The 72,089-nt window shown below is 43.7% G+C and overlaps 1 protein-coding gene across 1 annotated transcript; it reads right to left on the minus strand.

Moving 5' to 3' along the window:
• Window positions 1-10,351: 10,351 nt before the first annotated feature.
• Window positions 10,352-36,394, minus strand: LOC121000770 (zinc finger protein 160-like). Its single transcript, XM_040431386.1, has 2 exons — window positions 36,358-36,394; window positions 10,352-13,114 (listed from the first exon to the last, which is right to left on the minus strand). Exons 1-2 carry the CDS (start codon window positions 36,366-36,368, stop codon window positions 11,932-11,934), a joined length of 1,194 nt encoding a protein of 397 aa, XP_040287320.1. The 5' UTR covers window positions 36,369-36,394; the 3' UTR covers window positions 10,352-11,931.
• Between the last annotated feature and the right edge of the window lie 35,695 nt (window positions 36,395-72,089).

A 72,089-nucleotide genomic window follows, 5' to 3' on the forward strand; every position in this document is an offset into this window, starting at 1 on the left:
TCATGGAAGTTTTTATTTTTTGTCACAAGTTAGTGGAATATGAGACTTTGTAAGGAAAAAAAAACAAAACATTTTCCGCTAACTTGTGACAAAAAATAAAAAGTTCTATGAACTCACTATGCCCATCAGCGAATACCTTAGGGTGTCTACTTTCCAAAATGGGGTCATTTGTGGGGTGTTTGTACTGTCTGGCCATTGTAGAACCTCAGGAAACATGACAGGTGCTCAGAAAGTCAGAGCTGCTTCAAAAAGCGGAAATTCACATTTTTGTACCATAGTTTGTAAACGCTATACTTTTACCCAAACCATTTTTTTTTTACCCAAACATTTATTTTTTTATCAAAGACATGTAGAACAATAAATTTAGAGAAAAATTTATATATGGATGTCGTTTTTTTTAAAAAAATTTACAACTGAAAGTGAAAAATTGCATTTTTTTGCAAAAATTTCGTTAAATTTCGATCAATAACAAAAAAAGTAAAAATGTCAGCAGCAATGAAATACCACCAAATGAAAGCTCTATTAGTGAGAAGAAAAGGAGGTAAAATTAATTTGGGTGGTAAGTTGCATGACCGAGCAATAAACGGTGAAAGTAGTGTAGGTCAGAAGTGTAAAAAGTGGCCTGGTCATTAAGGGGGTTTAAGCTAGGGGGGCTGAGGGGGTTAATACCTTGAGGGGTGTAGTTTCTAGAATGGGGTCATTTTTGGGTGGTTTCTATTATCTAAGCCTCACAAAGTGACTTCAGACCTGAACTGGTCCTTAAAAAGTGGGTTTTGGAAAATTTCTTAAACATTTCAAGATTTGCTTCTAAACTTTTAAGCCTTGTAACGTCCCCATAAAATAAAATGGCATTCCCAAAATGATCCAAACATGACGTAGACATATGGGGGATGTAAATTAATAACTATTTTTGGAGGTATTACTATGTATTAAAGAAGTAGAGAAATAGAAAACTTGGAAATATGCACATTTTTCATTTTTTTTGGTAAATTTGGTATTTTTTTATAAATAAAAATGAATTTTTTTACTCCATTTTACCAGCGTCATGAAGTACAATATGTGTCTCAGAATGGCCTGGATAAGTAAAAGAGTTTTAAAGTTATTCACACATAAAGTGACACTGGTCAGATTTGCAAAAAATTGTGAAAATGAGCCCGGTCCTTAAGGGGTTAAGGAAATTATCTGCTTTTGTGAGACTGATAACCGATCCGGATAGGACATCAACATTAGAGCTCATGCACACAATTGAATTTTTACCCCATGTCCATTTATTTTATTTTTTTAGGCCTGTATGTATAACCATTCACTACAATGGGCCTGGCAAAAAATGCAAATGACACAAAGTGCATTACATGCCTGTATGTCCGGATGGCGGTTCCACAGGCAAGCATAGGAAACTTCTGCAGGAGCCAAAAATAAAGGACAGCACGCCCTAGGGCAGAATCAGAATCGGCTTCGGTACTGACTGGTACCTTGGTTCTGAAGCAGACTTCAGATACCGGTTTAAAATCTGTTTCAAGTTAAATAATCAAATACCGAAGTTATTGACCGAAGTCTCCCAAAACTTCAGCAATAACGAAGTTTGAAGCGAATTGACTTTGGATCTTGGCTTCGAAGATCAGTACGCTCAACCCTATTGAGGATGCTTGTTACTGATAATCTGAGCATATAAGGGTTCTTTCACACGGCCGGATCCTGTGTGTGGAATCCACTGGGAAAGAGTGTCAAGCCCCGTCCCGGACAGCAGAGACACGGAGAGATTAACATGATTGATAATGCTCCGTGCCTCTCTGTGACAACTTTATATCACTGTGATTTTGTAGTAAAAGGGTCACAGAGAGGCACGGAGCATTATCAATTATCTTACATGACAGACAGTGTGTGTGTGTATATATATATATATATATATATATATATATATTTTATATAGGATGGCGTGGCAGCCTGGTCTGGTCTAGATCGTGACTAGCCAAAGGAGTGGGGAGGGGCCCCTTGGGGGCCCAGTCACTTCTAGCTATGCCCTAGACTACTGGGTGTGCAGGCTTGACCTGTGGCCAGAGCTGGCACAATTTGCTCCTCATCGAATGTCCTGTCCGAAAGGACGTTCAGCGCAGCAGGGGGGATCGTGACCGATAAGCGCACTCGCCTAGCTCACAACAGTGTGGACTACCTCACATTTCTAAAAATGAATGAGGCATGGATCTCGGAGGAATTCAAAACCTGTGACGACCACGTGTAATTGAATTTCCTCATGCCAGCCCACACATATCCGCTACCACCCAGAACAAAGAATGGTCCTTGTCTTATGTATTTACCGTGGCATAAAAGACCTTTTGTCAGGTAAATGCCTAATTTTTGGGGCCTGTACTCCAGTGGCCTACAGTAAAATTTGTATCCAGTGACCGCCTAATGTATCTCCAGCCACAAAATCACAAGTTCTTTTCTGTCAGGTGAATGCCTAATTTTTGGGGCCTGTACTCCCGTGGCCTAAAACTATTTTTTTTTCTAGGCTCCAGCAGGGCACATTTTTGAGAGTTTCCCTTTAAGATGCATAAAAATTGCCCCTGATTAAAATACATATTTTTTGTAGGAATTTTTGCCAATGATCCCCCTCTGGTATGTCACTGTCCATGTTGTGGGACTATTTGTGCACTTCTAATAAGTATTTGGTGGCTGCAAATATGACCTGAATGTTTTTAGGTTCGCTTGCCATTAAAGTCAATGGAGCATTTGATCGCGAACGCGTGTTCGCGAAACGTCCCGGCCGATGTTCATCCATCACTACTGATGCAGACCTATGGTAGGCGCTAGCGAGCCCCCTGTGGCCCGATCCTGCAGTCACATGTAGGTTAGTAAGACAGAGGGACAGAAATAGTAATTCAGGATCAGAAATGTCAGAATAAAATTAAACGTTTTAAAAATTACTAAAGGGAGAGACAGTGTAGGGAGTAATTTAAGAATATTTTTACCACCAAAACTATTCAACCTGCGCTAAATTGCTAAAACTTTACAGACCCAAAAGTCCTTCTAAGGACTATTGTGTGTGGCAGCAATATCTATTTTTAGCGCATCCTGCTCTAAATAGTGTACAATAGTTAGGCTGCTGCAGGCAGCGACATTAGCTGCGCCACATCTCCAGTGTAAAGTGTGCGCATCTAAAAAATATCTGACCTCCAGTGTACTTTTTCCATAGACTGTGTCCTCTTCTGACAGTGACATAACCAGTGCCACATCTGCAGTGTAACATGTGCACTGATGAAAATGTATTTGTGACATCCATTGTACTATATCCGTAGACAGTGTCCGCTGCGGATAGTGACATTACCAGCGACACATCTGCACTGTAACGTGTGCGCTTCAAAAATTTATCTGTGACATACAGTGTACTTTTTTGCCTAGACGCTGCGTACAGTGACACTACCGGTTACTTGGTCCTTGTTGAAAAATTGCTCCAAAAATTTCCATCTAACAACGCTGGCGGCAGAGACCGTAGTACCTTAGGCAACCGAGGAGGGGAGACAAGGGGAACACACAGCAGTTCCAACAGAGGCAGGGCAACACTCTCCAAAGCCTATGACCGTTTCAATGATATCAACATGCTTATTCGTCGCATATAATGCCCTCGCATATAATTTTTTAGAGGGTCAGCTCACCAGCAGGCCCTCACCTACAATATTTTACAGGGTCAGGTCACCAGCAGGCCCTCACCTACAATGTTTTACAGGGTCAGCTCAGCTGCACGCCCTCGCATATAATTTTTTAGAGGGTCAGCTCACCAGCGGGCCCTCACCTACAATGTTTTACAGAGTCAGCTCACCAGCAGGCCCTCGCATATAATGTTTTACAGGGTCAGCTCACCAGCAGGCCTGCACCTAAAATCTTTTCCAGGGTCAGCTCACCAGCAGGCCTTCACCTAAAATCTTTTACAGGGTCCGGTCACCAGCACGCCCTCGCCTACAATCTTTTACAAGGTCAGCTCACCTGCAGGCCCTCGCATATAATGTTTTAGAGGGTCAGCTCACCTACAGGCAGGGTCAGCTCACCAGCAGGCCTGCACCTAAAATCTTTTCCAGGGTCAGCTCACCAGCAGGCCTGCACCTAAAATCTTTTACAGGGTTCGGTCACCAGCAGACCCTAACTAAAAACTACTTCCAAAAATATTCAGCTTTGATATTAATGAGTTTTTTGGGTTCATTGAGAACATGGTTGTTGTTCAATAATAAAATTAATCCTCAAAAATACAACTTGCCTAATAATTCTGCACTCTCTGTAATGTTTTACAGGGTCAGCTCACCAGCAGACCCTCACCTACAACCTTTTAGATGTTCAGCTCACCAGCAATCTTTTACAGGGTCAGCTCACCTGCAGTCCCTCAACTACAATCTTTTACAGAGTCAGCTCACCTGCAGGCCCTCGCATATAATTTTTTAGAGGGTCAGCTCAATAGCAGGCCCTCACCTACAATCTTTTACAGGGTCATCTCACCTGCAGGCCCACACATAGTTTTTTTAGAGGATCAGCTGACCAGCAGGCCCTCTCCTGCAATCTTTTACAGGGTCAGCTCACCTGCAGGCCCTGGCATATAATTTTTTAGAGGGTCATCTCAACAGCAGGCCCTCACCTACAAGTTCAGTCTTACTATCCAAGAGTCTGGTCAACACAATCCTCACCACCGGGGGTCGCGTAACTAGTTATCACGGAGGAGTCTCGTTCCTTATCGGAATTAACCAGACAAATCATTCCAACAACTAAGAACGTCCATGCACCACCACCCACAGAATCGAGAGAGAGCTATCAATCTGTCAATCCTTTCCGTGTCCGGGTGAGGTTTTCCATGTTGAGTAAAATTAAGCCACAGGCTCCACTCCTGGTGGTGCCCTTCCGTCAATTCCTTTTAAGTTCAAGCTTTGCAACCATACTCTTTGGTTTCCCGGAAGCTCCTCGGCGGGTCATGGAAATAACACTACAACGGTGATGGCGAGATCCCAGCCAGTCCTGGAGGATGATTCCATGGAGCGAAGCAGAAAGCAGAAGATGCTGTGCAGCCAGCTGCAAGTCCTGCACTTCTTTCCTGAATTCATACAAGAAGCGGACATTGTCAAAACGGAGGAGACAAGCCCAGAGTTACTGATTCAAGAGGTAGAAGAGGTAAAACACAAGTGGAAGTCTCTGAAATCTCCGTACCAGGAAAAAATTCAGTTCAGTTTATTATAATAGCGGGCGGGCTGGCAGCAGCGGAGCACAATAAGTGAAGCCGCCAGCCTGCCCATCCCTGGTGCAGTCTTGTTAAGGAAGCGCGGGCTAGCAGCAGAAGCCTTTAGTGAAGCCGCAAGCCCGCCCAACAGTTTAATGGCAGGCTCAGGAGTTGTTAGTGAGAGCTCCTGAGCCACCTAATTTTAGTTCTATTCGTTTTATAAGACGACTTTTCCCCTCCACTTTGGAGGGGAAAAAAGTGCGTCTTATAAAACGAAAAATACGGTAGTAATTAAATCTCCTCAGTCGTCTTTTTTTCTAAAGTGAATAACCCTAATTTTGATAATCTTTCAGGGTACTGTAATTCCCTCATTCCTGTAATTACTTTAGTTGCCCTCCTCTGGACCCTCTCCAGCTCTGCTATGTCTGCCTTGTTCACAGGAGCCCAGAACTGTACACAGTCCTCCATGTGTGGTCTGACCAGTGATTTGTAAAGTAGTAGGACTATGTTCTCATCACCGGCATCTATGCCCCTTTTGATGCAACCCATTATCTTATTGGCCTTGGCAGCAGCTGCCTGACACTTGTTTTTACTGCTTAGTTTGCTATTCACTAAAATTCCTAGATCCTTTTCCATGTCAGTGTTACCGAGTGTTTTACCATTTAGTATGTACGGGTGACTTGTATTATTCTTACCTATGTGCATAACCTTACATTTGTCAGTGTTAAACCTCATCTGCCACTTCTCTGCCTAAGCCTCCAATCTATCCAGATCCCTCTGTAGCCGTATACTGTCCTCTGTAGTATATATATACAGTATACTGTCCTCTGTAGTATATATACAGTATACTATCCTTTGTAGTATATATATATATATATATATATATATATATATATATACACACACACACACACACAGTATACTATCCTTTGTAGTAATATATATATATATACACACACACACACACTACAAAGGATAGTATACTGTGTATATATATATATATATATATATATATATATATATATATATATATACACACACACACACACACACACATTATACTGTCCTCTTCCGTGTTAATTACTTTACACAGTTTAGTGTCATCTGCAAAAATTGATATTTTACTGTGCAAGCCTTCTACAAGATCATTAATAAATATATTGAAGAGAATAGGGCCCAGCACTGACCCCTGAGGTACCCCACTAGTGACAGTGACCCCCTCCAGTTCTGACCCCTGAGGTACTCCGCTAGTGACAGTGACCCAATCCGAGTGTGTACCGTTAATAACCACCCTCTGTTTTCTATCCCTCAGCCAGTTACTTACCCACATACAGACGTTTTCTCCCAGTCCGAGCATTCTCACCCCATTTGCAATGCGCCAATCCTGTGGAACACTCCCTGTCAGTATAGAGTCCTTAAATATCAGAAATAAGGGTCTGGCTATGACATTACTTAATTCTCTTAGGATACTGGGGTGTATGCCATCTGGTCCTAGCAATTTGTCACACACCCCTGTATCCAAAGAGAATTAAGTAATGCCATAGCCAGATGCCCTGCTTTATGTGTAATAAAGGGTGTATTGGAGTGCCGGTTCTTGGCAATTTTTGGCAGCCCTTTCACTTAGTGCATAGGCTTTATGAATGTATGAGTACCCAAACAATTGTACCACAATATGAATGAGGCCCTCCTTTATGCGATATATACAGGTTGTATTGGAGTGCCTCTTCCTTGTAATTTTTGGCAGCACTTGCACTTTATATACAAGTAAATATATAGGAAAGAATGTTTCCTAACAATTTTTCCTCTAAAATTGATTTTATCTTTGGTTTTGGGCGTATTATTGTCAGTCTGTAAAAGTGGCGTACTACTCGGACAACATTGTTCCCAGCAGCGACCTGGGAGTCCAAGATGCATCCATACATCCTCCCCATGCTGTTCCAGAACCATTTCTGTGTTGTTTCCATCAATCTCTGACCTTTTCCTATGAACCAGGCACCCTCCCCTCTTCAGAGCAGGGGGTGCCTGGTTTAATGCTCGGGTTCTCCCACTGACTTCCCAATGTGTTCGGCCAGAGAACCCCAGCACTTTGGTGCTCGATCACCACTAGTCATCAGTAGTAAAATCTCGGAAAACCCCTTTAAAAGGCCATGTACACCTTTGCAGGCAATTTTTGTTGATTGCACTTTACTCATTTTTGGCTAAAACTCATATTTTTGGCCTTTATTAAAAATATTGAGCTGTTGTGTCACAAAGGGTTAACTGTTTTTCTAACTGTGTGACTGGTACTTTCACTTTCCCTTTGTGCCCTCATCTAATAACGCTCATCTCTAAACGACAGAGAGGTCATAAACACTTATTTAAGCCACATTCTTATCAATAAGATAAGAGCTGCGCTATAATGGGTGTTTATAAGGTCAGAGAGCAGAGATAAGGAGTCCATCTGCTCCCGAAGTGACGGAAAACACAGAAAATCCATTGGCTGCTTCTAGAGGATCTCAGCCCTGTACAGAAAAAAAGACTCCATATTTCTAATAAAGACCAATTGAAAAAAATTATGATTTTTAGCTCAAAATAAGTACAATGCAATAATAAAAGAAATTGCCCCCAAAGGTTTAAGGATAAGAAATGTATCATACATTTGATAAATGTGGCATAAACTACGCCAAAACTGACTTCAAATATTACCCTTGTGATAAATTGCCCCAAGGCATTTTATATAACCATTCAAAAATGCTGAAACATAAAAGGTGTGTAAATGAGGCCTTAAAGGGGTTGTCTGCTTTTTACTATCGATGGCTCCCGACACCCCCAGCCGATCGTCTGTTTGTAGTATTCACTTGGGGACTCCATACCTGTAATTACACCTTCTGTGGCGAGCAGATAAACAGAGCCGATCTCTTTAAACAGCTGATCGACGGAGGTGTGAGAGTCGGACCTCCGCCGATCTGATATGGATGACCTATCCTGAGGATAGGTCATTAATGGTAAAAAGTGGACAACCCCTTTAAAAGGATATTCCAGATTTTTATATTTACGCCCTATCTTGGCCATCAGTATCTGATTGGCGAGGGTCACCAAACTGCACCCCTACAGATTAGCGGTTTAATTGTAGCTCTGGGGCCAGAATGGGAGAATGTCCGCTACACAATGGATGGCGCTGTGCAGTAACGGCACTGGAGCTACTCAGAAACAGCTGATCAGCAAGAAAGTGAGAGACCCCCACCTATCAGACAGGGCTAGGCTATCATCACAATCCTGGACCATCCCTGTTCTGCCGACGCTCCTTGCTTTGGAGGACTCACGCCATCATGTACAGGACACAAGTATAAGAAATATGGCTTTATTATGTTTTTAGTGAGACACGCACATTCCTCTGTCTCAGATTCGGGCACAAACTAAACTTCATAAGAAACCATCAAACTCCGGGCACATTAGTAACCTGGAGCTACCAGGGTCATGCAATATAAGCGGACCACTAATTCATTTACTGGGACCCCTTAAATGCAAGCATCTGAACTGCGGGGTTCACACTGCAGGGCAAAACTGCCGCTGCTCGTTACTGGGCTGTTAAGCAGAAGTGGCCACCGATCGCTGTGTACCTATTGGCTGGGGCTGCAGCTCACAGGCTTCCTGTTCTACCCACTATCCCCCATCATACTGGTGAGCACTCTCCATTCTGGATAATTCCCCCCACACATCATACTGGTGAGCGCTCTCCGCTCTGGATAATCCCCCCCACACATCATACTGGTGAGCGCTCTCCGCTCTGGATAATAACCCCCACACATCATACTGGTGAGCGCTCTCCGCTCTGGATAATAACCCCCACACATCATACTGGTGAGCGCTCTCCGCTCTGGATAATAACCCCCACACATCATACTGGTGAGCGTTCTCCGCTCTGGATAATAACCCCCACACATCATACTGGTGAGCGTTCTCCGCTCTGGATAATAACCCCCACACATCATACTGGTGAGCGCTCTCCGCTCTGGATAATCCCCCCACACATCATACTGGTGAGCGCTCTCCGCTCTCGATAATCCCCCCCCACACATCATACTGGTGAGCGCTCTCCGCTCTGGATAATTCCCCAGCACATCATACTGGTGAGCGCTCTCCGCTCTGGATAATCCCCCCCACACATCATACTGGTGAGCGCTCTCCGCTCTGGATAATCCCCCCCACACATCATACTGGGGAGCGCTCTCCGCTCTGGATAATCCCCCCCACACACATCATACTGGTGAGCGGTCTCCGCTCTGGATAATCCCCCCCCCCCCACACATCATACTGGGGAGCGCTCTCCGCTCTGGATAATCCCCCCCACACACATCATACTGGTGAGCGCTCTCCGCTCTGGATAATCCCCCCCCACACACATCATACTGGTGAGCGCTCTCCGCTCTGGATAATCCCCCCCCACACATATCATACTGGTGAGCGCTCTCCGCTCTGGATAATCCCCCCCCACACATCACACTGGTGAGCGCTCACCGCTCTGGATAATTCCCCAGCACATCATACTGGTGAGCGCTCTCCGCTCTGGATAATAACCCCCACACATCATACTGGTGAGCGCTCTCCGCTCTGGATAATAACCCCCACACATCATACTGGTGAGCGTTCTCCGCTCTGGATAATAACCCCCACACATCATACTGGTGAGCGTTCTCCGCTCTGGATAATAACCCCCACACATCATACTGGTGAGCGCTCTCCGCTCTGGATAATCCCCCCACACATCATACTGGTGAGCGCTCTCCGCTCTCGATAATCCCCCCCCACACATCATACTGGTGAGCGCTCTCCGCTCTGGATAATTCCCCAGCACATCATACTGGTGAGCGCTCTCCGCTCTGGATAATCCCCCCCACACATCATACTGGTGAGCGCTCTCCGCTCTGGATAATCCCCCCCACACATCATACTGGGGAGCGCTCTCCGCTCTGGATAATCCCCCCCACACACATCATACTGGTGAGCGGTCTCCGCTCTGGATAATCCCCCCCCCCCCACACATCATACTGGGGAGCGCTCTCCGCTCTGGATAATCCCCCCCACACACATCATACTGGTGAGCGCTCTCCGCTCTGGATAATCCCCCCCCACACACATCATACTGGTGAGCGCTCTCCGCTCTGGATAATCCCCCCCCACACATATCATACTGGTGAGCGCTCTCCGCTCTGGATAATCCCCCCCCACACATCACACTGGTGAGCGCTCACCGCTCTGGATAATTCCCCAGCACATCATACTGGTGAGCGGTCTCCGCTCTGGATAATCCCCCCCACACATCATACTGGTGAGCGCTCTCCGCTCTGGATAATCCCCCCCCACACATCATACTGGTGAGCGCTCACCGCTCTGGATAATCCCCCCGCACAACATACTGGGGAGCGCTCTCCGCTCTGGATAATTCCCCAGCACAACATACTGGTGAGCGCTCTCTTCTTTCTGGTCTAAATACAGAAGGGAGCCACTACTATGGATCTCTCAATACTCTGTACAGGGGGAGGGCAGAGAAGGAAGTTTGTGAGGTGCAGTTTCAGCCAATAGATGCAAAGCAGGAAGTGATGTCAGAAGGGGGTGTGGTTTCTACAAATTCTGTACAGCCCAATAACCCGCCTGCAGCGGTAGTTTTTATTGCTTATTTCGATCCATACTGTATAGAGCACCTCAGAGGGTTGGATATTAGAGACCAGTGTGAAATAGTAAGTGACCCTGGTAAGTGACATGAAGATCTGCCCAGTGTGTCACGTTATGTCATGAATACGGAGCCGAGTGACTGGAAGGGGGGAATGGGAACTACTACAACGCCATCTAAGAGCTAATGAAGTCAAGTATTTCACAATTCGGTCGGCTTTTCCATCTGAATATTTTACACTGCAGGCTGATGGACGTTGACATGACGGGACTACTGCCAAGTTCCTGGTAGGATGCTGCCAATCCATTTCATATTACTCAGGTCTCCAGTTTAAAGGGGATCTCACCATGTATTAGAAGAGCCCCCCAACGGGTCCTACGCAATTCTCCGGTAGTAACACCCCAAGTGGAATGAAGAAACATACAGTTCTCACGACATTCAATAGGCTGTCCCTGTAATAAACGCGAGGACGATGAGCCACTCTCCTCCGGCTAAATGCTAGAGATCCAGAATCGGACCCCGCACATAACTAACAGGGTATTGAAAAAAGGTTTTGTAAACCAGACACCACCTTAAAGCTGAATGCACACAATCAGGATTGCGTGCGGCTTTTCCACGCAAATATGCGTGCGGAAAATCCGCGCCGTAGGTCATGTGCATCGTATTCTATGAGAACTTGAAATTCTCAATGTACACGATGCAGATTTTTTCCGCGCGGATTTAAAAATTTTTTTTCCTGACCGGATTTTCTCCATTCACTTGGACTGACCGCACGGATTTGCCTGCGGTTTTCAGTGGGGACTCTCCGCACATGAATCCTTAGGGGCAACAGTGCTGTGCACCGCCGCTAATCAGATCCGCGGAGAACGTCTACTTCTTGAAGGCCGTGCCGTGACCCATAAACCTAAGGCGCAGCTCCACTGCACATGGCTGTAAACTCCATCCGTCCAAAAACACCACAAAGCAGTTCGGCCTGTGTCATGTCGCCCCAATGACGCCGACTCTACCAACACGCATGCATGGACACAGGGTAAGGCGAAAAGGTCACGTGTCCCTGGCGCCAACTGGGCCGTAGCCCCTCGTTCCCTCACTGCCTATGAGTTTTCAGCCTCAGCATGTTGTGCAGATTGTGAACTCGGATGTGCGCCAGGAGAGTCTGTTTCTTATTGAAGCTCCTCTCGCACTGGCTGCACGGATAGGGTTTGTCGACGGAGTGCGAGGCCTGGTGGGCCTCCAACTGGGATTTCAGGTAGTAGCTCTCGCTGCACTGGTTGCACTTGTAGGGCCGGTTGCCTGTGTGCACCCCCTCGTGAGTGGCGAGCAGGGACTCAGCGTTGAAGCTCTTCTCACAGTGCCGACACTTGTATGGCTTGGGTTTTAGATGGCTTTGCTCGTGCGCCAGAAGGCTGCTATGGCTGGGGAAGGCGCTGCTGCACTCGCTGCACTCGTGAAGGGTCTCTTCCTCGTGTGTCTTCTTGTGAGTCAAGAAAAGTGTCTGGTCGTTAAAGTTTTTGTCGCATTGGTCACACTGGTAAGGTTTGCGTTCCTTGTGCTTGCTGCTGTGCGCAGCAAGCAGCGACGCCTTGGCGAAACTCTCGTCACACAGCGGACAAGGGTAGGGCAGCTTGCCGGTGTGGATTCGGTGATGGGCTTCCAGGATGGACTGGCTGTTGAACCTTTTCTCACAGAAATTACACTTCAGCGGCTTCTGCTTCTCAGCTTCCTCGTTTGCCCTATTGGATTTAGACCTCGCCGTTTTCGAGGCCGACTTTCTCTTTACCTTCCTGGCTTTCCTCTTGCTACGTGCACTCTCTCTCGAGACCGTTTTCTTCCTTCTGCTTGATTTCAGAACGGAGCCTCTGGAAGCCGGCGGAAGAATATTCTCTGCACCCCGCGCGGAGGATCGGGAATTTCTCCGTCTGCGCACGAGCAACTCTGACTTGTGATTAAAGGTCTTGTCACAGAGGTTCCGCTTATCGGGCTCGTCTCCGCCGTGGACCCTGAGGTGAGTTTTCAGAGCCGAGATGTATTGGAAAGATTTCCCGCACTGCGGGCAACACGTTTTTTTTACGCTTTTCCGTGTTTTGGGGAGAAGAGATGGGGTTGACCTGGTTCTTTGTCTGGTGGAGGTCTTTCTAGTTCTGGGTCTCCTCATCCTTCTGGCGGGGGATTTTCCTGGATTTCCGGGCTTTGTGGGTAACTTAAGATGAGTCTCCCGTGACATAACAGCTCGGGTCTTCATGAAGTGACCGACTGCAGACCTCTTCTCGCTAGGACAAAGAGAAAAAGGAATAGTCAGATTCCAAGGTAACAATCCTGTGACGACACCCTAATATCTTCTAATCATCCGCTACGAGGTCATAACCAACATAGCTGACATTACAGCCGCGGCGGGGGAGTTCAGATGTTTACGGCACGTTACGTGTTACATCAAAGGAGAAAATATCTGCAAAAAGTAACAGCCAGGATAGCCCTAATTAAGACAACACAGCCGACCTACAGATGCCTAAAGGAGGACCACGTCACAGAGTGAAGGATCGGACCTGAAACACCCTCAGCGGAAGAGTTAGGCCCCTTTCACACCGGCGAGTATTCCGCGCGGATGCGATGCGTGAGGTGAACGCATTGCACCCGCACTGAATACCGACCCATTCATTTCTATTGGGCTGTTCACATGAGCAGTGATTTTCACGCATCACTTGTGCGTTGCGTAATAATCGCAGCAAGCTCTATATTCTGCGTTTTTCACGCAATGCAGGCCCCATAGAAGTGAATGGGGTTGCGTGAAAATTGCAAGCATCCGCAAGCAAGTGCAGATGCGGTGCGATTTTCACGCACGGTTGCTAGGAGACGATCGGGATGGGGACCCAATCATTATTATTTCCCCTATAACATGGTTATAAGGGAAAATAATAGCATTCTGAATACAGAATGCAAAGTAAAATAGCGCTGGAGGGGTTAAAAAAATAAATAAATTTAACTCACCTTAGTCCACTTGATAGCGCAGCCCGGCATCTCCTTCTGTATTAATTCTTCAGGACCTGGGTAAAGGACCTGTGGTGACATCACTCCGGTCGTCACATGGTCCATCACATGATTCATCACCATGGTAAAAGATCATGTGATGGATCATGTGATGACCGTAGTGACGTCACCACAGGTCCTTTACCCAGGTCCTGAAGAATTAATACAGTAGGAGATGCCGGGCTGCGCTATCAAGTGGACTAAGGTGAGTTAAATTTTTTTATTTCTTTTTTTTAACCCCTCCAGCGCTATTTTACTTTGCATTCTGTATTCAGAATGTTATTATTTTCCCTTATAACCATGTTATAAGGGGAAATAATACAATCTACAGAACACCGATCCCAAGCCCGAACTTCTGTGAAGAAGTTCGGGTTTGGGTACCAAACATGCGCAATTTTTCTCACGCGAGTGCAAAACGCATTACAATGTTTTGCACTCGGGCGGAAAAATCGCGGGTGTTCCCGCAACGCACCCGCACATTTTCCCGCAACGCCCGTGTGAAAGGGGCCTTACCCGTGGGACAGGAGTTGTCTCTCCCCCCCCCCAACCCTCCCTCATCTGTAGACCATACAAACGCTTAGCATAATACAGCACCAGCAAGGGGTATTTTCACCCTGTCAATTATTTCACCCTTTTCAATGCCAGGCTGAAATGTGCATCGAATCCACAAGGAGCACCAAATGGAAATCGGAGTGAATTTTCTGTTAGTAACCCTGCACCCGTGTGCACGTGCCTTTAAAGCAGGGAGACGCAGTGCCCGGGCTCAGAGTGCCTTCTGAGGAGTGATAAACACACCACCACCAGAGGGCGCTGCACTCATTCTGGAGGGGTACCGGTCTGCAATTATTCTAGGGTGCAGTACTGTTTGCGGGCAGCTGCATATTCCTGTATTATGTCAAGGGGGGGGGGGGGGGGGGGGTGCAGGGGGCGCACTATATGGAGACGCAGTTTTTTTTTTTTATTGCCCTCTAGGGTGCAGTATTATTTAAAGGGGTTGTCTGACGTCAGCAAATTGCATTTATCATGTAGTCCAGGGGTCAGCAACCTTCGGCACTCCACCTGTTGTGAAACTACAATTCCCAGCAGGCTCCATTCATTTCTATGGGAGTTCTAAACACAGCAGTGATAGTATGCATGCTGGGAGTTGTAGTTTCACAACAGCTGGAGTGCCGGAGGTTGCCTACCCCTGATGTAGTTAATACAAACCACTTACTATTATACTGTTATTATCCATATTGCTCCCTTTGCTGGCTGGATTCATTTTTCCATCACATTATACACTGCTCGTTTCCATGGTTACGACCATCTTGTAATCCATCAGCAGCAGTGGTCGTGCCTGGACGCTATAGGAAAAAAGAACCAGCCTTACTAGTGGGGGCGGGGGGGGGGGGGGGGGTTGCACATAGGCCAATGCTTTTTCCTATATTGTGCAAGCACGACCACCGCTGCTGATGGATTGCAGGGTGGTCGTAACCATGGAAACAAGCAGTATATAAGCAAAAGAAGCAATATGGAGAATCACAATACATTAGTAAGTGCCTGGTAGACTAAAGACACCCCCTTTAAGGGGAACTACATGGGGGGGGCAGATTTTTGCATTACATCCCCCCCATCCCCCATGAGCACATTTGGAGGGGCTGCCCTATGCCCGGGCTGCGAAGCTACAGGGCAGCAACCCCAACCTACCCGCTGCTGCCCCATCCAGCCTCCAGCGGCTGCCCCATCAGTACCACCCCCACTGGCTGTCAGGGCCCTGCTGACCGCTTCCTATATAGGCGCTGGGAGCGAGCACTACACAATGATAAGCCGCCTGCGGAACACCGACATCAACTTCAAAAGCGCCCCGTTCTGTCACCCACCGGCCGGGAGGCGTCTGAGGATGAAGAGAAAACCAGCGGAGAAGACGGAGAGAAGAGAAGTACCGGACGTGACGACACGGAGGGACGTACCCTGCGGCATGACGTCACCCTGAGCCCCGCCCTCCGCAGCTCTGTGTGTGAGGAGACTGAGGCGGCGGCCCCGGGCCTCACACTGGAGGGAAGCGACTGGAATCAGCATGAGAGGGCACCTCGTGATAGTAATATCGTGATAGGGCCAGAAAACAGACCCCGAGATGTCACAGAGTCACGATATAACAGTCATTATGTCACTATAATAATACACCGGTCACCCGTTATATCATAATAGTGTTATAATAATACACCGGTCACCCGTTATAGCATAATAGTGTTATAATAATACAGCGATCACCTGTTATATCATAAAAGTGTTATAATAATACAGCGGTCACCCGTTATATCATAATAGTGTTATAATAATACACCGGTCACCCGTTATAGCATAATAGTGTTATAATAATACAGCGATCACCTGTTATATCATAATAGTGTTATAATAATACACCGGTCACCCGTTATATCATAATAGTGTTATAATAATACACCGGTCACCCGTTATATCATAATAGTGTTATAATAATACAGCGGTCACCTGTTATACCATAATAGTGTTATAATAATACAGCGGTCACCTGTTATATCATAATAGTGTTATAATAATACACGGTCACCTGTTATATCATAATAGTGTTATAATAATACACCGGTCACCTGTTATATCATAAAAGTGTTATAATAATACAGCGGTCACCTGTTATATCATAATAGTGTTATAATAATACACCGGTCACCCGTTATAGCATAATAGTGTTATAATAATACAGCGATCACCTGTTATATCATAATAGTGTTATAATAATACACCGGTCACCCGTTATATCATAATAGTGTTATAATAATACAGCGGTCACCTGTTATATCATAATAGTGTTATAATAATACACGGTCACCTGTTATATCATAATAGTGTTATAATAATACACCGGTCACCTGTTATATCATAAAAGTGTTATAATAATACAGCGGTCACCTGTTATATCATAATAGTGTTATAATAATACACCGGTCACCCGTTATAGCATAATAGTGTTATAATAATACAGCGATCACCTGTTATATCATAATAGTGTTATAATAATACACCGGTCACCCGTTATATCATAATAGTGTTATAATAATACAGCGGTCACCTGTTATATCATAATAGTGTTATAATAATACACTGATCACCCGTTATATCATAATAGTGTTATAATAATACACCGGTCACCCGTTATAGCATAATAGTGTTATAATAATACAGCGGTCACCTGTTATATCATAATAGTGTTATAATAATACAGCGGTCACCCGTTATAGCATAATAGTGTTATAATAATACACCGGTCACCTGTTATATCATAATAGTGTTATAATAATTCACAGGTCACCCATTATATCATAATAGTGTTATAATAATACAGCGGTCACCTGTTATATCATAATAGTGTTATAATAATACAGCGGTCACCAGTTATATCATAATAGTGTTATAATAATACAGCGGTCACCCGTTATAGCATAATAGTGTTATAATAATACAGCGGTCACCCGTTATATCATAATAGTGTTATAATAATACACCGGTCACCCGTTATATCATAATAGTGTTATAATAATACACCGGTCACCCGTTATAGCATAATAGTGTTATAATAATACACCGGTCACCCGTTATATCATAATAGTGTTATAATAATACAGCGGTCACCCGTTATATCATAATAGTGTTATAATAATACAGCGGTCACCTGTTATATCATAATAGTGTTATAATAATACACCGGTCACCCGTTATATCATAATAGTGTTATAATAATACAGCGGTCACCTGTTATATCATAATAGTGTTATAATAATACAGCGGTCACCCGTTATATCATAATAGTGTTATAATAATACACCGGTCACCCGTTATATCATAATAGTGTTATAATAATACAGCGGTCACCTGTTATATCATAATAGTGTTATTATAATACACCGGTCACCTGTTATATCATAATAGTGTTATAATAATACACCGGTCACCCGTTATAGCATAATAGTGTTATAATAATACAGCGGTCACCTGTTATATCATAATAGTGTTATAATAATACACCGGTCACCTGTTGTATCATAATAGTGTTATAATAATACACGGTCACCTGTTATATCATAATAGTGTTATAATAATACACCGGTCACCCGTTATATCATAATAGTGTTATAATAATACACAGGTCACCAGTTATATCATAATAGTGTTATAATAATACAGCGGTCACCTGTTATATCATAATAGTGTTATTATAATACACCGGTCACCTGTTATATCATAATAGTGTTATAATAATACAGCGGTCACCCGTTATATCATAATAGTGTTATAATAATACACAGGTCACCAGTTATATCATAATAGTGTTATAATAATACACCGGTCACCCGTTATATCATAATAGTGTTATAATAATACACCGGTCACCCGTTATAGCATAATAGTGTTATAATAATACAGCGGTCACCTGTTATATCATAATAGTGTTATAATAATACACCGGTCACCTGTTATATCATAATAGTGTTATAATAATACACCGGTCACCTGTTATATCATAAAAGTGTTATAATAATACAGCGGTCACCCGTTATATCATAATAGTGTTATAATAATACACCGGTCACCCGTTATATCATAAAAGTGTTATAATAATACAGCGGTCACCCGTTATATCATAATAGTGTTATAATAATACACCGGTCACCCGTTATAGCATAATAGTGTTATAATAATACAGCGGTCACCCGTTATATCATAATAGTGTTATAATAATACAGCGGTCACCTGTTATATCATAATAGTGTTATAATAATACACCGGTCACCTGTTATATCATAATAGTGTTATAATAATACACCGGTCACCTGTTATATCATAATAGTGTTATAATAATACAGCGGTCACCCGTTATAGCATAATAGTGTTATAATAATACACCGGTCACCTGTTATATCATAATAGTGTTATAATAATACAGCTGTCACCTGTTATATCATAATAGTGTTATAATAATACAGCGGTCACCCGTTATATCATAATAGTGTTATAATAATACACCGGTCACCAGTTATATCATAATAGTGTTATAATAATACAGCGGTCACCCGTTATATCATAATAGTGTTATAATAATACACCGGTCACCCGTTATATCATAATAGTGTTATAATAATACACCGGTCACCCGTTATAGCATAATAGTGTTATAATAATACAGCGGTCATCTGTTATATCATAATAGTGTTATAATAATACAGCTGTCACCTGTTATATCATAATAGTGTTATAATAATACACAGGTCACCAGTTATATCATAATAGTGTTATAATAATACACCGGTCACCTGTTATATCATAATAGTGTTATAATAATACACCGGTCACCAGTTATATCATAATAGTGTTATAATAATACACCGGTCACCCGTTATAGCATAATAGTGTTATAATAATACAGCGGTCACCCGTTATATCATAATAGTGTTATAATAATACACCGGTCACCCGTTATAGCATAATAGTGTTATAATAATACAGCGGTCACCTGTTATATCATAATAGTGTTATATAATACACCGGTCACCTGTTATATCATAATAGTGTTATATAATACACCGGTCACTAGTTATATCATAATAGTGTTATAATAATACACCGGTCACTAGTTATATCATAATAGTGTTATAATAATACACCGGTCACCCGTTATAGCATAATAGTGTTATAATAATACAGCGGTCACCTGTTATATCATAATAGTGTTATATAATACACCGGTCACCTGTTATATCATAATAGTGTTATATAATACACCGGTCACCCGTTATAGCATAATAGTGTTATAATAATACACCGGTCACCTGTTATATCATAATAGTGTTATATAATACACCGGTCACCCGTTATATCATAATAGTGTTATAATAATACAGCGGTCACCTGTTATATCATAATAGTGTTATAATAATACACCGGTCACCCGTTATATCATAATAGTGTTATAATAATACACCGGTCACCTGTTATATCATAATAGTGTTATATAATACACCGGTCACCTGTTATATCATAATAGTGTTATATAATACACCGGTCACCCGTTATATCATAATAGTGTTATAATAATACACCGGTCACCCGTTATATCATAATAGTGTTATAATAATACACCGATCACCCGTTATATCATAATAGTGTTATAATAATACAGCGGTTGTTCTGGTTCTGGCCAAGCTGCCAGTTCGGTTGATGTACTGCTCCAAATTAATTAATGTACGTGCACGGAGAGATCAAAACTGAGACAACCCACAGCAAGGAGTTAAATCAGTATCTCTGGTTTATTTCTGAAAACAGCAGACAATTCATAGGTTTTACGACAGGGAGAAGTGGGAGGGGGGGGTGAAAAGATAAAGTATATCTTTTCTATTGGCTATGAAATCTATACTTTTCTGTAACCTTGACGGCCAGAGAAAATTCCTCCCCCCTCCCCCCTCCCCCCTTGCTCGTGGGTGAAACCGTTACTTCTTCTTTCTTTGTAACTGCTTGCTTGAGCTGAACGGAAACCACAAAGAAACACATGATAAAACACAAAGTAAGATTCTAGTTTATAGGTGTTGGCTGAATGCCTGGCCGCCATCTTAGCTAAACATAGTCCTCAACAAGCAAGTATCCATTTTGTATCAATAGTCCATAACACGGTCACCCGTTATATCATAATAGTGTTATAATAATACACCGGTCACCTGTTATATCATAATAGTGTTATAATAATACACCGGTCACCTGTTATATCATAATAGTGTTATAATAATACACCGGTCACCCGTTATATCATAATAGTGTTATAATAATACACCGGTCACCTGTTATATCATAATAATGTTATAATAATACAGCGGTCACCCGTTATATCATAATAGTGTTATAATAATACACCGGTCACCCGTTATATCATAATAGTGTTATAATAATACACCGGTCACCTGTTATACCATAATAGTGTTATAATAATACACCGGTCACCTGTTATATCATAATAATGTTATAATAATACACCGGTCACCTGTTATACCATAATAGTGTTATAATAATACACCGGTCACCTGTTATATCATAATAATGTTATAATAATACACCGGTCACCTGTTATATCATAATAGTGTTATAATAATACACCGGTCACCTGTTATATCATAATAATGTTATAATAATACACCGGTCACCCGTTATATCATAATAGTGTTATAATAATACACCGGTCACCCGTTATATCATAATAGTGTTATAATAATATGTCTGGATGCGGTAATTTGTATAGTAGGAAAAGTGGAAATATCCGGCTCCAGAATAGAGGAAAATCGTAGCTTTATTTGCAGTATTAAAATCTTCAGCATATAGGACAAGTTCAGTTACGCGTTTCAGACCATGAACAATTTGCGGTCCTTCCTCACGACACATTGAACTTCTAAAAGCTTGCACCATGTAGGCCGTTCACGCACCTGGCCCTGCAATCAAGCGATCACATGGTCGATCACATGGTCAAAAAACAGCCCACATGGTGCAATCAATACATTTAACCATCTTTGAACCAAAATATCATAGAACTATAACAAAAAAAGCGCATAGTTAAATAAATACCACACACAAATGCGCTAAAAACAATAGCAAAAAATATGTAAATGTGCACATTTTTAAAAAAGTGTACACATACAATAACTCTCCTAATAATGTCATATATGGCTGTCTCGAATCGAGCTGAAAAATCCAATAAGCTTCCCTGTTTAAAAATTTCTCTATTTCCACAATACATAGTAATAACTCCAAAAATAGTTATTTATTTACATACCCCATGTGTCTACTTCATGTTTGGATCATTTTGGAATGATATTTATTTTTTTGGGGACGTTACAAGGCTTAGAAGTTTAGACGCAAATCTTGAAATTTTTCAGAAATTTTCAAAAACCCAATTTTTAGGGACCAGTTCAGGTCTGAAGTCACTTTGCGAGGCTTACATAATAGAAACCACCCAAAAATTACCCCATTCTATAAACTACACCCCTCAAGGTATTCAAAACTGATTTTACAAACGTCGTTAACCCTTTAGGTGTTCCACAAGAATTAATGGAAAATAGAGATACAATTTCAAAATTTCACTTTTTTGGCAGATTTTCCATTTTAATAATTTTTTTCTAGTTGCAAAGCAAGGGTTAACAGCCAAATAAAACTCATTATTTATGGCCCTGATTCTGTAGTTTACAGAAACACCCCATATGTGGTCGTAAACCGCTGTACGGGCACACGGCAGGGCGCAGAAGGAAAGGAATGCCATGCGGTTTTTGTAAGGCAGGTTTTGCTGGACTAGTTTTTTTAACACCATGTCCCATTTGAAGCCCCCCTGATGCACCCCTAGAGGAGAAACTCCATAAAAGTGACCCCATCTAAGAAACTACACCCCTCAAGGTATTCAAAACTGATTTTACAAACTTTGTTAACCCTTTAGGTGTTCCACAAGAACTAATGGAAAATTGAGATACAATTTCAAAATTTCACTTTTTTGGCAGATTTTCCATTTTAATGTTTTTTTTTAAACTTTTACAAAGCAATTGTTAACAGCCAAACAAAACTCAATATTTATGGCCATGATTCTGTAGTTTACAGAAACACCCCATATGTGGTTGTAAACCGCTGTACGGGCACACGGCAGGGCGCAGAAGGAAAGGAATGCCATAAGGTTTTTGGAAGGCAGATTTTGCTGGATTGTTTTTTTTTACACCATGTCCCATTTGAAGCCCCCCTGATGCACCCCTATAGTAGAAACTCCAAAAAAGTGACCCCATTTTAGAAACTACGGGATAGGGTGGCAGTATTGTTGGTACTAGTTTAGGGTACATATGATTTTTGGTTGCTCTGGATTACACTTTTTGTGAGGCAAGGTAACAAGAAATAGCTGTTTTGGCACCGTTTTTATTTTTTGTTATTTACAACATTCATCTGACAGGTTAGATCATGTGATATTTTTATAGACCAGGTTGTCACGGATGCGGCGATACCTAATATGTATACTTTTTTTATTTATGTAAGTTTTACACAATGATTTCTTTTTTGAAACAAAAAAAATCATGTTTTAGTGTTTCCATAGTCTGAGAGCCATAATTTTTTTCAGTTTTTGGGCGATTACCTTGGGTAGGGTATGATTTTTGCGGGATGAGATGACAGTTTTATTGGCACTATTTTGGGGTGCGTGTGACTTTTTGATCACTTGCTATTACACTTTTTGTAGTGTAAGTGACAAAAAAATTGCTTTTATTTGCACTGTTTTTATTTTTATTTATTTACGGTATTTACCTGAGGGGTTAGGTCATGTGATATTTTTATAGAGCAAGTTATTAGAAGTTTTTGGGCGATTATCTTAGGTAGGGTCTCATTTTTTGCGGGATGAGATGACGGTTTGATTGGCACTATTTTGGGGTGCGTGTGACTTTTTGATCGCTTGCTATTACACTTTTTGTGATGTAAGGTGACAAAAAATGGTTTATTTACCACAGTTTTTATTTTTTACAGTGTTCATCTGAGGGGTTAGGTCATGTGATATTTTTATAGAGCCGGTCGATATGGACGCGGCGATACCTAATATGTATACTTTTTTTTTTATTTATGTCAGTTTTTCACAATAAAATCTTTTTTAAAACAAAAAATATGATGTTTTAGTGTCTCCATATTCTGAGCCATAGTTTTTCAATTTTTTGGGCGATTGTCTCAGGTAGGGGCTCATTTTTTGTGTGTCTTATGTGTCTGTACCTGATTTCCGTTTATTGCTTGACGACGCGGTGGTCTCTCCTGAGACCTCCAACTCGTGACATAGAAACATAGAAACATAGAATGTGTCGGCAGATAAGAACCATTTGGCCCATCTAGTCTGCCCAATATATCTGAATCCTATGAATAGTCCCTGGCCCTATCTTATATGAAGGATAGCCTTATGCCTATCCCATGCATGCTTAAACTCCTCCACTGTATTTGCAGCTACCACTTCTGCAGGAAGGCTATTCCATGCATCCACTACTCTCTCAGTAAAGTAATACTTCCTGATATTACTTTTAAACCTTTGCCCCTCTAATTTAAAACTATGTCCTCTTGTAGCAGGTTTTCTTCTTTTAAATATGCTCTCCTCTTTTACCTTGTTGATTCCCTTTATGTATTTAAAAGTTTCTATCATATCCCCTCTGTCTCGTCTTTCTTCCAAGCTATACATGTTAAGGTCCTTTAACCTTTCCTGGTAAGTTTTATCCTGCAATCCATGTACCAGTTTAGTAGCTCTTCTCTGAACTCTCTCTAGAGTATATATATCCTTCTGGAGATATGGCCTCCAGTACTGCGCACAATACTCCAAGTGAGGTCTCACCAGTGTTCTGTACAGCGGCATAAGCACTTCACTCTTTCTACTGCTTATACCTCTCCCTATACATCCAAGCATTCTGCTGGCATTTCGTGCTGCTCTATTACATTGTCTTCCCACCTTTAAGTCTTCTGAAATAATTACTCCTAAATCCCTTTCCTCAGATACTGAGGTCAGGACTGTGTCAAATATTCTATATTCTGCCCTTGGGTTTTTACGCCCCAGGTGCATTATCTTGCACTTATCCACATTAAATTTCAGTTTCCAGAGTTCTGACCATTCTTCTAGTTTTCCTAAATCCTTTTCCATTTGGCGTTTCCCTCCAGGAACATCAACCCTGTTACATATCTTTGTGTCATCAGCAAAAAGACAAACCTTGACATATAACCTGGATATCAGTTATTCCTTCTTGCTGCGGGACGGGTATCGGCGGGCTCCTTGTGTGCTGCCCTACGTTTTTTGCTGTTTTTCTGTGTTATCCATCCATTTTCACAGTAGATCCCGCTACTGAATTTCCAGACACAGGACGAACATCATTACCCTCAGGTGCAGAGTCCGTTGAGCTAAATGAAACTCTGGAATTGATTTTCTTCCTGGAACATGATTTCCTTGATATAGATCTTGATGTCCTTGTACGGGCTTCTGCCCAAGAATGCACAGTATTGGTACCGTAGTCCATTAGGTCCCTGTAATATTTGGTTTGTTTGAACTGTATCAGATCATTTTCCAGATTATTCAAACTATCCTTGAGTTTGTTATCCAGTTCCACAAAATGGATTGACTCATTACTTCAGCCCCTTATTTCACAGATTCCAGGTTTTTTGAAGGACACTAGGTCTGTATTACAGGCGTTTTCGGCCTTTGAATGGAAGGCAGAATATACCTGGATGACGGCAGATGTCACTGCTTTATACACCAGCATTCCACGTAATTTAGCTTTGATATCACTTCATTGGTTCCTTAACCTGTTACGGACACACCGCGTACACTGCCGCGCGGTGATCGGAACAAGGCGCCTGCTCAAATCATTGAGCAGGCACCCTGGGACAATGTCGGCGTGTCGGCGATCGCCGCAAACCGCAGGTCAATTCAGACCTGTGGTTTGCGGCTTTTACAGGTTGCTGCGGCGGCCTTTTTAGTCATCGGCGCTGCCTTCCGGTGACGAGCCTGTGAGATCCAGCCCCCTGGATCTCACAGGCCGGAAGCTGTATGAGTAATACACACAGTATTATACAGCCAATGCATTCTAATACAGAAGTATTGGAATGCATTGTAAAGGGGATTAGACCCCCAAAAGTTGAAGTCCCAAAGTAGGACAAAAAATAAAGTTAAAAAAAAAGTTGAAAAAATAAAGTTTCCCCCCCAAAAAATTAAAAGTTTCAAGTAAAAAAACACAAAACTGTAATTTTCCCCAAATAAAGTAAAAAAAAATTGGTCAAAAATAGGGGGGAAAAAAAGTTTACATATTAGGTATTGCCGCGTCCGTATCTACCGGCTCCATAAACATATCACATGACCTAACCCCTCAGATGAACACCGTAAAAAATAAAAAATAAAAACTGTGCTAAATAAACCATTTTTTTGTCACCTTACATCACAAAAAGTACAACAGCAAGCGATCAAAAAGGCATATGCCCACCAAAATAGTACCAATCTAACCGTCACCTCATCCCGCAAAAAATGAGCCCCTTCCTAAGACAATCGCCTAAAAAATAAAAAAACTATGGCTCAGAATATGGAGACACTAAAACATCATTTTTTTTGTTTTAAAAAAGCTGTTATTGTGTAAAACTTAAGCAAATTTTAAAAAAGTATACATATTAGGTATCGCCATGTCCGTAATAACCTGCTCTATAAAAATGTCACATGACCTAACCACTCAGATGAACACCGTAAAAAAATAAAAACGGTGTAAAAAAAAGCCATTTTTTGTCACTTTACATCACAAAAAGTGTAATAGCAAGTGATCAAAAAGTCATACGCACCCCAAAATAGTGCCAATCAAACCGTCATCTCATCCCGCAAAATTCATACCCTACCCAAGATTATCGCCCTTAAACTAAAAAATAATGGCTCTCAGACAATGTAAACACTAAAACATGATTTTTTTTGTTTTAAAAATGAAATCATTGTGTAAAACTTACATAAATAAAAAAATAGTATACATATTAGGTATCGCCGAGTCCGTGGCAACCTGCTCTATAAAAATACCACATGATCTAACCTGTCAGATGAATGTTGTAAATAACAACAACAAAAAACGGTGCCAAAACAGCTATTTCTTGTTACCTTGCCTCACAAAAAGTGTAATATAGAGCAACCAAAAATCATATGTACCCTAAACTAGTACCAACAAAACTGCCACGCTATCCCGTAGTTTATAAAATGGGGTCACTTTTTTGGAGTTTCTACTCTAGGGGTGCATCAGGGGGGCTTCAAATGGGACATGGTGTCAAAAAACCAGTCCAGCAAAATTTGCCTTCCAAAAACCGTATGGCATTCCTTTCCTTCTGCGCCCTGCCGTGTGCCCGTACAGCAGTTTACGACCACATATGGGGTGTTTCTGTAAACTAAAGAATCAGGGCCATAAATATTGAGTTTTGTTTGGCTGTTAACCCTTGCTTTGTAACTGGAAAAAAATTATTAAAATGGAAAATCTGCCAAAAAAGTGAACTTTTGAAATTGTATCTCTATTTTCCATTAATTCTTGTGGAACACCTAAAGGGTTAACAAAGTTAGTAAAATCAGTTTTGAATACCTTGAGGGGTGTAGTTTCTAGAATGGGGTCATTTTTGGGTGGTTTCTATTATGTAAGCCTCACAAAGTGACTTCAGACCTGAACTGGTCCTTGAAAAGTGGGTTTTTGAAAATTTCTGAAAAATTTCAAAATTTGCTTCTAAACTTATAAGCCTTGTAACATCCCCAAAAAATAAAATATCATTCCCAAAATGATCCAAACAAGAAGTAGACATATGGGGAATGTAAAGTAATAACTATTTTTTGAGGTATTAACTATGTATTATAGAAGTAGAGAAATTGAAACTTAAAAATTTGCTAATTTTTCCAAATTTTCGGTAAATTTGGTATTTTTTTATAAATAAAAATGATTATTTTTTTACTCCATTTCACCAGTGTCATGAAGTACAATATGTGACGAAAAAACTATCTCAGAATGGCTTGGATAAGTCAAAGCGTTTTAAAGTTATCACCACATAAAGTGACACTGGTCAGATTTGCAAAAATGGCCTGGTCCTTAAGGTGAAAATGAGCCCGGTCCCTAAGGGGTTAATAAACATAGTGAATATATGGAATATATGGGCTTAGTTCCTTCTCCAACACAATTTTTTTATGTTTGATTCAACTTTTTATTTGCAGGTTGCTGGGGGCCAAATTCTCTCCCTCCATAGCCAATATTTTTATGGTGTGGTGGGAGGGTTGTTTTCTCCTCATCGACACCCATCCTTTTGGTGGTCTGGTGCAGTGGTATGGTCGCTACATCGATGACCTGCTGCTAGTATGGTCTGGTGATGTGGCGGCCATTCCACTGTTCTCTGACTACTTAAATTCTTGTGTGGAGTCTATTTCTTTTAGTCTCCAACATCACAGTTTTTTTTTTTTGGGATTTGTGTTTGGAGGGGGACCCCACCACTTCCCGGGTCACCACCACAACATGTAGAAAGGAACTGGCGGGCAATACTATTTTACACGCTTCTTCGTGTCATCCGCCTCATACTATACGCAATATTCCCAAGGGTGAATTAATTAGGGCTCGCCGTCACTGTTCTGACACACAATTGTTTACTCAAGAGGCAAAAAATATAACAAAGAGACTAGTTAGCAGGTCCTACTCACATCTATCATCAATGAGGTGTCAGCAACAAATAGAGACTCTTTGGGCTTTCCGAAAAGAACAGTTCAGGTGGTGATGTATCTAAGCATAAGCTCGGCTTTACCCCCTCTGTGACACAGTATAGTGAAGAATTTGATCATATATGTCAGATTATTATCTTGTGATAAACAGTGGATGGATATGGTCACAGATGGGGTGAAATGTGTGGCCAGAAGGGCTCCGACATTGGGGAACATCTTGAGTCTGAGTCTCTATCAAGAACAAATAATCCAGAAGCCGGCCTTAGGAGGCTATAAATGTGGCCATGGGAAGTGCATTTGTTGTGACCACACAAGAATAGGCAGAGACTTTGGGTCTACTGCAAATAATAAAGAGTATGTTATACAATCATATATGAATTGCAGTATACCTGATAACATGTGAGCTGTGCAGATTACAATATGTGGGCTGCACCATTAATGAAATAAAAACAAGAATACGGAAACATATTTCTGATGTTCCACATTTCAAAAACCGCAATCTGTCTGCTGTCAGTGCACATTTTGCGGTCATGCATGGGGGCGACACCTCTGGTCTGATTGCACAAAGAATTGAAAGATTGAGTTTTCCGGTCAGAGGGGGCGATCACAGAAGAAAACTTTTAAACAGGGAAGCTTATTGGATTTTTCAGCTCGATTCGAGCCATTAAGACATTATTAGGAGAGTTATTGTATGTGTATGTGTACACTTTTTTAAAAATGTGCATATTTACCAATTTTTTGCTATTGTTTTTAGCGCATTTGTATGTGTTGCACATTTGTGTATGGTATTTATTTAACTATGCGTTTTTTTGTTATAGTTATATGATATTTTTGTTCAACGATGGTTAAATGTATTGATTGCACCATAAGGTAGGAGTATAGGAATTTGTCCTTGTGTGTGTTGATCTCTTTTCAGGGTGGCCGGAAGCCTTCCCAGTAGCAAGGGCAAATGCAAAGAACACTGCAAAAAATCTGGTCAGTGAGCTGGTGTGCAGGTATGGTGTCCCTGAAGTTATTGAATCAGACAGCGGTTCCCACTTCACAGGAGAAGTAATGAGGGAAGTGATGCAGGCCATCCCCATTTGAGATTCTGTTTGGAAGCGCCCCCAGATTAGGATTGTATTTTTCACAACAGTTACAAATGAACAATGATAGCCTAACAAGCTACGTGCGGGCCCTCACAAAGAGTCTTGAGCACACCCATAAACATGTTTGCTTCCCTTCCAGATTCAGTAGAAGGAACACACAGTCTGCAACCAGGAGACTGGATGGTGATAAAAAGACATGTGAGGAAAGGCCTGGATCCCAGATTTGATGGTCCTTTCCAAGTCCTGTTGACTACTCATACAGCAGAAAAGATTGAAGGAAAGCCTAACTGGATACACTGCAAAAAAGTTCTGACGCCGGAGGATGAGGATCCTCCTGCTGATGGCCGCCCTAATCCTGGGAACAACGGCCCTGTACCAACAACTGAAGGATAACTGGGACTATGCACTTATCCGACACCACCAGGTGCTGTTAGTGGACTCAATGACACTGACAGTAAAATTAAAGACTGTTGGATCTGTACTCACAGTCCCGTAAGTTCAAGAACTATGCCTTATCTGGCAATCCTTTTGACTTTTAAAGAATTTATTTATGTCTTGTTGGCAGTTTGTCTCACAAAGAAGAACAGGTCCTGATGATCAAAAGTATAACCACTGCAGTCCCTCTCCACACAACAGGGTGGGTGGAGGCTCCCTGGTGGCAAGACAAACAATAATGCAAGTAGTGTTGATTATAATAGTAGTATATGCTGAGATTAAGTTTATGTGTGCCAACAGGTTCTGTACCAAAAGGAGAAAATACCAATATTATTGAGAGGTCTTAGGAACTGCATCAATACCTGAGAGAGAATCTGGCCTCCAACTGGCAGTTGGACCTATCCCATCTGAAGTACCTTTGGGTTAAGATGTCAGTACCAAGATATCTCAAAATAGGCGAATTGTGAGGGATAAGAATCCATTTTGTATAAATATGTCCTCCATCTTCTACATATGTGGAAAATTACTGAGACAGCTGCGAAGGGGAAGGTTTCTGTGAATAAACCAAATGTTCTAGCTACAAGGCCAAGGTAAGCAGCTCCCTCGCTTCTCTTATCAGAGTTTGATGTCCAAGAAAGTTATGTTTTGTTTTCTCAGTTTCGGGATGTACTGCTGAAGAATGTCAACTTTGAGGTAAGATGCTGCAGAAACTTTTTAATTATTAGAATTCTGTTAGTATAGTGAGGAAGTATTGCCTTTTATGAATAACAAATCAAATCATTAGTTTCAATTCCCACCCCCTTGGTGGTGTGCCGGATTTGTCTATGATTATCTGTAGTGTTATAAAGATGTATATTTCTGTGGAATAAAGAAGAGAATCTGATTCAGCAGTGTGTCGGTGTCAGCTCTCTGAGCGCTCATAAGGCAGTGTCCTAGAAATAAAACCTTGTTTTTACAGAACTACAGCTTCTGCTTGGAGGCTTTACACCCTTTCTGATGTAGGAAAATTAAAAGAGATATAAATGCCTCACAGCAAGTCTCATTGTCTTCAGCACACAGGAGCAAATCATCTACGTATTGTGACAGGACCACTGAGCCGGGCGGTGTGACAGGACAGATTGCAGAGCCTGTGTATACATGGTCGGGGAGTTCTGAGCTCCCTGAGGGCGGACGGTCCAAGTATACTGGTTACCCTTAAATGTAAAGGCAAACAGATACTGACGGTCTTGGTGCAGCGGAACACTAAAGAAAGCATTTGCCAGATCTATCACTGTGAAACACGCAGCAGTGGATGGAACTTGTGACAGTAAGATATGTGGGTTTGGCACTATTGGAGTTTGTAAAACTGTCAACTTGTTAACTTCTCTAAGATCATGAATCATCCTGTAACTGACAGGCTGTCCCTTAACTGGTTTCTTCTTTATTGGGAACAGCAGCGTATTAGCGGGAGATACTGTTTTTATCAATACACCGGCCTGGAGAAAAGCATGAATTTGACTGGCCACTGCTATCTCCTGGGCATGACTGAGGGGGTACTGCTTCACTTGAGGGGGCTGACATCCTGGCTTAAGATGCACTGTGACCGGAGACACGGGGAGGTTTCCCTATGTCTGTTTTTGATGTTGCCCATAAATCCGTTGATACCACCTCAAAAACAGACTGGTTTACAAGGGTTAATTCTGATGGTTCAGTCTCAGGCAGGGCCAGTGTCGCTATTAAGGGGCATAATACTTCCTCTGGGGCCCCAAAATCTACACGGGTAGTGCCATCGGGGTAAAACATCAGTCCCTAAAAGAGGTTCTGGCAGGTTTTCTTTAACTAACAATTGGGTAACAACCGTACTGTCTTTTATCTTTAGTTTAATTGGCTCAGATTCACTGACAAAAATAGTTTCTCCTGTAAATCCCATAGCTGGTACATAACAAGGGGTTAACTGATGTGGCCTCAAGGAACTCTGGTATACTACTGTTTTGGCTGCCCCCGTGTCAACCAGGAATGGGTACTGCCTTTCTGTTTCTGAGTATACAACAATCTACCTCGCACAACTTCTCCTCTCCGTCCCTCAGTTTCAACCTCACAAGCTACTTTTTTCCATATATCAACCACTTCTTCACATCCATGATCCTTTATCCAACCACAATGTGTTCTACTGAATCTTTCCTAGCCTAGCTTCTTCAGAGCTTCCTTCGTAAATCAGGGTGCCACAGTACTAGTACTCCTAGGGTTAAGATTCCCATACTTCATCCCTGCCTTCTCCAACACTCTGTCCACATTATTCAGACCCTCCTTACTACCTCTTTCCTTCATCAATGTTTTGGTTGTCTTATAACCTTCGGGTATACTAAAATTATTCCCCATTGGTCTTCAAATGTACCAGAACAACTATAGAAAGTAACAAAATTCAGATGTCTATTTCCTCAGAGCTTCCCCACTATATTCACCTAGTGTACTCTGTTACTGAGCCTCAGTTTCCTCAGAGCTTCCTCACTATATCATCTAGTGTAATCTGTTACTTAGATTTATTATACAAATCAAATGTCTACAAACCGGACATCGGAGACCAAGGACTTTGATTTTCCTTTCTATAATGTTCTGCAATTTTCCAAACAGGGAGGCACAGATATAATGTAAGATAAAGTTTCTTACCTTGCAGCACTGTCTTTTATATCTGTTTGTTCCTGTCCAGATTATCCAAGTTGTCGGGGGATCAATGAAGTATTCTTTAGTCAAGCCCCACGTTGGGCGCCAAGTTTTGTTAGGGCAAAACCCCCTTCTTCCCAATTGAAGTGTCCTTATGAGCGCTCAGAGAGCTGACACCGACATACTGCTGAATCAGATTCTCTCCTTTATTCCACACAAGCATACATCTTTATAACACTACAGATAATCATAGACAAATCTGGCACACCACCAAGGTGGTGTAAATTGAAACTAATGATTTGTTTCGTTATTCATAAAAGGCAATACTTCCGCACTATACTAACAGAATTCTAATAATTAAAAAGTTTCTGCAGCATCTTCTATCAAAGTTGACATTCTTCAGCAGTACATTCCGAAATGGAGAAAACAAAACATAACTTTCTTGGACATCAAACTCTGATGAGAGGAGGGGAGAGCTGCTTACCTTTTGTCATGCCCCACTCTGACGATGTGCGGAGGTCGGCCAGGATTGCAGCACGAGTTTAGTGTTTGTTTTGGAGTCGTGCTGGATCCGCCCAGATTAGTTTAAATAGCTCATCAGCCCAGTGTCCTGAGCAGATTATACTCATCATTGTGGTCTTGGAAGCTAGGAAGGAAGGTTGGCTGTCTGCTCCAGCTCAGGAAGATAAGTGTTATTTCAAGTTGGTTGTTTTGTGTCATCTTCCCATCCAGGTTCTGTGCGAGCAGGCTGCTCCTATTTCCCACTTCACCATCTTAGGGAATTCAGGGTTTTGTCAGCCCAGGCACGGGGACACCTCATACCTACCTTTAAGGTCTGTAGGTGGGCTGAGCAGTGAAGAGGGAAAGAGGTCAGGGATTTGCTAGGAGGTGACCCTTCCCCCGTCTCTCGCCCAGAGCCTGGTTGGCGCGTTATCTGTTATACTGAGTGCATGCCCGCCGTGACACCTTTGCCTTGTAGCTAGAACATTTGGTTTATTCACAGAAATTCCTTTCCCCCCTCCTTCACAGCTGGCTCAGTAATTTTCCACATATGCACAAGATGGAGGACATGTTTATACAAAATGGATTCTCATCCCTCACATATCATAATAGTGTTATGATAATACACCATTCACCTGTTATATCATAATAGTGTTATAATAATACACTGGTCACCTGTTATATTATAATAGTGTTATAATAATACACCGGTCACCTGTTATATCATAATAATGTTATAATAATACACCGGTCACCTATTATATCATAATAGTGTTATAATAATACTGTCACGGACGTACCAAGACATACGGACTTCCCGGCAACAGTGAGTGGTAGGAGATCTGTGAGACTGGCAACACGTGGTTTGATCTGACAGGTTTTCCTTGTGGATGAATAGGCGTCTGTGTTGTTTCTGGTATGGCCTCACCCCTCGCCTCAGGTGTTGCTAATGTGGTGATTAAACCTTCCTTATTTATAGTTGCTTCTCCCACAATGCTATGCAGTTTATAGCTTCTGTGCCTGTGGATAGTTTGTGGTTGGCTCTCGGCTGAGTTCCTGGTGCTTCCATAGCCCCTTTGAAGTTAAGTCTTTCCTTTCCCTTTTGTATTTTGTTTGGGTTCTGCTGTGTGTTGCATTTCCCTGTTGTTTGTATTAAGCCTGAGGTAGATTCCTGTTCGTCCTTCCTTTTGGAGGAACAGGTAGTCTCGTCCCTGCCATTAGTACTAGGGTCCTATAGGGCTAGACAGGACTCTAGGTATTCCTGCGTATGAACTCACCTACCTCTGGGGTCTGTTCATACTGGTAGTAAGTCAGGATTTTGGTTAGGGTTTTACTAGGAGTTGTCCATCTTCCTTCCCTAGTTCTCAGGCTTGATTCCCTGTCCCCCCTTCCCTCCTATGCTCGGTGTGGTGTTTCCCTCCCACACTGAAGCGTGACAAATACAGACATCACCTGTTATATCATAATAGTGTTATAATAATACACCAGTCACCTGTTACATCCTAATAGTATTATAATACCGAGGTCATCTGTTATATCATAATAGTGTTGTTAAATTAATAATCCGGTCGCCAATTATATCATAATAGTGTTATAATAATACACCGGTCACCTGTTGTATCATAATAGTAGTATCATAATACACCGGTCACCTGTTATATCATAATAGTGTTATTATAATACACCGGTCACCTGTTATATCATAATAGTGTTATAATAATACAGTGGTCACCTGTTATATCATAATAGTGTTATGATAATACACCGGTCACCCGTTATATCATAATACAGTTATAATAATACAGCGATCACCTGTTATATCATAATAGTGTTATAATAATACACCCATCACTCGTTATATCATAATAGTGTTATAATAATACACCGGTCACCCGTTATATCATAATACAGTTATAATAATACACCCATCACCTGTTATATCATAATAGTGTTATAATAATACACCGGTCACCCGTTATATCATAATACAGTTATAATAATATACAGATCACCTGTTATATCATAATAGTGTTATAATAATACACCGATCACCCATTATTTCATAATAGTTGTAGCTGGCCAGCTAAGATCTGTCCTAGGTTGCTAGTATAGCTTATATGTGTATACAGCTAGACCTGCCAATAGCCTTAATACAGTTTCTATGTTTATATGTTAAAGACAAAAGCAGAGTTATTTACTGTGACATCATGTTTTGGATGTCATATAACTGTTATATTTTGTGTTCACAGAAGCAAAAAAAGATAATATACCTTTAAGATTCATTTGGTTATGTAAGGTAAGCTCAGTGACACAGCAGAAACAACAGAAAGCATAGTGTTAATCTGTTGTTGCTGGGCAGAGGTCTAGACCAATCACAGCCAGCTTCTCACACAGCAAGAGTTTTCACCAATCACAGCCAGCCTCACACACAGCCTGTCTGGGATTTCCCCCAGCTCCTGCTGCTAGAATCATTATTCACCAGAGACAGGAGCTGAAGAGACAATCACTCCACTGAGAGCTGAGTTTTATGGGAACAAGAGGCCAATATAGTTCCAACAATTGCTAATACAATTGCAACTATACAAATTCAATTGCAAAGTACAAATACAAATTGCAAATTGCAAGCTACAGTTGCAAACTGTGAACTACTACAAATACCATACAAACATATTGCAATCCAAATTGCATACAAAAATACCAGATCATACTCAAACAATCTGCTAATAGTTACTGCTAACTGCATACCGCCATTTTGTGATATCTTTTCAACATATGTTTTGTTCATGGACTATCTGCTGCGGAGGCAGCAGTGTTATATATGAAGAAAAGTTGAAGTTAATAAAGAAGTTATTTCAAGCATTTGGTGTGCTCATTAAGCCTGTTTCCATAGAACGGCCCTAGAGGAATTACAGAGTAATAGACAGTCTGGTTAGACTAAAAGTCAGAGATATCAAAATTTTTCTAATGACACAGCGCAAAAGGCACTTCATAGTGCTGCGCCTGCCACAATAGTGTTATAATAATACAGTGGTCACCTGTTATATCATAATAGTGTTATAATAATACATCGGTCGGACTTCCGCTGGCAGGGCATCACGCATGGCCGCATTTTTAACGGCGCTCTCATCTCACCCACCAAAAATCTGCCTCTATCAGGGTGCACATACAAACCAGTGCCTGTATTTAAGTGAGGACATACTCCCCAAGGCACCTACAGTCCGGAAAGCGCTATCTCACAATACCCCGTGGTCCATGGCCGCTGGAACAGGCAGCTGAGGCCTACTTCCTCTCCCTGACACCGGCTCCCTTTACACAGCTTGGCATCCAGCCAGCAGCAGCACACAGAACTGCCCGAGGGTACCCAGCGGGAGGATCCACACAGGGAAGATGACACACAGCTGCAGCAGCCATAAATCAACAGGGCTGAACCCTCACCACCGAGGCCCGCACCGCCCTCCTACCCTGTACCACAAGTTGTTGGGCCAAAACAAGCTTGCCAGCTGCACCAACGATCCCACCCGATTCCCCCCCCCCATGTTGTGGGGAGTGAAGCAGGACTGGAGGAACCTGTGAGTACCTTTGATCCATCACATATTGCCCGGTCGGCTCACTTATCTTCACACAGGCCAGAGGGTTTTTTCCTTTGCGTCTGTAACTGCATGTTATTTTCAAGCCAACAACGACATCTTGTGGTCTAAAACAGAATACCACCACTTGCTGCCATTCCTGATACATCCACGGTGCTCTGCTGCCAAGTTACACTAGAATTGCACTAGAATCTCTCTGAATTCACTCAGACCCCAGATGATCCACGAGAATCACCCTATCAGGCTTATAAACCAACCATAGTAATATAGCCGCTTCACGGACTAATATGACCTGCTGACACCCGAAACATCGGCATCGCAAGCGACAACAGGTCATACCGCAGTTTTCCCCTTTTTTTCTACTCCTGGTGTCATAAACGCCCTGTGAGGTCCACCCTCCCAGGCCTATAACAAAATCCCGACACCAGACAGCCAGGCTTAGCTGACAGAGATTATGGACAAAATTGTAGCTAAGAACTCTTCTACAACTGCACGCAAAACCTCCCAGGCGCACTCTGTTCCAACCACCACTGATACTGCAACCAAAATGTCTAAATCCACGGGCAAACTGACAAAAAAAAGCGCCCAAGACTACCCAAGGACTCTTCCAATCAGCCTCAGACATACCTTTCTCTGCTGAACTTATAACATACGGTGACATTACACCACCTAATCTCTCCCCTAGATACTCCCCTTCTCTCTCTCCTGAAGAGGATCCTAACCATGCTTCTACTGTGGCACAAAAAGTTTCATGGGTTCTTCTACCTCTCTTTGACAAGAGACTGGAGGTACTCCACTCCTCTATCAACTCTGCCTTACAACTGATCACCACGAACTCCCAAAAAATCACAGACCTGAAGAATAAATACGCAGCCCAGGAGATAACTATATCCAATTTGGAACACACCATAACACAATGCAGAGAAACAGAGTCTACTCTAACCGCTAGACTGGAAGACCTTAAAAATCGAGATCGCCGCAACAACCTTAGATTCATAGGCGTTCCAAAGAGCATCGTAGAAGAGGACTTACTTACGTACTTAACCGTAGACCTACCTACAGCACTGGGCCTGGAGCTGTCGATAAACTTCACATTGAACAGGCACACAGAATTGGACCACCTAAGCCAGCTGGTATGGACAACCCAAGCCCCTGCTAGGTCATCGCAAAACACCTGAACTGGGCGATCAAATAGCAGATCTTGCATGCCTATCGGCACCAACGCACACTGAAAATACAAGGCCACTGTATTTTACTTTTCCAAGACTTTTCTGCATCAATCTCCCAGAAGCGGAGAGCATTCACCCCAATATGTCATAGTCTCTACGACAGGGCGATCCGATTTCAGCTGATCTATCCAGCAAAGTTACGGGTGCTGGATAATGGCAGACAACTCATCTTTGAGGACCCACGGGACGCCCGCTGCCACTTCCAACTGGACCATGAGAACTGAAGCCTGTTCCATCATACTGGGAGGGTCCCTTACACCTCTCCATGCTCATGATCTTACCAACATGGGAGGCCCACGGGTCTCACTACCCCCGCAGTAATAGACTGCAGGGTGGTATCTAAATTTTACTGAGGTTAACCTTTGTTAGCACTAACGTGCAATTGTTTCTATAGTTTTTGACATGTTTTGTTTTCTTTATGGCCCACTTATCACCTCTTGTTCTTTTCCTCCTGGCATTTGGCCGCGGCGTGCGGACCTCTGAGCACTCCATCTTGGTCTTCCAACTCTGTTCTCTGTCGCTGCTGGGACGACGGGGAATAGTCAGTCATGACACACTCTTTGAACCTTTACATCACTATCCTGAGGTCAGATGACATCATACACACCCTATTAAACGGGGGATTACAATACCCCCACCACACTTAAACTGATATCCTGGAACGTGGCGGTGTCACGAGGGTGTCAAGAACCACGCCTGACTCCGTTATACACGGGGTCAGGAAGTCGCAGCGGTTGGCTGCACGCTCTATGTAAGATAGGGCTGTTTCCTTATGGTAGCTTTCTGGGTTTGCTTTGCAAACCCTTTTGGCTCACTCAGGGATCCGTAGATCCTTCTCCTCAGCTGTTCCTTGTCCAGCACTCCCAACCTCCTTATATTCCCCTCTCACACTTCTCTGGTTGCCAGATATAGAGCTTCCTGCCTGGACATCTATTCTGACCCTCTGGAGCTGTGTTGCTGCGTTCTCTGGTAGTTGGTCCAGAACGCTACCCTCCGGATCCCTGTTGGACCTTTGTGGTCTATTGTGGTCGCCCACCTGGGTGTATGTGTTTGTCTGTTTTGTCTGTCCTCTCCCTGGTGTTTCCCTCTTAGTGACAGTGGTGCGGACTTGCGATCCCACCGGCCCGTTCACTATCTAGGGCTCATTTTAGGGAAAGCCAGGGTTCAGGCACGTGATCGCCGCACGGGTGAGGAACCCGTCTAGGGACGTCAGGGCAGTCAGGCTTTCCCTTTTTCCTCCCTGTGCGTGACGCCGGTCATTACATTATATCTGGCCCTTATTTTGTGTAGGTAAAAAAAAAACTACTTAGAATCCAGTATGGATCAAATTGCTGCTCTGTCCAAACAATTTCATGGCCTGCGTCCTTGCCTACATTTTCGCGAATTAAATCGGATAACCATCCGAGACCCATACCCTCTTCCTCTCATTCCTGACCTGTTTAACCAGATTGCGGGTGCTAGGTGGTTCTCCAAACTTGATCTTAGGGGGGCCTACAATCTGATTCGTATTAAGGAGGGGGATGAGTGGAAGACAGCTTTTAACACCCCTGAGGGGCATTATGAAAATCTAGTTATGCCTTTCGGTCTGACCAATGCTCCTGCCGTCTTTCAACATTTCGTTAATGACATTTTTAGTCATCGGCAGGTTTGTGGTAATATACCTAGATGATATTTTAATTTATTCGTCTGATCTGAGAGCACATGAGGTGCATGTCAGACAAGTACTGCAGGTCCTACGGACGAATGAATTATATGCTAAAATTGAAAAATGTGTCTTCGCCGTTCAGGAGATACAATTCCTAGGTTATTTTTTATCTGCTTCAGGTTTCCGGATGGATCCTAGGAAGGTCCAGGCAATTTTAGATTGGGATCTTCCTGAGAACCTCAAAGCACTGCAACGGTTCTTGGGCTTCGCGAATTTCTATAGGAAATTCATTAAAAATTATTCACTTATTGTAAAACCCCTTACTGACATGACTAGGAAGGGGACTGATTTTTCTAAATGGTCTGACGCCGCTAAAGTTGCTTTTTCCTCTCTAAAAGAGAGGTTTACCTCAGCACCTGTACTAGCCCAACCTGATGTCTCTCAGCCTTTTATTGTTGAAGTCGATGCGTCAGAGGTGGGAGTGGGGGCGGTGCTGTCTCAGGGTCCGTCTCCTGGCAAATGGCGTCCTTGTGCTTTCTTTTCTAAAAAACTATCTGCAGCAGAAAAGAAATACGATATTGGCAATAGGGAACTGTTAGCTATTAAACTTGCGTTTGAGGAGTGGCGTCACTTTTTAGAGGGGGCAGTCCACCCCGTCACTGTGATTACGGACCACAAAAACCTTCTGTACCTCGAATCAGCTAAGCGTCTCATCCCTAGACAAGCTAGGTGGTCGCTATTTTTTACCAGGTTTAACTTTGTGATTACCTATCGTCCTGGGGCAAAGAATACCAAGGCTGATGCACTATCTCGTTGTTTCCCTGGAGGGGGTAATGTGAGTGATCCGGTGCCCATTCTTCAAAGAGGAGTGGTTGTTTCTGCGGTACACTCTGTTCTGGAGGGGAAGGTGTTAGAGGCCCAGGGGGACGCCCCGGTCTCTTGCCCCTCAGAGAAATTGTTTGTACCGTTGAACCTACGTTTCGAATTATTAAAGGAACATCATAATTCGGCACTTGCTGGGCACCCAGGTAGTAAAGCAACCTTGGAGCTATTGTCTCGTCGTTTTTGGTGGCCAAGGTTGCGTCAGGATGTATTGGATTTTGTGTCTTCTTGTTCTACCTGTGCGCGCGCAAAAGTTTCACATACACGTCCTGCAGGGTCTCTATTACCACTCGTCATTCCCAATAGACCATGGACACATCTGTCAATGGATTTTATCACTGACTTACCTTTGTCTGCGGGTAAAACAGTTATTTTGGTAGTAGTGGACAGGTTTAGGCTACTTTCACACTAGCGTTCGGAGCGGGTCCGTCTAATGCTTCATCAGACGGATCCGCTCCTATAATGCAGACGTTTGCATCCGTTCAGAACGGATCCGTCTGCATTATAACTTAGAAAATTTTCTAAGTGTGAAAGTAGCCTGAGCGGATCCGTTCAGACTTTACATTGAAAGTCAATGGGGAACGGATCCGCTTGAAGATTGAGCCATATGGTGTCATCTTCAAGCGGATCCGTCCCCATTGACTTCCATTATAAGTCTGGACGGATCCGCTCGCCTCCGCACGGCCAGGCGGACACCCGAACGCTGCAAGCAGCGTTCAGGTGTCCGCTCACTGAGCGGAGCAGAGGCTGAGTGCTGGCAGGCCGGATGCATTCTCAGTGGATCCGCCTCCACTGAGAATGCATTAGAGCCGAACGGCTGCGTTCAGGACCGCTCGTGAGCCCCTTCAAACGGAGCTCACGAGCGGACACCTGAACGCAGGTGTGAAAGTAGCCTTAGCAAAATGGTACACTTCATTGTGTTACCCGCACTACCTAATGCTAAGACTCTTGCTCAGGTATTCGTCAGTGAAATCGTGAAGCTTCACGGGGTCCCCTCCGATGTTGTTTCGGATCGGGGAACCCAGTTTATTTCTAAGTTTTGGAAAGCTTTTTGTTCCCGTTTGGGGGCACACTTGTCCTTTTCCTCAGCTTTCCATCCTCAGTCGAATGGACAGACTGAGCGTACCAACCAAAACCTGGAGACATATCTAAGATGTTTTGTGTCTGAAAACCAAGAGTTGTGGTCATCATATTTACCGTTAGCTGAGTTTGCCATAAATAATCGTCGTCAGGAATCCACTGGCAAGTCACTATTTCTTGGTGCATATGGTTTTCATCCCCAATTCTGTACTTTCAAAGAGGGGGGGTCTTCTGGGGTTCCCGAAGAGGAACGGTTTTCGTGATCTCTTTCATCGGTATGGCAGAAGGTGCAAGCTAACTTGAAAAATATGGGAGGTAAATACAAATGCATGGCTGATAAGAGACGGTCGCCAGGTCCGGACCTAGGAGTGAATGACTATGTGTGGTTGTCTACTAGGAATATTAAATTGAAGGTTCCCTCTTGGAAACTGGGTCCTAAGTTTATTGGCCCTTACAAAATTGTAGCCATCATCAACCCCGTGGCTTTTCGCCTGGAGTTACCTCAGACTTTTAAAATCCATAATGTTTTTCATAAGTCGTTACTCAAAAAATATGTTCCACCTCTAGAACCGTCACCGCTGCCACCCCCTCCTGTTGTCGTGGATGGTAATCTAGAATTTCAGATATCCAAAATTGTTAATTCTCGTCGGGTCCGCCGCTCTCTTCAATATCTGGTGCATTGGAGAGGTTACGGTCCCGAGGAAAGAATGTGGGTTCCTGCGTCTGAGGTAAACGCCGACAGGCTAGTTCGGGTTTTTCATGCCTCTCATCCTAAAAGACCTGGTCCTGAGTGTCCGAAAGGCCCCTCGTAGAGAGGGGGGTACTGTCACGAGGGTGTCAAGAACCACGCCTGACTCCGTTATACCCGGGGTCAGGACGTCGCAGCGGTTGGCTGCACGCTCTATGTAAGATAGGGCTGTTTCCTTATGGTAGCTTTCTGGGTTTGCTTTGCAAACCCTTTTGGCTCACTCAGGGATCTGTAGCTCCTTCTCCTCAGCTGTTCCTTGTCCAGCACTCCCAACCTCCTTATATTCCCCTCTCACACTTCTCTGGTTGCCAGATATAGAGCTTCCTGCCTGGACATCTATTCTGACCCTCTGGAGCTGTGTTGCTGCGTTCTCTGGTAGTTGGTCCAGAACGCTACCCTCCGGATCCCTGTTGGACCTTTGTGGTCTGCTGTGGTCGCCCACCTGGGTGTATGTGTTTGTCTGTTTTGTCTGTCCTCTCCTTGGTGTTTTCCTTTTAGTGTCAGTGGTGCGGACTTGCGATCCCACCGGCCTGTTCACTATCTAGGGCTCATTTTAGGGAAAGCCAGGGTTTAGGCACGTGATCGCCGCACGGGTGAGGAACCCGTCTAGGGACGTCAGGGCAGTCAGGTGCCAGCCGCAAGGTGAGTTAAGGGTCACCACCTTTCCCTCTCCCTTGGGCAGGGCTTTCCCTTTTTCCTCCCTGTGCGTGATGCCGGTCATTACAGGCGGGCCGTAAAAACCCAATTAAACGTAAAAAGGTCCTCACCCACTTAAAACTAACAAAACCAGATATAATATTCTTACAGGAAACACACTGGAGGTGAGGGTCTAATAGCGGACTACGGGCAGCATGACTTGACAGATGCCACTCGTCGGAATATACGTCTAAAGCCAGAGGGGTAGCCATATTATTTCGTAGAGGTTTAGGGGCATTAGTAAAGGAGGATGTGGAGGATAGAGGGGGCAGATATTTTCTGCTGCGAATTCAAATAGCTGGGAAGTTGTATACACTTTTAAACATACCGTATACGCCCCTAATCAAACGAACACAGATTTTTTTGCTAGGCTCCAGGTCCTTCTCCTACCCAGGTCAGATGTCAACCTAATCATTGGGGGCGATTTTAACACCACTATATATCCAATTTTAGATAATTCCGCTTTACAAACATCACCTAGAACGTCCTCTAGAGATCTCACTAATGTAAGCGGTCTCATTATGTGACCCATGGAGAATCCAACACACCACCGCCTGAGAATATACTTTCTACTCGGCAGCACATTCTAGCTTCTCAAGACTCGACTATCTATTAACATCAGCATCCCTTTTTCACTCTGTTAAGGACACCTCGATCATGGCAATTGAAATTTCGGATCATGCACCTATCACCATGACTATACAAGGCTTAGAACCACAAATCAGAACTAGGTTATGGAAATTTCCCACATATCTCTACAAGTCAGATGAGTTCCATGAATACCTCAAAATACACTGGGCTAATTTTGTGGACGATAATATTGAACACTTAGATAACCTGCCACTTTTATGGGCAACCTCTAAGGCGGTCCTCAGAGGTCATATCATCAACTACATACGCATGACACACAAAAAGGCAACTGAAAAATTATCCTCCCTACATAGAGACCTACTCAAAGCCCAACAGTCATATATACATTCCCCTTCCTCTTATACCAAACGAGTATATTAAGAAAACCAAACAGGTACTAGAATCATTTGTCCAAAGCCAGACAGTCTGGCTGACTCGGCTGAATCAAAATAGATATTACAGAGAAAGCCGGGATGTCTCCTGGCACGTCTAGCCCAAAACCGTACTAAACATGTACATATCAACTCCCTGTACGACCCTGCCTCTGCAAGTACCACCACTGAGACTGGGAAGATTAGGGATATATTTCACTCGTACTATGAGGATCTTTACAGGGCTGCCCCAACAGATCCGGACAAGATAGCCTCCTTTCTCGATTCTCTTGACCTTTCCACTCTTACTGAGAACCAAAGGACATCCCTAGATGCAGCTATCACAGAAACTGAGGTGCAAAATGTGATCTCCTCCTCACCCAATAACAAGGCCCCAGGTCCTGACGGGCTCTGTAATGAATAGCGATTACAAATTCGGCTACAAAACATTTCCCCCAGAATAATACACCCCTCCCAGAGAGGATTCATTAAATCTAGACAATCTGTCAAAAACATCAGGGCAGCCATAGCTGCCACCCTTGACACACAAGATAATAACGGCCCCCCCACCCTACTACTAAGTCTAGATGCCGAAAAGGCGTTTGACAAAGTGTCGTGGTCCTCTTTGAATGCCGCTTTATCTCACAGACGGTTTGGCCCTGTGTTTTGTGACTTTGTCATCTTCAATCGAATGTTCGCACCACACTCACGGTAAACGGCTACAACACCCCCTATCTAGACATTTTTAGGGGCACCAGGCAGGGATGCCCTCTTTCCCCTCTACTTTTTAATATCTCTTTAGACCCCCTTCTACATTATCTACAAACACTCAACACCTCTCCACAAGACGACTGTCTTCCAGTCGCCCTGGCCGCATTTGCCGACGATATAATGTTAAAGGGATTCTGTCACCTCGTTTTCGGTTATAGAGATGCGGACATGCACGGCTAGATCGCCGCTAGCATGTCCGCAATATACCGGTCCTATAGGGCTGTGTGCTTTTATTTTGTTTAAAAAATGATTTTAGAGATATGTAAATGAGTCTTGTAAGGAGCCCAAGGGGCTGTACGAACCTTCCTGGTGCCCAGCCACGCTCCCCTGTGAAGGAGCCCAGCACTGCCTATGTCCTCCGAATCTCCTCCTTTTGTCAGAGTTAGATTGCCATAATCTCGCGATGTGCGAGCTCGCGCATGCGCAGTTCCTTCCCTGAGGCTGAAGCCAGCACAGGGAAGGAACACTATACCGGCACTGCGCATGCGCGAGCTCGCGCATCGCGAGATTACGGCAATCTAACTGTGACGAAAGGAGGAGATTCGGAGGACATAAGCGGTGCTGGGGCTCCTTCACAGGGGGACGTCGCTGGGCACCAGGAAGATTCGTACAGCCCCTTGGGCTCCTTACCAGGCTCATTTACATATCTCTAAAATTAGTTTTTAAACTAAATAAAAGCACACAGCCCTATAGGACCGGTACATTGCGGATATGCTAGCGGCGTTCTAGCCGTGCATGTCCGCATCTCTATAACCGAAAACGAGGTGACAGAATGCCTTTAACCCCTTAGCGCAGAACGGCGTACATGTACGGCGGGGGATGCATTGCCAGAATGCATTCCGCAGTACATGCACGGCGGGAAGATCGGGCGGGTACGGGGTCTGCATTGCAGAGGGGATCAGACCCCCAAAAGAGTGGGACAGAAATAAAGTAAAAAAAAAAAAAAGTGTTTTGAATAAAAAAATAAAGTTTCAAGTAAAGAAAAACAAAAAAAAAAACGCCCCATTCCCCTGATTTTCTAATAAAAAAATTGAAAAAAAGAAAAACCGCACATATTAGGTATCGCCGCGTCCGTAACGAACGGTTCTATAAATATGTCACATGATCAGCCCTACCCGATAGACACCCTAAAAAATAAAAACTGTGTAAAAAAAAAGCAATTTTTGTCAACGTACATCACTAAAAGTGCAACGCCAAGCGATCAAAACGGCATATGCCCCCAAAAATAGTACCAATCTAACTGTCACTTCATCCCGCAAAAAATGAGCAAATACATAGTATACAAAGTATATATATTAGGTATCGCCGCGTCCATATTAACCTTCTCTATAAAAATATCACATGACCTAACCCCTCAGGTGAATACCGTAAAAAAATTTAAAAAAAACGCTGTAAAAAAGCCATTTTTTGGCACCTTACATCACAAAAAGTGTAATAGCAAGCGATAAAAAAGTCATACGCACCACAAAATAGTGCCAATCAAACCGTCATCTCATCCCGCAAAAATCGTACCCTACCCAAAATAATCGCCCAAAAACTGAAAAAAACTATGGCTCTCAGACTATGGAGACACTGAAACACGATTTTTTTGGCTTCAAAAATGAAATGTAAAACTTACATAAATAAAACAAAAGTATACATATTAGGTATCTCAGCGTCCGTAATAACCTGCTCTATAAAAATATCACATGACCTAACCCCTCAGGTGAATACAGTAAAAAAAAAAAAAAAATGGTGTAAAAACAAAAAGTGTAATAGCAAGCGATCAAAAAGTCATACGCACCCCAAAATAGTGCCAATCAAACCGTCATCTCATCCCCCCAAAAAATAGCTCCCTACACAAGACAGTCACCTAAAAAATAAATAAAACTATGGCTTTCAGAATGTGGAGACACTAAAGAATTGGTATTGTCGCGTCCGTGAAAACCTGCTCTATAAAAATACCACAAGATCTAACCTGTCAGATGAATGTTGTAAGTAACAAAAAGAAAAAACGGTGCCAAAACAGCTATTTCTTGTTACCTTGCCTCACAAAAAGTGTAATATAGAGAAACAAAAAATCATATGTACCCTAAAATAGTACCAACAAAACTGCCACCTTATCCCGTAGTTTCTAAAATGGGGTCACTTATTTGGAGTTTCTACTCTAGGAGTGCATCAGGGGGGCTTCAAATGGGACATGGTGTCAAAAAAAACAGTCCAGCATGGGGCGGAGCCTGGCAGCAGAGCCGGATGCAGGCGTTTTAGATAGCTCTGCCGCAATCCGGGCTCAACCGAGCTACAAATAGCACTTTTTTGGCATAAAAATGGGAAAGACCATAAAAGAAAAGTCTAAGGATACCCCAGGGAAGATGAAACAAGCTCTAAACCAAGGGGATCTGGACACATTTATCAGAAAATCTGGGGTCCGTTATGATCCCAAGATGGCCGCCACGCGCCAGACATCTCTCCCGGTGGGAACTGATGGAGATTTAGAAGCCGAGGAGACTTCACGTCTCAGGAAGACTTACCTCTATCTAGGAGCTTTATGAAATCTTTGCTAGCAGAAGCGCTGGAGCCCATCCGCAGCGACCTAGCAGACATAAAGAAAGATATGCATCAGCTCAGTGTCCGGATGGACGATCTGGAAACAGCACAGACTTTCATGGTCGGGTAGCAGGCAATCTGGACAACACTAAAGCGCTCGTTAACTATCTCTACTCACTGGTTGAAGACCAGGACAACAGAGCACTGCGCAATAACATACGCCTGAAAGGGATCCCAGAGTCCGTCAGAGCAGAAATACTGGCGCAAGAGGTGCAGAGATTTTTCATGTGCCTATTATCTGATCTGCCGACTGACAAATTTGAGATGGACAGGGTGCATAGAGCACTTCGGCCGCTGCCTAAACCCCAAGTTCCCCCTAGGGATGTTATTTGTCGACTTGTGCACTTTCAAGTCAAAGAACAACGCAGTGCGGGCGAATCGGTGGGCAGAGATAGAAGGAGCTCTTGTGGCCTTATAACAGGACTTATCTCCCATGGCGCTTAGAAAGCGGAGACAACTAAAACCTCTCTTGGAAGTCCTGAATCAGAAGAAGATTACATATAGATGGCTACATCCTTTTGGTTTACTGATCAATACGCCTAACAGAAAACAAGTAGTCAGATCTCATGCAGACTTGTGACGCTCTTGGAATACCTCAGCTGGATATTCCTGACTGGTGCCCCCCGCACAGAATATCTCTTCATTACCACCTCTACCGGCCTACGATACGTGGCAAGTGAACTCTCCCAAACGCCACAGAAGCATGCGACATCGGGCTAAAGCTTTGACCAGATCCGAGCTGAGTGCCGCGGGAGTGCCAGACCACTGAACGGCGCAAGAAGGGTCAAGTATCATGTACTTTGATATTAATGTGTGAACTGACAGGTTTCCATATACACTTGTCCACCCACATAGCAAGTTAGCATTGTTTGCTTTTCACTACTAGTCTTCTCCTTTACCACAAACGGTTAAAATTCTCCAGACTTGCTAGGTCTACCTTAAAGAATTATATCCTTAACATGTGACGACACCTAGTGGCAGTTATATGTTATTACATTTTGTAAGTTACACGCTCAGATTGTTGATAACCCATTACAGCTAGCTCGGGAGGGTGCCCGGTCCCTCAGAATAGCTCCCCCTCCCGAGTTAACTGACCGGTTTAAGAGTTAATTGCTTTCAATACTTTTTATCAGGTATGTTCTCATTACCTTCAATGACTAATGTGATTACATGTTTAGATCCGTGGAAATGGATCAGTTGTTCCCTCCACCATATACACATTGAGATCTCTAGCTAGGTCTTGGAGATATGGACCTATCTGCTTTAACTATGGCTAGTCTACAAGTCTGCTCGTACAATGTGAAGGGCCTTAACACTCCTCAAAAAAGGAGCCAAATATGTCACTTTTTACATAAACGTAAGGTTCAAGTAGCATGTCTGCAAGAAACGCATTTTCGCGTCAATCATGTCCCTAAACTATCACATATGTTATATAACCAGTGGTTCCACAGCACCTCGCTAAGAGCAGCATCCAAAGAAGTAAGCATAGCGTTCCATAAAAATACGCCATTCGTCCATATCTCCACGCTGACTGATACAGATGGTCGATATATACAGTACAGACCAAAAGTTTGGACACACTTTCTCATTCAAAGAGTTTTCTTTATTTTCATGACTATGAAGGCATCAAAACTATGAATTAACACATGTGGAATTATATACATAACAAACAAGTGTGAAACAACTGAAAATATGTCATATTCTAGGTTCTTCAAAGTAGCCACCTTTTGCTTTGATTACTGCTTTGCACACTCTTGGCATTCTCTTGATGAGCTTCAAGAGGTAGTCCCCTGAAATGGTCTTCCAACAGTCTTGAAGGAGTTCCCAGAGATGCTTAGCACTTGTTGGCCCTTTTGCCTTCACTCTGCGGTCCAGCTCACCCCAAACCATCTCGATTGGGTTCAGGTCCGGTGACTGTGGAGGCCAGGTCATCTGGCGCAGCACCCCATCATTCTCCTTCATGGTCAAATAGCCCTTACTTTCAAAGTTTTCCCAATTTTTCGGCTGACTGACTGACCTTCATTTCTTAAAGTAATGATGGCCACTCGTTTTTCTTTACTTAGCTGCTTTTTTCTTGCCATAATACAAATTCTAACAGTCTATTCAGTAGGACTATCAGCTGTGTATCCACCTGACTTCTCCTCAACGCAACTGATGGTCCCAAACCCATTTATAAGGCAAGAAATCCCACTTATTAAACCTGACAGCGCACACCTGTGAAGTGAAGACCATTTCAGGGGACTACCTCTTGAAGCTCATCAAGAGAATGCCAACAGTGTGCAAAGCAGTAATCAAAGCAAAAGGTGGCTACTTTGAAGAACCTAGAATATGACATATTTTCAGTTGTTTCACACTTGTTTGTTATGTATATAATTCCACATGTGTTAATTCATAGTTTTGATGCCTTCATAGTCATGAAAATAAAGAAAACTCTTTGAATGAGAAGGTGTGTCCAAACTTTTGGTCTGTACTGTATATGTTAAAGGAACAATAGGTTCACAAATGTACACTTTTGGTAATGTTTATGCCCCAAATGTGTCTCAGGTTCCATGGCTTATTGCAGCTTTGACAGTTCTGAAAGATTCTGAGGACGGTATTGTTATTCTGAATGGGGATTTAAACCTTACGTTAATACCTAGATTGGATTCCTCCACAGGGTCTTCTGCTCTATCCAATACCGCCCTACAAAAAATTAATACTACATTAACACAGGCTGGTTTTGTAGATGTTTGGCGGTCTATGCACCCAAATGATAAAGACTACTCTTTCTACTCAGCGGCCCACAAAACCTACCAGAGGTTAGATTATATATTTCTCAAAGTGCAATCCCTCCAATACTGTATCTCCACGAATATTGGTAATATTCTATTATCTGACCATGCTCCTGTATTCCTGTCTATGGTGATACCCAATATGCCGAAATCGGAATTCCGATGGAGGCTCAATGAGACACTACTTAATAGTTCCAATATCCCGAAATTATCCCAGCTCTTACAAGAATACTTTCATTTAAATAACATTGGTGACATACCGTTCACGACTTTTTGGGAAGCCCATAAGCCGGTTATGCGAGGACACTTGATAGCTTTAGGTGCCTATGTAAAAAAGCAAAAGCAAAAGAAAATTGAGGAACTAAACTTGAAAATTGAGCAGTTAGAGAAATGTCACAGGCAATCTCAACAAGAGAGTATATTAGCACAGTTAGAGACTTTCCGCTCGGAAATGAAAAATTTGCTGAACGCCAATACGGCAAAATTATTCCTCTCCACAAGATATAAATTTTACGCTCATGGAAATAAGGCCACTAAAGTACTTCTGTCCCAGGTTAAAAAAAGGAAAATATCCTCTTATATATCCAATATTAAGACGTCAGAGTCTAACATAGTACGCAAAACCAACTTGATTGCTCAGCAATTTTGTGACTTCTATAGTCAATTATACAATCTATGAGGGGCCCTTTCTCCAACTAGAAGAGATCATTTGAGGCAAGCTACTAACCGTTGGCTAGATGACCTAAATTTACCAGTTTTAAAAAAAGAACAGGCGTTATCCCTAAGTTCCCCTTTTTCATTAGCAGAACTACAAACTGCTTTAAAAGAATCACCATTACATAAAAGCCCAGGCCCAGATGGGTTCCCAGTCTCATAATATTCTACTTTCAAGGAGATTCTACTCCCAATCTTTTTAGAAACTTGTAATGAAGCGAGAGAGAGGGGGGCCTTCCCTAAAGACATGCTGCAAGCACAGATTTCTATCATCCCCAAACCTAAAAAAGACCACTCACTCTGCGCAAACTACAGACCTACAGTACAGACCAAAAGTTTGGACACACCTTCTCATTCAAAGAGTTTTCTTTATTTTCATGACTATGAAAATTGTAGATTCACACTGAAGGCATCTAAACTATGAATTAACACATGTGGAATTATATACATAACAAACAAGTCTGAAACAACTGAACATATGTCATATTCTAGGTTCTTCAAAGTAGCCACCTTTTGCTTTGATTACTGCTTTGCACACTCTTGGCATTCTCTTGATGAGCTTCAAGAGGTAGTCCCCTGAAATGGTCTTCACTTCACAGGTGTGCCCTGTCAGGTTTAATAAGTGGGATTTCTTGCCTTATAAATGGGGTTGGGACCATCAGTTGCGTTGAGGAGAAGTCAGGTGGATACACAGCTGATAGTCCTACTGAATAGACTGTTAGAATTTGTATTATGGCAAGAAAAAAGCAGCTAAGTAAAGAAAAACGAGTGGCCATCATTACTTTAAGAAATGAAGGTCAGTCAGTCAGCCGAAAAATTGGGAAAACTTTGAAAGTAAGGGCTATTTGACCATGAAGGAGAGTGATGGGGTGCTGCGCCAGATGACCTGGCCTCCACAATCACCGGACCTGAACCCAATCGAGATGGTTTGGGGTGAGCTGGACCGCAGAGTGAAGGCAAAAGGGCCAACAAGTGCTAAGCATCTCTGGGAACTCCTTCAAGACTGTTGGAAGACCATTTCAGGGGACTACCTCTTGAAGCTCATCAAGAGAATGCCAAGAGTGTGCAAAGCAGTAATCCAAGCAAAAGGTGGCTACTTTGAAGAACCTAGAATATGACATATTTTCTGTTGTTTCACACTTGTTTGTTATGTATATAATTCCACATGTGTTAATTCATAGTTTTGATGCCTTCATAGTCATGAAAATAAAGAAAACTCTTTGAATGAGAAGGTGTGTCCAAACTTTTGGCCTGTACTATATATCGCTGCTAAATAATGATCTTAAGCTTTACGCCAAAATGTTAGCAAACAGATTGAAGAAGTACTTACCAGATCTAATCTCCCCTGAACAAGTAGGTTTCGTACCTGGTAGAGAAGGGAAAAACAGCATTATTAGAGTGATCCATCTTATGCAATTAGCAAAGCGAACATCTATACCTCTGATTTTGCTCAGTATGGACGCAGAGAAAGCGTTTGACAGAGTGGACTGGCTATTCATGTCTCAAACCCTAGCTAAATTTGGTATTCCACAATCATTTATTGATGGAGTAATGGCGATGTATCAGCATTTAACAGCAAGAGTCTTGGTGAATGGCACCCTCTCCCCTGCCTTCAATATAACAAATGGCACTCGGCAGGGATGCCCATTATCCCCTTTATTGTTTATATTGACGATAGAAACTCTGTTACAAGCATTCCGACAAAAGCCAGAGATAACTGGGATGACCGTGGGGAAGACAGTTCACTCAACAGCTTCATTCGCAGATGATGTCCTACTAATAGTCACCAATCCTAAAGAGGCTTTCCCAGCGATCATGTCAGTTATAAAACAATTTCACGAGATTTCAAATTTTTCTGTTAACTTTTCAAAGTCTACAGTTCTAAATGTATCCCTGCCCGCCCATGAACAAACTATTTTACAAAACACCACGTCTTTCCAATGGACGTCAAAGTCGATAACATTTTTGGGAATTGAACTAACCCCTGAGTTTAACCAGTTATTTTGTGAGAACTTCTCATCTATCCCCCAACAACTAGAGGACCTGATAAGCAGCTGGGACATTCCCTTTGTCTCCTGGTTTGGCCGTAGATCCCTTATAAAGACAATACTCCTCCCAAAAGTGCTATATTATCTGCAAGCTTTACCGATCCCCATCCCCCAAGCTTTCTTTAAAAAAGTTCAGAAGATATTTCTTAAATTTTTACGGGGAGGGAAGAAAGCGAGAATGCCCTCGTCATATGTAATTCGTCATCCCATGAGAGAAGGTCTGGGAATACCGGACATATACAACTATCATAAAGCAATCCTCTGTACTAGAAGTTTAGACTGGTTGCACCCATCTCCAGGTCGGCTAGACATAAGGGTGGAAGAAGCAATGTCGAACCTTCCTTTGAGGTCTTTACTTTTCCTTGATTTAGCGAGAGTGAACAAAATGCTTACAACACACAGCTCGATTACTAAACATACAATAGCCCGTTGGTGTGCATCGGATATGTTACCGAAGCTGATGCCTAATTATGTGACACTCATGCAAGTAAGAGACATTTTGTGTCAGTCGAATTTATGTTTCTGGAATACTTTCAAAGAAGTAGACAAGAAAAGTACGACGTCGATACTGTCCTTGTGCCCGGACGCTGATATGCCATCATTATCAGAACTAGAATCACACCCTGCTATGGCTCATTGCACTACTTTCCAAATAACACATTGCTACCACATCTTAAAAAATTGACTAGGGCTTCTGTTTGGGGCACAGACCACACAATATTTGAGAAATTGGCTTTGCGAAAATTAGAACCTAAGAGGAAGATTTCACAGTTATACTCCACGATTATCTCCTTTACTAGCACAGATAGATGCAAATTTATTAGTAAATGGGAAGATGAACTAGCAATAAAATTTGATGAATGGGAATTGCCAAAAGTATTAATAGCTCAGTTGAAAGTCTCCAGGTGTGTAAAATTGCAGGAAAATAGCTACAAAGTCCTTACACAATGGTACTATACACCACAGCGTTTGCACAATATGTTCCCAGAAGTTAGTCCTTCTTGCTGGAGATGTGAGGGTGCTATAGGGACACAGAGTCATATTTGGTGGTCGTGTAATAAAGTATAAACTTACTGGCAAGAGATATGTAAAACACTTTCCCAAGTTTGCAGAGTAAATGTTCTGGCGTCGCCGAAGATGTGTCTTTTTGGGCTATTGGGGGAATTAAGTTGTTCAAAATCAAAAGAGGTGCAAGGTTCTTCTTGCATCTGCCCGTCTCCTCATAGCTGTATACTGGCGAAAACCAGACCCTCCGTCTTTACAACACTGGTTTTAGAAATGTGACCAGATCTATAGATTAGAACAAATTGCACATTGGGACGCCAGAACACCTCAACGATTCTCAGACATCTGGGGACCGTGGAAAAAGTTTAGAGGTTTTATGGAATAAATCCTTTGGACATTTTAGATCGTATAAGCTACTTCTTAATGCTATTGTAGGAAGTGAAGAAATGAGATCTCATACTTCTCTGCACTACCCTACATCCTCTTCCCCTCAGACTATCCTCAAACCCCGCCCCCCCACCCCAACCACCCCCCCTTTTTTTGTTTTTTCTTGCTCATGTTCTCTTGGATTAATCGATACGATGATTGTAACATTGTACTTATAACTATTGTACAAGTTTTTGTATAAGCATATCGATATATGTGTTATTCAGACCTTGTTATAGTCTCTCATTGGTATGCAACCTTTCTAAAATAGAAAAAAACAGTTTGAAAAAAAAAAAAAACAGTCCAGCAAAATCTGCCTTCCAAAAACCATATGGCATTCCTTTTCTTTCTGCGCCCTGCCATGTGCCCGTAAAGCAGTTTACGACCACATATGGGGTGTTTCTGTAAACTACAGAATCATAGCCATAAATATTGAGTTTTGTTTGGCTGTTAACCCTTGCTTTGTAACTGGAAAAAAAATATTAAAATGGAGAATCTGCCAAAAAAGTGAAATTTTTTAATTTCATCTCTATTTTCCATTAATTCTTGTGGAACACCTAAAGGGTTAACAAAGTTCGTAAAACCAGTTTTGAATACCTTGAGGGATGTAGTTTCTTAGATGGGGTCACTTTTATGGAGTTTCTACTCTAGGGGGGCATCAGGGGGGCTTCAAATGGGACATGGTGTAAATAAACCAGTCCAGCAAAATCTGCCTTCCAAAAACCACACGGCGCACCTTTTCCTCTACGCCCTACCGTGTGCCCGTACAGTAGTTTACGGCCACATATGTGGTGTTTCAATAAATATAGAGTTTTGTTTGGCTGTTAACCCTTGCTTTGTTACTGGAAAAAATTGATTAAAATGCAAAATTTGCCAAAAAATAGAAATTCTCAAATTTCATCTCCATTTGCCAATAACTCTTGTGGAACACCTAAAGGGTTAACAAAGTTTGTAAAACCAGTTTTGAATACCTTGAGGGGTGTAGTTTCTAGAATGGTGGTTTCTATTATGTAAGCCTCACAAAGTGACTTCAGACCTGAACTGGTCCTTAAAAAGTGGGTTTTGGAAAATTTCTGAAAAATTTCAAGATTTGCTTCTAAACTTCTAAGCCTTGTAACATCCCCAAAAAATAAAATGTCATTCCCAAAATTATCCAAACATAAAGTAGACATATGGGGAATGTAAAGTACGGTAATAACTATTTTTGGCGGTATTAATATGTATTATAGAAGTAGAGAAATTGAAATAGATTTTTGGTAAATTTGCTATTTTTTTTATAAATAAAAATGTTTTTTTTTACTCCATTTTACCAGTGTCATGAAGTACAATATGTGACGAAAAAACAATCTCAGAATGGTCTGGATGTCACAGCCAGACAGCTGAGAAGCGCTCACAGGAGCTTCTCAGATCCTCCTCCTTGAATTTCTTTGTTTTGGTTTAGTTTCTCATCTCGTTAGTCTATCTCAGCTGTCATGCAGTCAGACTGATCGCTACCCTTTAAGTTCCTCCCCATAATGCAGTAGTGTGCGGCTGATACAACTTCCTGGAGTGTGTGTGCATGCTGTTCCCAGTTCCCAGTTCCCAGTCCTCAGTCGTCAGTCGTCTGCAGATAAGTGCTGTTTATGTATTTATGTTTTTGTCTTTTCTGGATCCAGGTGACCCTGACTCCCTCCGTGTCAGTGTAGGGAGCCGGTGGTCGTGTCCCTTCACTATTGTAGGGTCTTCAGGTAATAGATAGCCGAGGAACGTGGATATGCGGCCATCCACCTTTGGGGTGTTCGCATAGGCTGAGCAGTGAGGGAGAGCGGCAGCTCTATTGCAGGGGTCTCCCTTTGTTCCTTAGTTGTGGATCCAGAGAGACATTGTTTATATGGTATTGTCTTGTTTCCTGTACACCATCCGTGACATTATCAGCCGCCAAAACCGTCTCAAGCATGGATCCGGTTTCACTTTTGGCTGAACGCCTCCAGGGTCTTTCATTGGAGGTAGCTGATCTCCGTAGGATTTTTTCTCAGTTTCAAGTGACCGGTTCAGCTTGCGTTCATGGAGTTTGTGCTGAGCCTAAGATCTCGCTCCCGGATACGTTCTCTGGGGGTAGTGAGAATTTTGTGCGTTTTAAAGAGGCTTGCAAACTCCATTTTCGCCTTCTTCCCCATTCTTCTGGTGATGAAGAACGGAGGGTGGGGAACATTGTATCGTTGCTCAGCGGTAACGCTCAGTCTTGGGCCTTTTCGCTACCGGAGGGGGCACGGCCCCTCCGCTCAGTGGATGAATTCTTTTTAGCCCTGGGTCAGATATATGATGATCCGGATCGTATTGCTCTGGCTGAGTCTAGACTACGTCTGTTATGCCAGGGTAAACAATCCGCAGAGATATACTGCTCCGAATTTCGGAGATGGGCAGCTGATACTGGTTGGAATGATGCTGCACTCCGAAGTCAATTTTGCCATGGTCTTTCAGAGGGATTGAAAGATGCATTTTCCTTTCATGAGAGGCCTATCTCCTTGGACTCTGCTATGTCTCAGGCCGTTCGTATTGACAGGCGTCTTAGAGAGAGACGAGAGATCTCTCCTTCCTGTCCTACTCAGTCTCGGAACAGTGCAGCGGTCTCATTCTGTGCGCAGGAGTCTCAGTCGCTGTCAGCCCCTTCTGAGCAGGAGCCCATGCAGCTGGGGTTGATTGCCTCTGACAATAGAAGATTCAGCCCGCATGGGAGGGTTTGTTTTTGTTGTGGAGGTATAAATCATTTGGCAAATGTTTGTCCCTCAAGGAGATTCAGGCAGTTTTCTGGGAGTAATAAAGAGACAAAAAGGAAAAAATCTTTTAAAAATGTTCCGTCTGTTACTATTGGCAGGGTTGAGGCGGAAATTGAAGGTTTTCCGTTTGCTTGTAGTTCCCGTTTTGTCCTGCCTGCTAGGGTGGCGCTAGAGAGCAAGAGCATTTTTTGTGAGATTTTTGTGGATAGTGGAGCAGCTGTCAACCTCATTGATAATCAATTTGCAATAACTCATGGTTTCCAGGTATGCACTTTGGGAAGGGATATTCCTGTTTTTGCTATTGATTCAGCTCCACTTTCTCAGAAATCATTAAAGGGCATAGTTCACAATATCCGTTTAATTGTGAGTGATGCTCATGTTGAGGATGTGTCATGTTTCGTCCTTAGCGGTTTGCCTACTCCTCTAGTGTTGGGGCTACCCTGGCTCACTAAACATAACCCCACCATTGATTGGCAAGCGAGGCAAATAAATGGTTGGAGTAACTTTTGCAGAGAGAATTGCCTCATAACATCTGTTTCTGAGGTTTCTACTAAGACTGTACCACCTTTCCTCTCTGAATTTTTGGATGTCTTCTCTGAGAGTGGAGTTCAGGGTTTGCCTCCGCACAGGGAGTATGATTGCCCTATTAATCTCATCCCAGGCGCCAAGCTGCCTAAATCTCGTTTATACAATCTCTCCCAACCTGAGAGGGTCGCTATGCGGGCTTATATCTCTGAGAGTTTGAGAAAAGGACACATACGACCCTCGAAGTCACCTGTTGCCGCTGGTTTTTTCTTTGTTAAGAAAAAAGATGGTTCTTTAAGACCTTGTCTGGATTTCAGGGAGCTGAACAGTATCACTATTCGTGATCCTTATCCGCTTCCTCTGATCCCGGACCTGTTTAACCAGGTTGTTGGGGCTAAAGTCTTTTCCAAATTAGACCTAAGAGGGGCATACAACCTGGTTAGGGTCAGAGAAGGAGACGAATGGAAGACGGCTTTCAATACCCCTGAGGGCCATTTTGAGAATTTGGTTATGCCTTTTGGTTTGATGAATGCCCCAGCCGTTTTTCAGCATTTCGTCAACAGCATTTTTTATCATTTAATGGCAAAATTTGTATTAGTGTATTTGGATGACATTTTGATTTTTTCTCCTGATTTCAAGACTCATAAGGAACACTTACGTCAGGTCTTGCTCATTCTGCGGGAGAATAAATTATATGCGAAACTGGAAAAATGTGTGTTTGCGGTTCCAGAAATCCAATTTCTGGGGTTTCTTGTCTCCGCTTCTGGTTTTCGCATGGACCCCGAGAAGGTCCGCGCTGTGCTTGAGTGGGAGCTTCCTGAGAACCAGAAGGCGCTGATGCGTTATTTGGGCTTTGCCAATTATTACAGGAAATTTATTTTGAATTATTCCTCTGTTGTTAAACCACTCACTGATATGACCAGAAAGGGGGTAGATTTTTCTTCCTGGTCGGTAGAGGCGCGTAAGGCCTTTTCTAATATCAAGGAGAGTTTTGCTTCCGCTCCCATCCTAGTACAACCTGATATTTCGTTACCCTTCATAGTTGAGGTTGATGCTTCTGAGGTAGGGGTGGGTGCGGTCTTGTCTCAGGGTTCCTCTCCTGCCAAATGGCAACCGTGTGCCTTTTTCTCAAAGAAACTCTCCTCCGTAGAGAGAAATTATGATGTGGGAGATAGGGAATTGTTGGCCATCAAGTTGGCTTTTGAGGAATGGCGCCATTGGCTAGAGGGAGCCAGACACCCTATTACCGTGTTTACTGACCATAAAAATCTGGCCTATTTGGAGTCAGCCAAGCGTCTGAACCCGAGACAGGCCAGATGGTCTTTGTTCTTTTCAAGGTTTAATTTTGTTGTTACGTTCCGCCCTGGGGTTAAGAATGTGAAGGCAGATGCCCTGTCACGTTGTTTTCCAGGAGGTGGGAATTTTGAAGACCCGGGTCCCATTTTGGCTGAAGGTGTGGTGGTCTCTGCTCTTTTTCCTGAATTGGAGGCAGAGGTGCAGGCAGCCCAGTCAGAAGCTCCTGATCTTTGTCCTCCTGGGAGGTTGTTTGTGCCTCTCGCTTTGAGACACAAGATTTTTAAAGAACACCACGACACGGTCCTTACTGGGCACCCGGGGGCAAGAGCCACACTGGATCTCATCGCTCGGAGATTCTGGTGGCCTGCGCTTCGTAAGTCGGTTGAGGGTTTTGTGGCAGCTTGCGAGACTTGCGCTCGTGCCAAGGTCCCTCATTCACGGCCATCAGGTCCTCTCCTTCCTTTGCCCATTCCTTCCCGTCCTTGGACACATCTGTCCATGGACTTCATAACGGACTTGCCTCGTTCCTCGGGGAAGTCTGTGATTCTGGTGATGGTGGACCGTTTTAGCAAAATGGTGCATTTTATCCCTTTCCCTGGTTTGCCCAATGCTAAGACGCTGGCGCAGGCATTTATTGACCACATTGTCAAATTGCATGGGATTCCTTCAGACATAGTCTCTGATAGGGGCACGCAGTTTGTTTCCAGATTCTGGAAGGCTTTCTGTTCTTGCTTGGGGGTTCGGTTGTCATTCTCTTCTGCTTTCCATCCGCAGTCGAATGGCCAGACAGAGCGCGTCAATCAGAATCTGGAGACATATCTGCGCTGTTTTGTGGCGGAGAATCAGGAGGATTGGTGTTCTTTTTTGTCCCTTGCTGAGTTTGCTTTAAATAACCGTCGTCAGGAGTCCTCTGATAAGTCACCATTTTTTGGTGCATATGGGTTCCATCCGCAGTTTGGGACTTTCTCGGGAGAGGGCTCTTCTGGTTTGCCTGATGAGGACAGATTCTCCTCGTCTTTGTCATCTATTTGGCAAAAGATTCAGGATAATCTAAAGAGCATGAGTGAGAGATATAAGCGTGTGGCGGATAAGAGACGTGTGCCTGGTCCGGACCTGAATGTTGGTGATCTGGTGTGGTTGTCTACCAAGAATATCAAATTGAAGGTTCCCTCCTGGAAGTTGGGTCCTAGGTTTATTGGGCCTTACAAGATCCTGTCTGTCATCAATCATGTTGCCTACCGTCTTGATCTTCCTCAGACTTGGAAGATCCATAATGTTTTTCATAAGTCCTTATTGAAACCTTATGTTCAACCTATTGTACCCTCGCCTTTGCCTCCTCCTCCGATTATGGTTGATGGAAATCTTGAATTTCAGGTCTCTAGGATTGTGGATTCTCGTCTTGTCCGCGGTTCCCTCCAGTACCTCGTTCATTGGGAGGGTTATGGTCCTGAGGAGAGGATGTGGGTCCCAGTGACGGACATTAAGGCCTCTCGTCTCATCAGGGCTTTCCATAGGTCCCATCCTGAGAAGGTGGGCCCTGAGTGTCCGGAGTCCACTCCTAGAGGGAGGGGTACTGTCACAGCCAGACAGCTGAGAAGCGCTCACAGGAGCTTCTCAGATCCTCCTCCTTGAATTTCTTTGTTTTGGTTTAGTTTCTCATCTCTTTAGTCTATCTCAGCTGTCATGCAGTCAGACTGATCGCTACCCTTTAAGTTCCTCCCCATAATGCAGTAGTGTGCGGCTGATACAACTTCCTGGAGTGTGTGTGCATGCTGTTCCCAGTTCCCAGTCCTCAGTCGTCAGTCGTCTGCAGATAAGTGCTGTTTATGTATTTATGTTTTTGTCTTTTCTGGATCCAGGTGACCCTGACTCCCTCCGTGTCAGTGTAGGGAGCCGGTGGTCGTGTCCCTTCACTATTGTAGGGTCTTCAGGTAATAGATAGCCGAGGAACGTGGATATGCGGCCATCCACCTTTGGGGTGTTCGCATAGGCTGAGCAGTGAGGGAGAGCGGCAGCTCTATTGCAGGGGTCTCCCTTTGTTCCTTAGTTGTGGATCCAGAAAGACATTGTTTATATGGTATTGTCTTGTTTCCTGTACACCATCCGTGACACTGGATAAGTAAAAGCGTTTTAAAGTTATTCACACATAAAGTGACACTGGTCAGATTTGCAAAAAATGGCCTGGTCCTTAAGGTGAAAATGAGCCCGGTCCTTAAGGGGTTAATCGTTAAACATCCAGAAACCACACTCCCACAAACACTACAAGACCTTATAGATATCGGACAGCTTTCGGGTTACACCCTTAACCTGGATAAATCCGAAGCTCTGCTCCTTAAAGGGCCTACAAGACTGAGATGGACTGCTCCTTTCCCCTTTCAATGGCGCTCGCACTCTATATCATACCTGGGGGTACAGATCACCAAATCACCTGGTAAGCTATATAATGCAAATATTGCACCCTATGTGCGTACGCTGGAGGACACGCTAGCAGGCTGGCGACATCTTCCTACATGGGGTGGGCATACTTTCTTAAGATGGTGGAATTTCCCTGCCTGCTATATCTTCTACAGTCCCTACCAGTATATTTACGCCCCAGAGACAAGAAGAAAATTAACTGGTTACACCGCAAGTTTATCTGGCATGGTCGTCGCCCCAGGATACCTTTTATTATTTTACAACAACCTAGGCTGAACTTTCCCAACATCAGGGCTTATAATATCGCAGCCCTGATGAGAGTAGCAATAGACTGGATACATCATACATCCGTGTTCTCAAACAGATATCAGGAACAGGCCTTTATACCCAGACTGGCTCTGACCAACTTACTCCATACCCCATATGGTGAGATTCCAGACCGGGCCAGAGAAAGCATCCTACTGATGTCGACCTGGCGGGCTTGACAAAAGGTGAGGCTTCTCAAAAACTTGCACCCTCATTGCTCATTACAAATGACCAGCCTGGAAAACCCACATTTCCAAGTAGGGTCACCCCATAGGGATTTCTATGATTGGCATAAGAGAGGACTAACTTTGATTAGTCACTTGGTGGACCACACCACACACAAGATCCTAACATTTGAAGATCTTAAATCTAAATACCCCAACATTCGTTTTAACTTCTTTCCCTATTTACTAGCCAACAGCTATCTCCAGAAATTAGTGTCCAACTTAACCCCCCGAGAATGGAGCCCAGCTACACAGGCCTCCCTCAAATATACCCCTACCCTAAAAGGGACATACCACTAGCTACTATAAATTACATGATTTTCCTATTTCATGACGTAAAGTCATGATTTTATGAAAGACACGGAGGCGAGTATTGCTTAACTTTCTTTACTGACAACCACAGCAGCAAAGAAAAAACATCCTGAGATTAGCATATCACCGTGGCAACAGGCCCTCCCCTTTTAGCCCTGATATAGTGTCCATACAATAGGAAATCCTCCTCTTTCTTGGCGGATGCCACGTCTACTTCTGCTTCAACACTGAACTCCAACCGAACTGAAGAAACTCGGAGAATAACACAGGAACTGAACGAAAAACCGCCAGGAGGTTCTCCAGATTTAGCAGAAATCGGCTATTCCTCCTGCGAAAACAGAAAATAAATGCAGAGGTTATTATAGTCCCAATAGGGTCAATGACTCTGCAGAGTCAATAAATAATAATATACATAACACAACTTATACAAATTGATCATAGAAGTCACAATCCCAACTGGTAAAATAGGGAGGGAGACAAGAGAGAGAGGGGTGGGCAATACTCGCCTCCGTGTCTTTCATAAAATCATGACTTTACGTCATGAAATAGGAAAATCATGTAATTTTATTTCAAGACACGGAGGCTCCTATTGCAGGTTCAAAGCTGTTCCATGACTGAAGAAAAAACATGTTTAGGAAGGTGAAAATTTAATTCTCTAAAAGTGGAGACTCTGGACCAATATGCTATCTTCATGATATCCTCCAAACGTGCACCAGAGATGACCATAGAAGTGGAAGATGCGCCCTGAGTGGAATGGGCTGTAAAAACGGAAGTGTCCACTCCCGCCAAGGTCACGATCTATTTAACCCAACGTGCTAGCGTAGTGCTAGTGACTGGGGTGAATGGACGTCGGAAGGAAAGGAATAAGTGGGGAAAAGCATGTGAACGATGCTGTAAGGTCCGTGCTGCATATTCTTGCAGGCAGGCCACCGGGCAAAGTGCCGGTGAGACAGGGAACCTCGGGTAAGAGACTGCCCGAATGTGCGTCTTGGTACGGCGCGTAATATTAAAGAAGACCCCTTCGGGAGTAAACTACATAGCATCATGATCTAGGGCGCGGACGTCTGATACTCTTTTGCAAGAGATAAGGCAGAACAGGGTAACGAGTTTGGCCGACAACTGACGCAAAAAAAGATCCGCATTGGCCGGCCAGGAAGAAAACAGGGATAAAACACACGAGACGTCCCATGTAGAGGAGAAGCGAGGCCTAGGAAGCCGGGACAGCCGAGAACCCTTCATTAAGCGACACACCAGCGGATGTTGACCCGCCAGGTGCCCCTCGAACCCCTGGTGAAATGAGGAATTGGCGGATCTGAAAAGATTATTGGTATGGTAGGCTTTACCGTCCTCGAATAAAGATGTCAGGAAATGCAAGATGTCTGTTACAGGTGCTGAAACGGGATCCAGACTCCGAGCCAAGCACCAGCTAGCCCAAGACCTCCAGGCTGCTCTATAAGCCCTTCTTGTGCCGGGAGCCCATGCCTTTTCCAAAAGATTTCTAGTTGCCTCAGAAATATCTCCGCTTTCTCTGGGACATTGGAAATTCTGCAAGCTAGCAGACGAAGAGAGCCGTCCAGGAGAAGAGGGTGTTGTAGACCCCACAGGCCTAAGAGGAGGTCTGGACGTTCCTGCAATCGGATGGGCGAAAGAATCATCAGTTCCAAAAGCTGAGGGAACCAGGACTGGGTGCCCCAAAAGGGGGCAATCAGGATCAGTTTGGCTTGTTAATGGCGAACCTGGTTCAAGACCCGAGGGATCAAAGAGAACGGAGGGAATGCGTATAGCAGTGGACCGGACCAGTCTTGGAGAAAAGCGTCTACCGCTTCTGCGTCCGGGCGCCAACTGTAAAACCGGGAAAGCTGCGCATTCAGATGAGAAGTGAAGAGGTCGATAGAAAAGGGACCCCAAAGAGACAAGATGGCAGAGAACACCTGCTCGTCCAACTTCCAATCGCTGCCATCCGACAGATAGCGAGAGCTCCAGTCTGCCTGGGTGTTGTGCAGACCCGGAAGGTACTCCGCAATCACCGTAATATCCCAAGAAAGACAAAAGGTCCTGAGCTAGATGTGTAAGTATGGCTGAATGGGTGCCTCCCATGGCGTTGACGTACCGGACAGCCAAAATGTTGTCCATGCGCAATCTGATGCAGGCTTTGGCCCTGCCATTTGAAAAATTGCGAATGGAAAAGGAGCCCGCCAGAATTTCCATTGCGTTGATGTGGAGTCTGGACTCGTCCTCTGACCAACGCCCTCCGTTGGTCACTCCGTCGCAATGTGCGCCCCAGCCGTGAAGGCTGGTGTCTGTGTCCACCGTGAAGTCTGAACGCGGGCCACAGATAGCCTTTCTGTTCCACGCTGAGAGATTGTGGATCCACCACGTTAATTCGTCTCTGGTCTCCGCATCCAATGATATTAGGTCCGCGTACGAGGCCCCAGAGTGGAGATGGGCAGTCTTTAGGCGTTGTAGGGCCCGGTAATGGAGTGGAGATGGAAACACTGCTTGGATGGATGATGAGAGGAGGCCGATGATCCGGGCCAGGTGCCGAAGTGACAGTTGCGACATAGGTAGGCTTAGGGTCTCCAGCAAGGAGTCTACTGAAAACCCGAGAAATTCCATGGTCTGGGATGGAACCAGCACCGACTTGTCTGAGAAGGATGGTGGGATCCTGAGCCAACAGAAGGATGTCATCCAGATAGATAATCAGTCGCACTCCTCGGCTGCGGAGTCATGCCATAGCTGGGCGTAGCAACTTGGTGAAGCACCACGGGGCAGACAAAAGGCCGAAAGGCAAGCATGTGAAGCGCCAAATCTCCCCTTTCCAACGGAAGCGAAGGAGGTCTCTGGAGGACTGCCGCGACCGGAATCGTGAAGTACGCGTCCTTGAGGTCGAGCTTCACCATCCAATCCCCGCGTAACAGGAGGTCTCTGAGGAGGTGGATGCCATCCATTTTGAAGTGACGATAGCGGACAAACCTGTTTAAAGGTCGGAGGTTGATGACGGGTCGCATCTGACCTCCTTTCTTATGTACCAGGAAGATGTTGCTGAGAAAGCCGGAGTGTGGGTCTGGAGCTCGTTCGATCGCCTCTTTTGAGAAGAGGTCCGACAGTTCCCTGTCTATGCAACGTTGGGCGACTACGGAGAGGACTTGAGGGTGGGGGGAAGGTAAGTGGCGCGGCAAATTCACTAACTCTATGTGGAAACCGAGGATCGTGGTCAGGACCCAGCGGTCCATGGTGATGCTTGTCCAAGCATGAGAAAAATGTCGGAGTCTGCCCCCTACACAAACTTGAGAAGAAATTAGAGGTATGGCACTTACCAAAGGGTCGTCGTGAATTGGTGGTTCCTCTGTAACCTCTGACCTGGCCTGGTGCGCCTCTGGAGGGGAAGAAACTTGACGGTTGCCTGGCCTCCTGGAAGGCGGTCCTCTGGGGAAAGGATCTATGGGAGTAGGAGCCTCGGCCCGAGCCTCGGGTCTGGAAGGTGGAGCGGAAGGACAGCTGGCCCCTAGAACTGCTGGCCCTGGTGGAAACCCTGCTCTGAAATACTCTTTTCATTGAGGACTGGGCCTTGTCCAGGGCCGTGAAGGCGCCCATGAATCGACTCAAATCCTTAATAAAGGAATTCCCAAATAAAAGGCCTTGCGCATCTTTGCCAGCCTCAGAGAGAGCTAAATTGGCTAACTTGGGTTGTATTTTGAATAAAATGGCTTTGCGCCTTTCAATAGAAAGTGAGGTGTTCACATTTCCAGCTATGCATATGGCATGCTGAATCCAGCCCCGGAGTTCTTCCGGATCCACTTGTTCATCTCTCGCTCTGGTGGTTTCAGCCAAATCAAATATCTTGGCTAAAGGCCCGAAAACGTCCAGGAGTTTGTCCTGGCAGGCCTTAAGGGCCGACTCCAAACCCTTACGGGGGTTCCAACCTGATCTGGATAAAAATTGGGTCATTTTAGGGTCGACAACAGGGGTGTCGCAAACCTATTAGCTATGAGGGGCCTAGGGCACTCAGCTCTTAGCTTATTGCGCGCCTCTTTACTAAGAGGGCAGCGCACACGTGACTCCAAATATTGTGCCACATGGTCCACAGGGAGCCATTCCGCGGATCTAGGGTGGTGGAGAATATCAGGATCGAAAAGCGGTTCACCAGAAGGATCCGTTAAAGGAGCCGAGGTGGAGGACGCGGACTCAGGTAAGGTGACTCCCCCAGTGACACCAGGAGGGCCTGGGGTGGAACGCCTGTCGGACATACCTGAAAATTCTTCTTCTTCCTCTGACCTGTCCAGGTCATCTGCTCTAGCCTCCTCATCAGAGCTGACTTCGGACTCAGAGTCAGTAACCGGTTCTGCTCTGGCACATTTCCAGTTCCGCGCCTTTTCTGCCTGGCGCGGGAAGGCTCTTTTGAGCATCGTAGGCGCGCTATCAAGGGTGGCAAAAGACACGCCATTTGAGGGGTTTCTGGAGGCATGAGGGAGCTCCCTGGATGTGGAAGGTTGCGCTCTCAGGGCGTCAGAGATGGACCTAGATCGGGTCTGGGACATTGACCCCATGGCTGCCAAAATAGCGTCCGAGACAGAGCGCTGGAAAGCGTGCGCCTGGGATAGGTCTAAAAGGGGGGAAACTCCACTGGAGCATGGAGGGGGGTTATGGCAAGGGGAGTGGGCCCCCATATCAGAGTCCTCAGCCTGAGGACTGGAGGGTATACCTTGCTGGGACATGGTGGAAGGACCTGTATCACAAGAAGATGTTTGCAAATACAGAATGGACCTTATCCTGTAAGGGAAGCAGTAGCAGTCTAGCTAAAGTAAAACTATATGGCCACAAGACTAAATCCAGTAGGGTGAGTTACCCACACTAGCAAGGGCGGAAGAAAGGAGCCGAATGAAGGGCTGCCGATCACACGGAATACAAGGACTGGAAGCGCATGGGCGTGGCCAAAGGAGAGAAGGAAGCGCACGAAAAAAGGTCGCAAAAGGATGGCGCAAGGAAGGAGAGTAGGCCAGAAGAGAAGAGTGGAGGAATAGGAAGAAGAAGCCGGCGCTGCGAAAGGGAACGCAAGACCACGGCAGCGGTGATGAACAGGCAGATGAATGCCCGCCCGTTGTAGGTAAGTGGTGAGGACAGAGGCGGCGGAGAAACTGGTAGGACACAGCACACGGGTAGAAAAAATCTCCCCAACTAGGGGAAAAAGCGGCAAAAGGAGCGGGGGGAAAAGGGCAAAAAAAAACTAAGGGAGGGAGAGCCTCCGGAGATACAGGTGAATGGTGGAAAACCTAAGGAGAAAAGGAAATATACAAGCCCCCAAACCCCAGAGGAAGAATGGGGACAGCAAATAAGCTGAATACACAGTAAGGCCTCATGCACACGACCGTTGTTGTGTTCCGTGTCCGTTGTTCCGTTTTCCGTGATTTTCTGCGCACCCATTGACTTTCAATGGGTCCGTTGAAAACTCGGCTATAGCACCGTTTGTCATCCGCGTCCGTGATCCGTGGTTTCAGTCCGTCAAAAAAATATGACCTGTCAATGGGTCCGCGAAAAAACACGGAGGCACACAAGAGTGGCATCCGCGTCCACGTCCGTTTTTTCCCTATCATTTGCAAAGCAAACTTGACTTGGATTTTTTTTTTACTTTCCTTCATGTTTGGTGATCCTCCAAAAATAAAGGAAGACACACGGAAACAAAAACGGAAACGGATCACGGAACAACGTGACCCCATTTTGCGGAACGGAACACAACAACGGTCGTGTGCATGAGGCCTAATGGCTAACAGTGAGGAATAAAGACATGTATACTCATCTGTGGCAGCAGCAAAGAAAGAGGAGGATTTCCTATTGCATGGACACTATATAGGGGCTATAAGGGGAGGGCCTGTTGCCATGGTGATATGCTAATCTCAGGATGTTTTTTCTTTGCTGCTGTGGTTGTCAGTAAAGAGAGTTTAAGCTATAGGAGCCTCCGTGTCTTGAAATAAAATTTCTTCACACTCCTTTGGACTATGGTAAGGGTGAATGGGCAGTAGCTAAATGGCTCAAGGACATCCCTCAGTTAACGCTATCCACCCTATATCAGGCTCTGGAACGCAATCTTTATTATTTGTCATCCAGCCGCTACAGGGAGATGACCCTACAGATTTATCACCGGGCATATATCTCTCCAGTTCGGGGCCACCGTATGGGCGTCTTTGAATCTGACAACTGCTTTCGGTGTAAAGAGACAGGAGCAGACATTTTCCATTGTTTGTGGCTGTGCCCGGTGATACAATATTTCTGGCATAAAATCCACACGTTTACTACCACCCATTTGACATCAGCAGCACCTCTGGACCCTATATGGGCCATCTTTGGGTACATTGACCCGACTAGTACACAGTGCACCCCTGGTAGTAGGAAATTGTTATGTCTGATAGCAGCAGCAGGAATCAAGACTATCCTCCACACGTGGATCGACCCCACACCCCCACCATTTAAGTTAGTTCTGAGAAAGTCTCCTTCTTAATGAACATGGACTGGGTAGAGGCGTCTTCCAGGAAGGAGACCCATGTGAAGCAATTCTTTGCATGCTGGGAGAGCTTCATAGATATACTGCCCCTCCAGGTTAGAAGATGCATCCAGGAATGTTTTGAACTCACTTCCTCACTAAGACACGTGTCTTACTAAACAATCAGCCAATCACAGGGATATGATCCTACTTGAGGGCTCAGCAGAGGTTCCTGCGCGCCTCCTTGGATTCTAACTCCACTAACTGTGGAGGAGAGGTGAACATGTTGGGCTACTGTTATGGTCTGTTCTCCTTGTGGTTTGCAAGGAGTCAAGTTATGGTTTCTGTACTGCTAATCCCCCATATCTTATCCCTTCCCCTCTCCTTTCCCCGAAAAACAAGAATCAATGGGGGGGGGGGGAGTAACATAATAAAACTTAACTTTTAATACCACTGGATAAAAAAATTCAAAAGTCGGAGAACATGCCCCTACAAACATGGAGTACACAAACACAAAAAAGGAAGGAGACACAACCACAGGACCCCAGACCGTGCAATGCAATAAATCAACAGGTTTATGCTAGGTCCATATGCCCAAGTCTCAAGGACTCTCATTGGGTCTGGTGGTGCGTCTTAGAGAAATAAAAGCAATGGTCTTATCAAGTTCGGTAGCCAGTCGAGACTGTTCGCAGTCAATGACGAGGATGGTTATTTGGATTTTGCTGGTTCAATAACCGGTTTCACTGTAGACTCGTCAAGGTAAAGTAAGTGGTCAGAAGGGAAGGGAGGCCTCAGAGAAGAGATACTCACCCTATTATGCCCTACTTGACCTATTTTAACCCTAGTAACCTCCTAAAACGGAGTCCGTACCCCGCAAGGGGTGGCCCCGTCCGGAACCTTGCCCTGATCTGGGATCCCTATAAGGCTCTACCAGAAAGGAGACCCGGAGGCTAGAGGATAGTGACCTGATCAGGTGCTGGTACAAGGATATATTAGATTATTACTTGGCCATGATACATTCATATGTCCCAACGCGTTTCATCAACTGAACATATCAGAATATATATAGGGGGATAAATGCAACTAAGCCCCATGAATCATCAGGGGACACAAGGCTTAGGGCTGAGTACATATATGACTGGTAGAAGCTCCTGGGGCGCATATGGCGACAATCCCAAAGGAAAGGCACGTAAGGTAAGCATGTCCAATTTGCAGCACTCGGTTTGGCAGCGCTGTTCGCGCGCCAAATGCAATTTTTTAAAAGGGGAGGACCGGTCATTGCGCATGCGCACCGAGGGACGCCGACTCACATGTCCAGCCGTCATCACATGATGCGGCGTGAGCACAGCATTCAGGCGCGCATGCGCAGAGACGCGCAGCCTTGGAAGAACCTGAGCTGCCAGTACCTGACGCGGCCTCAATGACGTAGAGAACGTTATGACGCCACAGGGGTGAGCGCGATAAGCCAGTCAGCAATAAAAAATAAAAAGGTAGCGCTCTTCAGATACAATGGGGCCTGAGGCCACAGAATGTTCTGACTTAACCACACGTAAGAATGTGGGTGTGTATATAGAAGTAAATGGGATGGAGCTAATGGTCCGTGTGACCAATGTGCACAGCTGCAACACCTGATTTTAGAGACCTGGCGGACGGTCAGAAAACACCCCCCGTCAGAAACAAAGAGAGGCAGGATTAAAAACAGCAGGTACTAGTGGGAATGATCAAATTATCTTCAGAGATAATACTTTCCCAAGAGTATACACCCACTGACCACAAATAGATAGATAGCAGGCATTGCCCGATCACATGGGGGAATATGAGAACCTTCAAGCTAATCAGAGAAAGCACACGAATTCCAGTTGTTCATTCAATCTGTGGGGAATGTAGGTGCTAAAAAAAAAAAATTCCACAGAAAAAACTAAGATAAAAACATCCTGCACGATATGATATACAAATGTGCGGATGTCCCTGGCCATATTATTGAAGAAAACCACAGAAATAAGATAATAATGCACTTAGTAAAGTAGATGCAAGCATTATATATGGACAAAGTCCTCACTCTGATATGATAATATCTGAGACACTTAGTAAATATATTTTGATCAAAACACATCTAAGCCCGCCTACCAAGCGCCAAGGTGGTCTCATGTCAGGCGGGTCCTACGCTAAACCTACCTAAGCCATTGGGCTTCTATGTTCAGGAGCGCAGACGCCGCACATATGGTGTGCTGCTCCTAGTCACCTCCATGTGCATCATGCATATAATGCTTGCATCTACTTTACTAAGTGCATTATTATCTTATTTCGAATGTAGGTGCTAAGTTTAAAAATCCACCAGCATTCTCTCTGAAGGATACGCTTGTCCCAGTCTCCCCCCCCCCCGTTGTGATTTCTTGACGTGTTCGATGCCCAGAAACGTGATCGCTGAGCTACGACCCCCATGGGTCGTCTGTACGTGTCTTGCAATGGGAGTGTCCCTATTGTTCCTTATATCACCAATATGTTTGCCCATGCGCTTGTGTAATTCTCTGCGTGTCTTGTCCACCTAGCGCAAACCGCACTCACAGGTGAGAAGATAAATTACTCGCACTACTTTCTCCCAGTTAAGACTACTCCTTTTTTCCCTCTCCTTTCCCCCTCACCCCCCTTCTAAAAACAGACTGGTGTCGGAAGGTTGATGTAATAGCTCCTATACACTACTCTGATTGTCTATGTTGGGACTTTTACCGAAGACTTGCTGTAAATGATGCTGTAAAGTACTACTTATCATACCACACTGTATGTACTCCTTTATTATTATGTCAACCTGAAATAAAAACATTTGAAAAATATAAAATCGGTCACCCGTTATATCATAATAGTGTTATAATAATACACCGGTCACCCGTTATATCATAATAGTGTTATAATAATACACCGGTCACCCGTTATATCATAATAGTGTTATAATAATACACCGGTCACCCGTTATATCATAATAGTGTTATAATAATACACGGTCACCCGTTATATCATAATAGTGTTATAATAATACACCGGTCACCCGTTATATCATAATAGTGTTATAATAATACACCGGTCACCCGACACGTTTCGAAACAAACCAGATGTGTTTCGAAACAAACTTGTTTCTTCCTCAGTGGTACATACTTGAATGATATCATAATAGTGTTATAATAATACGCGGTCACCCGTTATAATAGTTTTATTCTAATACAGCTGTCACCCGTTATAGCATAATAGTGTTATAATAATACACCGGTCACCTGTTATATCATAATAGTGTTATAATAATACAGCGGTCACCCGTTATATCATAATAGTGTTATAATAATACAGTGGTCACCTGTTATATCATAATAGTGTTATAATAATACACCGGTCACCCGTTATATCATAATAGTGTTATAATAATACAGCGGTCACCTGTTATATCATAATAGTGTTATAATAATACAGCGGTCACCTGTTATATCATAATAGTGTTATAATAATACAGCGGTCACCCGTTATAATAGTTTTATATCAATACAGCTGTCACCCGTTATATCATAATAGTGTTATAATAATACACCGGTCACCTGTTATATCATAATAGTGTTATAAATGTGGCATCACTGTAATCGTACTGACCTGGAAAATGAAGAGAACAGGTTAGTTTTACAAAGCAGAGAACGTCATAGAGACAAAACAAAAATATTGTTATTTTTTTCCAATTCCATCCCATCGTATGCAATATTCAGTGGTACCATTACAAAGTACAACTTGTCCCGCAAAAAACAAGTCTTCATACAGCTAAGTGAATGGAAAA

Source organism: Bufo bufo, chromosome 5, assembly GCF_905171765.1.
Source record: "Bufo bufo chromosome 5, aBufBuf1.1, whole genome shotgun sequence".
NCBI classification, from domain to species: Eukaryota; Metazoa; Chordata; class Amphibia; order Anura; family Bufonidae; genus Bufo; species Bufo bufo.